At 33.3% G+C, this 72,089-nt stretch overlaps 3 protein-coding genes and 1 pseudogene across 4 annotated transcripts in view; 1 reads left to right on the top strand and 3 right to left on the bottom strand.

Moving 5' to 3' along the window:
• Positions 1-8,889: 8,889 nt before the first annotated feature.
• Positions 8,890-10,893, bottom strand: LOC133688538 (pectinesterase PPME1-like). Its single transcript, XM_062108048.1, has 4 exons — positions 10,405-10,893; positions 9,964-10,170; positions 9,482-9,726; positions 8,890-9,046 (listed from the first exon to the last, which is right to left on the bottom strand). The coding sequence occupies exons 1-4, from the start codon at positions 10,891-10,893 to the stop codon at positions 8,890-8,892; spliced, it is 1,098 nt and encodes a 365-aa protein (XP_061964032.1).
• Positions 10,894-19,556: 8,663 nt separating this feature from the next.
• LOC133689341 (reticulon-like protein B21) lies at positions 19,557-24,164 on the bottom strand. The gene is made up of 9 exons (XM_062109169.1): positions 22,255-24,164; positions 22,085-22,153; positions 21,871-21,973; positions 21,676-21,750; positions 21,424-21,571; positions 21,264-21,333; positions 20,968-21,033; positions 20,015-20,137; positions 19,557-19,905 (listed from the first exon to the last, which is right to left on the bottom strand). The coding sequence occupies exons 1-9, from the start codon at positions 23,582-23,584 to the stop codon at positions 19,733-19,735; spliced, it is 2,157 nt and encodes a 718-aa protein (XP_061965153.1). The 5' UTR covers positions 23,585-24,164; the 3' UTR covers positions 19,557-19,732.
• An 8,354-nt stretch (positions 24,165-32,518) lies between these two features.
• On the bottom strand, positions 32,519-45,612 carry LOC133689761 (formin-like protein 18; annotated as a pseudogene).
• A 22,028-nt stretch (positions 45,613-67,640) lies between these two features.
• The window catches only part of LOC133689819 (omega-6 fatty acid desaturase, chloroplastic-like), a 5,628-nt gene continuing 1,179 nt past the window's right edge, over positions 67,641-72,089 (top strand). Inside the window, exons 1-8 of one of the 2 annotated variants that reach the window (XM_062109876.1) lie at positions 67,641-68,086; positions 68,174-68,230; positions 69,233-69,475; positions 70,108-70,251; positions 70,358-70,509; positions 71,012-71,134; positions 71,248-71,425; positions 71,983-72,089. The exon at positions 71,983-72,089 is cut by the window's right edge and continues 12 nt beyond it. In XM_062109876.1, coding sequence (XP_061965860.1) covers positions 68,045-68,086; positions 68,174-68,230; positions 69,233-69,475; positions 70,108-70,251; positions 70,358-70,509; positions 71,012-71,134; positions 71,248-71,425; positions 71,983-72,089 — 1,046 coding nt within the window. In that variant the 5' untranslated portion in view covers positions 67,641-68,044. The remainder of the gene's footprint in view (positions 68,087-68,173; positions 68,231-69,232; positions 69,476-70,107; positions 70,252-70,357; positions 70,510-71,011; positions 71,135-71,247; positions 71,426-71,982) is intronic. The other variant, XM_062109877.1, reaches the window with a different exon arrangement.

Genomic DNA, 72,089 nt, shown 5'->3' on the forward strand with positions numbered 1-72,089 from the left:
GTATAAGCATGATGAAAATGAACATGGTAAAGTAAAGAGAATAGCAGTCTCCATCACGACATTTTCTGCTCATAAAAATAAAAATAAGATCTGGATTAATCTGGTGAGCTTGAATGGAAAGACACTCCACAATCCTTCAAATCATAGTTTTTACTAGTCAACATGAATTAGTTCTTTTGGCGCTGATTCAGGTGCGCACTACTAATTTGTCTACAATAGGCAACTGTGTGTATAGCAATAAAGAACTTGTGATAGATACAAAACAAGTCAAAACAGAGCAATGGTTTAATGCAATCCACTTTAATGATTGTCGTATGGCAGATTATAAGAGAAAAACAATATGCAGCTGTCAATTGAGATAATAAATGAAGACTACCCGAGTTACTAGATCAGAAGCGCTATAAATAGAAAAAATATAAAGCTGAATTTCTAACAAATCAAATATCAAAAAATAAAGTCAGGAAAAAAAACCAATTGCACAAAAGAATCTAAAAAAAAGTTTAATTAAAAGAATGAGGGTAAAATAAATAAAAATAATTAGAAGGCAAATAAAATTTTTTAATTAGATAGTTAAATTGAATTGAAAAATACATTTAACAAAAGCAAAAACAAATCAATAGAATAAAGGTTAAATAGAAAAACATCTTTCAAGGATCCGTTTTGGTCTGGTATCAGTACTTTCTTGCCTTTCAAGCAAATAATGGCAAATTGTCTTGAGATTATCTGATCTCCCGAGGCTATGGCTACTCCCTTCTAAGTTGGGAATTTCATAACTAAGTACCGAGTACTAATGATGTGTTGATTTGATGTAGAAGGGGTCTTCCTAGAAAGGCATTATAAGTTAACGCCATACAAATCACCATGAAGCAAAAATCACCATGAAGCTTTGTTGGAATGAAACACACTTTGAAGAGGTACACATCACAATAGGTAGTTCCAAGGCACCTTTCACTAAGACACCCGGACCCTCAATACCACCCTCAATACCAATAAGAAGAGTTTTTACCGGCGTTAGCTTCGAAAAGGGGTTTCCCATTTGAACCATAACTTATGCGGAGAGAATGTTAACTATGGAGCCATTTTGGTGGCGCTGTAATCTATGGGTATGCTTGTGTTCAACACACGTCTTGATAGAGGGGAATCTCTGATCTGATAAAGAGTGTAGATGTCCTCCTAGATGAATTTTTCTTACAGATGTTTGCCACTCCTACACCTATCAGACTCAGGAGAACTTGATGTGTGTGGTCAAAGATGGCATGATGAAGGAACTGCCTCTTTCTCATGTTGCCCAAATGGGCGCCTAGAATAGCCACTTCATGCTCAAGCGTCACGAGGTAAGGGTGATCATTTTCGGTTCGGTTCGGTTTTTACCAATGAAAAAAAACCAAACCGGTTTTTTTGAAAAAAACCAAACCGGTTTTTTTTGAAAAAAACCAAAACCGAACCGAAACCAAGTCAAACGGACCAGTTTCGGTCCGGTTCTTGATTTTAAAAAACCGAGAAAACCTATACGCTCATATTTCTTCTCAAACTCGCCAGTAGCCTACGAGAAAACGGAGAAAACGAAGAAAACATTTTGGAAAAACATTGTTCACTATGAGTAAAAAACAATGTTCACTGGAACAGTGGAATTAATAATTTTGCTTTTATCATAAAAAATCATAGAACCAGTTATTAGGGGCAACAAGTCTTTGGAAGCACCGCAACAAGCTCTTCCTTTTAAGATGTACTTTTTCTTGTGGCCATTTTTTTTTCTTATCCTCTATATTTTTCTCTCATCTCATTGAAAATCACATTGGTGATGCAAAGTTTCAAAGTTGTCCTTTTTTTAATTGAGAAATCCTTATTTTTTTTATTTTTAATTTTTGTTCATGGCCTTTTTGTAAGATTTCAATTTGTTTTCAATTTCATGATTCAGTCTTAATTTGTTATGTTGTTTTTTCTAATTTTGTTCTCATTTGTTTTATTAATTTCTTTGTTCGTTTTTAAATTGATTTCTCTTTTCAATTTCACCCTTCAAACAAAAATGTATTTTTTTTCATTTCAATTTTGATCCTTATTCTTTAGATTATTTTTTTTCTTTTTGTTAAATTAATTTTTCATTCTGATTTAACCCTTCAATCAAAAATTAGATTTTTTTTAATTTAAATTTTGTTTTCGTTCTTTTAATTGCTTTTTTTTGTTTTGGATCTTTTTGTATAACTAAAAATCTTTTTTTCAATTTTAGCCTTTAACATTTGATTGGTTGGGAATTGAGTTTTGTGTTTTTTATAGATAAGGTGATTCCCATGTAATGACCCAAATCATAAGTTTGAAAAGTTAAAACAGATTGACATTACTTCCACCAAAACAATTGTGAGATAAAACGATAATGGGATGAAGATATAGGAATTAAAAGAAAGTAGAAAATAAACAAAGAAGAGGCTAGATCAAATAAACAAAGAAAAAAAATTAGAAATGATATAAAACACAAAAAGATTCACGAGAGAAGAACTAGAGATAAAAAAAACATCATATAGAGAAACTAGAGATAAAAAAACACTTCCACCAAAACATTCATGAAGAAAACCAAGAAAAGAAAAGTAGAGAGAAAAATTCATAGAGAACCAAAAAGAGAGGAAAAGATCAAAGAGAGTAAGAAAGAAAAGGATAGAAGAAAAACAACATTTCTGATTGAAAAAGTTAGGCGTCAACACATTACGTTTTCCCTTTAGTTTTTTTTTTCTTTTCTTTTCTTCACCTACTCCAGATTCTCGCATCCTTCCCCTAATCATACTCCATCTTCATCATGTTACAGTTTTCTCTCCCCACTAAACAACATAAGACCACAATCATAATGACTAAAACAACATCCCTCTCTTCTCCACCACAACCTTTTGCCATCACGCCTCCATATCTATAAATGCCAACTTGTAATTGTCTATATAGTCTTTCTTCCATATTGTAACCCTTCTTTTCTCTAGTCTCCACATTGTTACTCACCATCATAAAACCCAACATTACCACCATATCTATAGTGCTCATTCTTAGTCGTAGCAGCAATCAAGGGAGCATGTGCAAAATGTGCACAATAGCTTAAAGTTGATCATCCAAGACTATGACTCAATGTGCAATATATTCCCTACAACCTTTAGAGGATCTGCACGTGCTTGCTATGACAACCTGGAATCAAACTCTATTGTAGGTTTCATTAACCTATGTGCCAAGCTAGTGACATGTTTTAGCACTAACATACCCGAAAAAAAAACCTCCACACAACTTTTCAGTGTTGCCAAAGAAAAGGGTAAGTCTACACGGGCATATTTGAGGAGATTCAATGCAAGAAATGTTCAAGGTGGAAGAATTAATTGAGCCAGTAACCTTAGAAGTCTTAATAAGAGGAGCAAGGAAACATGTCATCTGGAAAAAACATTATGTATTACCAAATAGAAGCTTCTTCAAAGTAAAGAAATTCATGAAAAATCATATAAAGGTTGAAGAGACCAGTTTACTTTGGAATAGACCTTCTTGTTTTCACAAGGACAATCAATGTTAATGATCTTTTAAGTGAAGTAATCAGGGTATTCAAAGCAAATACCTATCATTCAGATCATCTCAGGATGTATAATCCTTGATAAGAATGTAAGTTTCTTATATATGAATGACTTATACAAGATGAATTTTCATTTTCTTCAAGTGATTCCTAAAGGCTGTAGCCCTAGCAAATTCCTGGGGGATGGTATGTGTTCTCCTCATGGAAAATCTATAAGGGATGAATATGGTCTCCCTAGTGTAATATGCATCAATATTCAATTCATGAATTTAGTCTTCCTAGTGCTACATGTACCACTCTTCATGGAATGAACTTGATCTCCACAATGCTATGTGCACTAATCTCTATGGGATGAACTTGGTCTTCAAGAGATGAAATTAGTATCCCCAGTGTTATGTACCCCACTCTCCATGTGATGGACTGTGTCTTCTCAGTGCTATATGTACCACTCTCCAAGGAATGGACGTAGTCTTCTTAGTGCTATATGCACCACTCTTCATAAAAGGACTTTGTTTCCCCATTGTTATATGCACCACTCTTCAAGGGATGTACGTTGTATCCCTAAGCTACATGCATTGATTTCCAATGGATGGATGTGATCTTTTTAGTGTTATATGCGCCAATCTTCAAGGGATAGACATAGTCTCCTCCAGTGCTATACGTACCACACTCCAAGGGATGGATTTAGTCTCCCTAGAACATATAGCAATATCATCAAATCACCACTCTTCAACGGGGCTCTCATGCCCCGTAAAAAATAATTAAAAAAAATCATGATTACGAATCTTTAGTGGAGGGCTTTTAAGCCCCATGGCAATGCTTGGAAAGCTACAAGCTCCCACTCTCCAAAGAATCTATAATCACTTAGAATTTTTAAGCATAGGTTTGCCCTCTTAAGGTTTCACACAACCACTTAGAAATATTTCTAAGAACGGGCTCTTTCTCTATGCTTTTCTCTTACCATTTAGGGAAATTTTGAAGTATGATTTCCTTCATGCCCACTATATACTTAGAAATTCTTTCTCTAACCATGATGCAGGTCCCTCCTTCCAAATGGGCTCTCCAATATATTACCGAAGGTTTCCACTCGTTTTATCACACGATGAAGATTCAATGAATTCATCATGGTAACTCAGTATTTTTACAAGTCTTTGCATATCAATATCATAATGACTTGGGGGACTACTGATAAACCCAATTTAACGAGCTTAAAAAACCTTAAAAATCCTCCTCCCTTCGACACGCCAAAATGAATGACCATCATTTCTTAGGCATGCCCAAGGGAATAACCATGTCTAGAAAAGGGGCTTGGTAGTGTGTCAAGCCCAGCCACTCGGGGGCTTAAATCTCTCATGACTCATAATCTTTTAACTGAATAAAATGAGTGGAATACAGCTCACAATACAATTTAAAATATCATAAAAAGGAAGTTACCCTCGAGTCCATTTTCTCCACAAAGCACAAAACTCATGGGTTATAAATACGTCATTAGACCATCAAAACAATGGTTCACAATCTTTATTCTCTACTGCATATATATTCTCAAAGTATATTTCCCTAGAATATTATTGTATTTTCTCTCTCTAAAAAGATAATTATTTAAAAATCGAAGAGTCCCACCTCCACTAAAAGAGACATTTTAGAGGTACTAGCTGCAAACCACCTGTTGTAACCCATTTTTGGATCCCCCCATAAATATATAAATATATAGCCGGAAGAAATTAGAAATATAATAAGAGGTGGGAGCGCTCAGAAATAATAAAAAAAATTGATTAAGGAGGTTCAGAAATGCAAGGAGTGAAATTTTACAGTATATATTTTGAATGAGGAGAGCCCTGTTGGAAGAGAAAATTTAATTTGAAGAGAAAAGGCCAAAATTAGATGTTTATGGACTCAGTTGGATTTTATTGAAGGTTTATTTGAATTTATAGAGGTTTTGATTGCAAGGAAAATTGATTTTTAAGTCAATTTAGGCTTTAATTGGAAGAAATTAAAGTTCTAGGGTCAAATTATAATTTGTGAGAGTTGATTTGGTTAAATCAGAGGCTTAATTGCATAAATATTGAAGTTTAATGGCCAATTAGGGACTTAATTGAGAAAATCCGAAACCAGGGACCAATTTGGAAAAGGCTTGTAAATAGGGGGGCTGTTTTAGATTGATTCAGGAGCCTAATTGAAGAATTTGAAAATTTATTGATTAATTGAGGGCTCAATTGCATAGATCAGAGGCCAAGGACCGAAGTGAAAAACATGGCCAACTACAGGGACGGGGACCAAAATTGGCAGGGATGCAATTGAATTTATTCTTAAAATCGAGATTAGATTTGAGGACCTAATAGAACAAAGGACAAATTGAGAGCTGTTTTGAAAATTGACGCGTTTTGGCGCCTTGATGGATTTAAATGAAACGGCGTGTTTTGCCTAAAACGACGCCGTTTCATATATAATAATAAAAAAAAAGAAGAGAAGATCGGAACGGTGTCGTTTTGAACGACATTGTTCCTCTTTCTTCCTTCCCTGGACGTGCAGTATGGGAAGAAAGAAAAATGGTTGGTTTTTCTTCTTCAAGTGTGCTGCCTCTCTCTTGACCGCATGCCTTGCCAGAAATATGAGGGAGCCGCACCTCGCCAGCCACGCCTACTAGCCGACCACCCGCCGCGCGCCATGCAGAAAACAGGGGAGTCACGTCTCGACAGTTGCACCCAAATGGCCGACCAACCGCCGTAGCCCCTGCTCCCCATGTGCAACCATAAAAAGCCCCGCCCGTTCGCTCTATAAATAGAACCCAAGAACACTGGAAAAAAAAGGAGGGGGGAAACGGGAGAGAAGGAGAAGAAACGAAAAAAAACAGGGGAAAAGAAAAAACGAGGAGAGGGAAGAGAGGCAGAGGATAGTAAGAATAGAGAGAGAGAGAGAGGCCGAAACATAGCGAGAGGAAGGAAGAGTTGAAAACTTGAAAAAACAAACCAGGAGGACCATGGGAAAACACTGGAAAAAAAAAGTAGCACCGCCGTCGCTGCGTGGAGCCGTCGTCCGTGAGCCAAGACACCGCCACCGGCCTCCGCCATAGCACCGCCAGAAACGCAACAAGCCACCGCCTCCCCTATGCCAGGTAACTCTTCTTCCCCCTCATTCTTGTGTTTATTTTTTCCTTCCCTGCATGCAGAACGAATAGCGTTCTGCATGCAGGGGTGGGGGAAAATAATTCCCCCCGCCCATTTTGATTCCTGGGCCAAGCGGATCCTGGCCCAGCCCTGCCTTCTGGGCTGAGCCTGGCCCAGAAGGGGATATTAGTTTTTTTGTTGGGCCGAGATCGGCCCAATCCATTTTGGGCCGAAATCGGCCCAACACTTTTGGGCTGCGTCCGGCCCAGTTGGTTGGGCCAGCCAGACCCATCCCAATTTAATATTATATATTATATATATTATATTTTGTATTATTTATATATATATATATATATGAAAAAAATTAAGAAAATTATTCAAAAATTATTTCAAAAATATGTGATTTTGTTGTAATTTTATTACTGTATTTTGATCAATATCGGTTTGTATTTTTATATTGTAAAGATACAAATCCGGTATTAAAATACCCGGTTTTCGCCAAGAAAAAAAAATGTTTTGTTTTCATGCATACGGCCTAGTCTCTCCAATATATATATATAAATATTATAACATCATATTTTCACACAACAAAAGAAAATTTCAAAAACAATATATGTACTATCATGCATTTTGGCTTTAATAACCGGTTTATTCAAGCCATGAGAACTAGGCCAATATTTCAAAAATTCTAAAAAAATCTTTTTGTCTTCTTTTAGTATATGGGATTACGAATTTATACGTAAAATGTATTCCTGATATTAAAAATATGTTTTTTTTACATAGACGTTAGAACGGTTAGGTTTTACCCGATAAGACAAGGACCTCCTTATTGAGGAGGACTTTTTTTGAACCATAAACGGACCAACAACTAGAAATACAATAACACCTTAGCTTTTTTATCAGACAATCAAACAATACAGCTTACCTTAGGTAAGGCGTATTTGGGGTGCTAATACCTTCCCTTTACATAACCAGTCCCCGTGCCTAATCTCTGAGACCAGTTAGGGTTCCTAGTGACCAAAATACTAGGTGGCGACTCCCATTCCATTTTTCATTGCTAAGAGACAAAGAATTCCTTGTCTCTCTATATTTACCAAATATATATCCATACATTTGAGGGTGGACGATCGCCGCGACGTCGCACACCTGCGACACCACCTTTGCTTACAAAGCACCTAACACAAGTTATCAAACACCTTGGCTATGGAGAATAAATGAGATTGTTATGACAAATTGATTAACTTATTATCTAACTCGGGAGTTCTATTTCAAAGCTACTTGGATTTTTAGGACATCATCATTTATATTTGCTATTTGTTGTTGATTTGGACAAGTATAGCTAAAAGGAGCTGTTGGACTGCTGTTGTTTATGTTGGGAGAGGCTTGATTATTGTTTTATTATCTTCTATTACATCTGGTTATTGCTCTAAAAAAAAGGATGCATAATGCTTTTTTTCCTGGTTTTTCTACTTTGAAAATTTGTTGTTGCAACGTTTTTCTCTCTTAAGTAAATTGAGCTCTCATACCAATTATTGAAAACTAAACACATAAGTGTTTGGAACATCCCAATCTTTATTGATTAATTCACACTCTTATCAACACACTCATAATTCTAAATATTTTGGCCTTTATATTATTGAAAGATTAGTCCTCTTAAGATTTATTTATTGGTATTTGAATTGATCACAAAATATATCTTTCTTGCTGCGGTGGTTTTTGGTCTTTGGAATGCTTTTTTTCCCAATTTTTGACTTATTGCTGAATAGCTTACTAAATACATCCCCGGTTGTTTTCATTCGTTCCCACCATTTCTCTTTTGATTTTGTGCAATAGTTTCATTACCATGATACTGTGCAAAATATTCCTTCTGCTTGTAGTTTTTTTCTTTTTTTTTCTTCTCTTGCCTTGGTCCTCTATCCAAGGTAGCTTGTTTTATGCCTTTGTTTGCTTTGCTTTGTGACCGCAACCGGACATGCAAAATACTGGGTCAAGGGCTTTTGTTTCATTTATGTTTTTAAAGAACAAGGCATGTTGTCTTAAAGACTAAATTGACTACAACAACAACGTTGAGAAAATTGTAAGGAAAAAAAGAGATATTTGCCGATGAATATATGGCGATCTAGATACATGTCAACGAGAGAATCCAATTTCCTTCATTTGGTTTCTCTGCATATTGATTTATTTTTTCACAAGATAGATGTAATTACCACTCTATATGCCTAAGGATAATGATTTTTTTATTTATATCCAAAATTAATTTGGAGGATGCAGCAGCCATTTGGAACCTTCAATGAAATCAAGAGAAATGAAGGGTGCCACTTGACCAGGGGTTAGCTGCTTGCTCGCTTTAGCACGGGCTGCGGGGTTAGCTCCTTCCCCTTTGCACTTGTATTCTCCAAATAAAGCAGTCCTGAAAGCAATGGCTCGTACATATTAATAAAACATTCAATCCCTAAAATTTAATTATTCCACTCTCAAAAAATGTAAACTTAGTTTCATCTAAATAATTAGGGGTCCATATCTTTCGTGCATTAAAAATAATAAAAACCCTTTTGATTTATTTTTTATTTATAATAAACGAGCTTGAAATTAATTAAATTAAATCTCATTAAAAAAGTATTCGGTTAATGTCTCATGATATAAAAGACAATAACAATAAAAATAAAAGGGACTTGTTTTATTTTAAAATAAAAAAAATTATTTCAAAACTTTTTTTGAAACATTTATTTTATATTTTTATTTTTGTCTTTCTAATGAAATATGATTAATTTTTTTTAGATCTTCTTAAAACACTAATAAACACAATCTAAAATAATTATAAATAGAAGATGGATTAAATACATACTGATCTCGTTCAGGGTGGAAATTATTGGACCATCCCTCAGGATTGACAACACTACTCATGGTAGTGTATGAGAACACTACTCGTGGCCTTTGCTGCCATGCTCGTCCCAAATACGCCCTCTTGGTGCCAGTGCCATCTACTTTACAATGCACGAACGAAAATCCAGTATTTTCTGCCTCGTTGTTTCTAGCATGGGCAGTGATGAAATTCCCTTTTTCATCACCAACCACATGTAACTCTGTTCCCTGCATTTAATTAGATATTCACTATATTACACCATATTTATGTACATCAATTGCTATCTCTACCATCCTGCTTAATCATCCGGGTCATTGTTTAGAAGAACCATTTAAAGGATTATTCAAAAGCAAACCTCCCCGGCCGGCGGGTCGTGTTTCAATAACTATTATCCATACATAGTACGGAATACAATTAACTTTTAAATAGAATTTGATTAGGAGAGTTAATTTTTCAAGGGTTACCAAATACAAGGACTTTCCACTTCCAAAAATGTAATCAACGGTGCCTTCAATATAACAATCCTTGAAGAGATGGCGTCCCTTGTCATCGCACAATGTGTCTTGAAATCCAATAAATCTGCAGTTATAGAAAGCAGACTTGTCGCCAGCAATCCTCAGAGCAACTGCTTGTTCTCCTTTCAATTGCCCCTTTGGCCTCGGCGCAGAATTCTGTTCCAACAATTCCATAGAAAAGAAAAGGCAACATATAAGAACCTCAAAAGAGAGAAGAATTAGTGAGATGCGAAAATACATTTTAATTTTCAGACGTGGGAATTTGCCTGATCTATGATGATTAAGATGGCCTTAAGCTCCCTTCTTCATTAACATTCAAACTTCAGGCGGGCTATGTGAAGTAGTGAAAAGAAATGGAAATTGATAATATTTTATGAAACATGAACACACCTTGATAATGATATTAGCAGCTACAAAGTAATCAGCCTCAGCTTCCAAGGTAGCACTGTAAACAGTTCCATATTGTCTTGCCGTGCCATGAAATGACAAGGTTGGCATGTTACTAGGTGATCCCAAGAATGTAACAAAAGGTTTCCCACGTTCAATTTTGAGTTTTTCAATGTACTCTCCAGGTCCAATATGCACAATCACTCGTTCTTTATTCCCTGTTGGAATGCTGTTAATGGCATCCTTCAAGGTTTTGAATTCTCCACTTCCATCTTTCCGAACCTTGATGGTTCTTGGTTTGGCTTCGGCCGCCATGAGGGCAGGGTCTATGGTGCCCTTACGGTTTGCCAGGGGCCTGACATTGTCTTGAAACCATTTGTTTAGGCTCGACGGATCGGCAGGTATCGGACTTTTATCATCGGAACTAACGGTGGTGGACACAAGAAGAATTGCTGTAATGGCACACTGAATAGCTGCAATGCAAGTACCCATCTTTTTTTTTCTTTTTCTTTTGTTTTTTTCTGCTGAAATATTTTCGTGGAATAAGATTGGAATTTATAGGCTGATCACTAGTAAGAGAGGCTTAAAATAGTTGGGATTAAGAGATCTCTTCGCATAATTCCCTCTATTTTAAATTGCTGGTTACCTCACAACCACTTGATATATATGTAGCATTACGATAGAATAGCATCTTCTCCTTCTTCTTTCCTTTTTCTTTCTTTCCTTCTTTCTTTTTCAAACATAGCCAAAGATAGCTATTTCTCCATTGGCCAAACTAGGATGGAGCTACATTTTTTTATACTTCTGTTCATCATCTAGCGCCAAATTTATTTTATTTTGCTAGACTAATATTCTTTTCTGTACGATATTTTCTTGTTGCAAAATCATTATATAATACTAAATTTTAACATCATATTCTTTTCTTGTTTTATTTTTTTATATGTCTTGTTATATGGTTAAATAAACTCTACATGAGTTGTATACATTGGATGTAAAATATATATTAAATTGTGAAAAAATTGCATTTTTTCTATTCTAAATTTCTACACATAAAATCATAACACGCTCTTTCAATATCTCAATGCATCTATATCTCCAGGGTCAAGCAGTTTAGCCATTTCCAATGCATAGGCCTGATCACCCAAGGTGTACATGTACAGCCCAAACATCTCATGACTTGCTTCTTTGAGAAACATACGTGCGAAAGGCCTTGACTTAATCATCATGTGCATGAACCTCAACATGAATAGACTGCCTTTTGAAACATCTATTCATTTGCCATGAATGCATGTTCAGCAAAATGCATTGTCTGTCAAAAGAGAGATGCATATTCAACCCAACTGTCCAAAAATAGGATGGAGCTTTTGGATAGTACAAAGTAAGTAGCCAATGACAACACATATGTTACCTTTCAATTCAATAAAAAGTAAAGTAATGATGAAGGTTTAAGCATCTTGTGCCTTTTTTTTTTTTTCGGACATGTGAAAAGGTAAAACCTTTTAGTATCCTGATAGGACCTCAAATTAAGAAGGAATGATGAACTGCGTAGATTACTGTCTTCAAGACCTTTCATCTCCTTGACTTGCATTAGCATGGCTTCGTCATCTAAAGGATCTTCATATCAAATCATCTTCTATATACCCAAATAACAACTTCTTCTACCCAGTTCTCTCCTCTTTTTTCTTATTTCATAAGAGAAAAATCTTATCAAGAGATCAATAGACAAACATTATAAAGAGGACAAGGCATCATGAGTCCGCTAATGACGTGAAGCATTTGTTAGAGAAACTCCACTAAAAACCTCTGCAGCTTTGCTCCTTGGCATAATAATAGAAAGATATAAAGGAGTAGAATTCCCTGTAGAAGAGGGAAAATAGAGAAGAAGAAAGAAACCCTATAGAAGAGGACTGGAGAACTGAAAGAAACTAGGGCTGCCTTAGCATACATAATAATCTCTTACACAAGGCCATAGGGTTCAAAAATCTCATACAAGAAGGATAGATTCCAACAAATATAATTTTCATGCATGAAGGAACCATGGGGATATGTTGTCACGTAATTTTCAATCTTGGAGGAAGCGATTTGTTTTCACATGATTTATTTATTCTAGTTTTTTTCTAACTGCAGTTTGCTGTGTTTTCTCTTGTTTTTTTTTAGCAAAGAAATAATATTTTTATTTTCCATAAAAAATTATATTTTTTAATGTATTTTTTTTAGTTCAAAAAATTTAACAAATCAAAAAGTTTATGTATATATGTAATTAAATAAACTGAGAATGATGTGCCTAATAAATAAATAAATAATTATTAATGACATCTAAAAACAAAACTTAAAAAATCAAGAGGTAAATATAGATCAAGTTATTTAATCTTAAAAGACAGGACAGTTACTTGATCATGTTTGCTAATTAATCAAACAATAATAGAAATAGACAAACTTATTAAATTAATTGGATAAAATAAAAAAAATAAAAAAAAATAGCATATAAAGCTACACATATTAAAAATATCATTTAAAAATAAATATTTGTTATTTTCAAAAACATAGTTTATCTATACAAAAGATAAAAACAAAACCATAGATAAATCAGAAAAAACTTTCCAAAAATTAAATGCATAACCAAAAATCACTATTATTTAAAAGAAACTCTCTAAGCAAAATAAAAGAGAAAATGGGTATTAACGTAAATATAATTAAGATTTTTTTAAAAAAAAAAACATCAATTGAAATCAAAAAATCAGGAGAAAAAAAGGGTCAGATGTTGCTAGGCCTCACAAGCCAGGCCAACCTGCCCAACCCATTTCACTCGGGCCCGCGCGATCAATCTCTTTTTTTTAATCGGCACCATGTCGTCCGTCTCTTTTTTAAAAAGACAAAAAAATAAATGATGTGTCATCTATTTTGCCCAAATTACGGCCATTGTGGTAGCCATAAAATTGAGGCCTAAGTTTTTTTTACCCAAAAACCATGACAAACATATCCATGGCCTCAAAAACCCACCCTAAAAAACTGAAGTCAACCCGAAACTAAAAATCAACTCGAGCTCAAATATGTTTTTTCATGAACTTTTAAGGTACAAAAACACCTAATATAAACTCTCATCATCAAATGGAATAATTTGGCATACATATCCTTCATTTTGGTGATCTAAATTGGTGTTAACAACAAATTTCTCTCTCTATAACTAGAATTCGGCGACCCCTCTCTCTCTCTCTTCTCTCATCCAGGAACCAAAACAAAAAACAAAAATAAACCTCTATACCAAAATGGAATTCAAACAATTAAAAGGGACTAAAATTGTATAATTTGTATGATTGTTTAAGTTGGAGGATCAAAGTGTATTTTTTCAAAACCTATGGCATGCCACCCATGTTTGTCACGTTTTTCATTTTGGTTTTCGCTCTTTTAATTTCACTCTTTTATAAGAATTTAAAATCAATTGCTCATTAAATAAAACTAAATCGTCCAAAAACAAAGTTTGGAAACAAATTTAAAAAAAAATTATACAATGACAAATACATGGTGAAAGTTTCATGCGTTTTAAAGTATAGTATAATAAATCCCTATACAAGAGGGTTGAAGAAATGAAAGAAGACCATGTAGAAAAGGGTTCCAATGAAAAGAAAAAACATACTTAATTCTGAAATTTTAAGGCATAATCAACGTTCTACAAATGACATGTTATTTATATAGACACCAAGAAACCTTAGTGTTCTAAACTAAATAGAAAATAAAAATCCTAAATAAATATAACTACAAAGGACATGCTGTTTATATAGACACCAAGCTGTGCTCTATAGATGCGATAGAAGTAGCCCCCCTGTCATCATCCAAGACCTCCACAGTCTCTACCATATTACACATTTCTGCCCTTCATATCAATCAATAAAAGAAAAGGTTTATTTGGGAATGAACCCCAACACCTAAACAAACAACGCAAGCAAGCAAACTACAGAACAAAGTAGAGAAGAAACTGTTTATTCTTTTTAGACACTAAAAAAATGCAAAATGGGCAAGAAATCATCAAGCTTCGTTAATTACCTCTTTTCTTGAAGCTTAGATTCAGCATTTTTTCAATGAACTACAATGTTTTTCAACATCTCCCAAGCACTAGAATGAAAGAGCAAGCCAATTTGTAATGCTTGCATTTTAGTATCAGATAAAGGAACGAAAACCTAGTCCATGAAAAAAAAAGAGCACCCCATCTAGCCAAATGGAGCTGCACAACTGATATGAGCCATGAACACAGCATGTCTTCTGCAAGTTTTAGAGTAGTGGGTGAAGTAGTAATATTTATCTCAAGGTAAACAAAAAAAAATGGATATTGTCATTCATAGTAGTTACAAAGCCAACACTACAAACCCTTTGGTTGGAGCACCATTATACATAAATTTGGAAGCATATGAATGCAGAAGACTAAGTAAAATAAGCAGCTCTGCTATACCCTCAAAAGGTTTTGGCAAAACTTTCATTATATGAAATAAAATAGAAGTACTTGGCTTCTGAGTGGTCCACACAATGCCAACTAATCAACAAGCCTTAGTTGCTTCAGTTTTGATATAACATGTGTGAAGAAAATGCAAGACTTACCTTAAACTCTGAAGTTTCAAGAAGTCTACTTCATCAAGCACATGCTTTAAGAGAATGGGCTTTATAGTCATGTAACTAGAGCTGCATCAAATGAATTAAGGATTTCTTCTAAAAATTGCTCTCGTAGAAGCGTCAAAAGGGCTCTCTAACTTGTATGAGCGGGTGATATTAAAGAGATAAAGCTTCTTAGAGGAAACAAATGCAGTAGAGAGGATCCTTTGCATCCCTGTCCTAGTACTGTCAATCCTGTACTCAAATTCTAACACTTGCAGACCTTCATGGCTTGATCTCTCAGGCACAGAAATAACCTCAACATTCTCTGCTCTTTCCTGAACAAAGAGAGAACTTATAGTTACCAAAACTTCTTTTTTTTTATCCCACCAGACATCCTGATATAACAGCTATTTAATTGTTTCTCCCCTTATTCCTACAACATAATCCAAAGAGAATTCAAGCTTTTCCCTGAATATATAAGCATGATGAAAATGAACATGGTAAAGTAAAGAGAATAGCAGTCTCCATCACGACATTTTCTGCTCATAAAAATAAAAATAAGATCTGGATTAATCTGGTGAGCTTGAATGGAAAGACACTCCACAATCCTTCAAATCATAGTTTTTACTATTCAACATGAATTAGTTCTTTTGGCGTTGATTCATGTGCGCACTACTAATTTTTCTACAATAGGCAAGTGTGTGTGTAGCAGTAAAGAACTTGTGATAGATACGAAACAAGTCAAAACAGAGCAATGGTTTAATGAAATCCACTTTAATGATTGTCGTCTGGCAGATTACCAGAGAAAAACAATATCCAGCTGTCAATTGAGATAATAAATGAAGACTACCCGAGTTACTAGATCAGAAGTGCTATAAATAAAAAAAATATAAAGCTGAATTCCTAATAAATCAAATATCAAAAGATAAAGTTAGGAAAAAAACAATTGCACAAAAGAATCTGATCTCCCGAGGCTGTGGCTACTCCCTTCTGAGTTGGAAATTTCAAAACTAAGTATCGAGTATTAATGATGGTGTTGATTTTATGTAGAAGGGGTCTTCCTAGAAAGGCATTATAAGTTAACGCCATATAAATCAATATGAAGCAAAAATCACAATGAACCTTTGTTGGAATGAAACACACTTTGAAGAGGTACACATCACAATAGGTCGTTTCAAGGCACCTTTCACTAGGACGCCCAGACCCTCAATACCACCCTCAATACCAACAAGAGGAGTTTTTACCGGCGCTAGCTTCGAAGAGGGGATTCCCATTTGAACCATAACTTATGCGGAGAGAATGTTAACTGTGGAGCCATCGTCTACCAATACCTGATGTAAGCATTTCCTCGTTGAACCTCTTCAGGTATGTTCTGGTAGACCCATCCTTCACTTGGGTGATTCCAAAGAGTTCAATGAAACTTTTTTTGGCTGGAATACTTGTATTGAAGTGTGTCACTAGCTTGGCACAAAGATGATTAAAGATGGTGATTGAACGTGGTTACAGGTTATTATACCATGCCCTTACAGAAACTCTAAAAGTCATAAGGAGGATCTTGCACATGGCATGACTATCTTGAATGACCAATTCTAAACTTCTACATATATTTTATACATGTTCCATGGGGTCTATGAGCCCATCGTAATTTTATAAGGTCATTTTGGTGGCGCTGTAATCTATGGGTATGCGTGTGTTCAACACACGTCTTGATAGAGAGGAATCTCTTATCTGATAAGGAGTGTAGATGTCCTCCTGGATGAATTTTTCTTACAGATGTTTGCCACTCCTACGCCTATCAGACTCAGCAGAACTTGATGTGTGTGGTCAAAGATGGCATGATGGAGGAACTGCCTCTTTCTCATGTTGCCCAAATGGGCGCCTAGAATAGCCCCTTCATGCTCGAGCGTCACAAGGTAGGGGTGATCATTTTCGGTTCGGTTCGGTTTTTACCTATAAAAACAACCAAACCAGTTTTTTTGAAAAAAAACCAAAACCGAACCGAAACCGAGTCAAACCGACCAGTTTCGGTCAGGTTCAGTTCTTGATTTTAAAAAACCGAGAAAGCCTATACGCTCATATTTCTTCTCGAACTCGCCAGTAGCCTTTTCACAAATATTGTTTTCCCTGCATTATGCAAACTGCAAACAACAAAATCCATAAATCCACACCACTTATTTCAATTAAAAAATAAAAATAAAATCAACATCCCAAATCCAAAACTCTGCTATAAATCAAAACCCTAAATTTCTTGCAAAATAAACATGGCTTTTCCTATATTTTTCAAATACCCAAATGCCAAAAATCCAAACCCGATTTTTTAAAATCAAAACCCCAAATCTTCTTATACAGATAAATCTTATCTTCCCTGCATTTTAAAGAATACCCAGAAGCATATGGAAGTAGTGGTCTTCCTTTTCATTCTCGACAAGTTCAGCAATTCCCTTCCATCTACTCCTTTTCAACTTCTCATAATAATTCTTAGCTGCAACAGTCAAATAGTCTTCCTCAGCTACAAAGAACAACATCCTCTCGCACCCAAGCCTAGGAAGATCCTCTACACCCGGATTCATCCTAGGATCAAGAGCGCGAGAGGGGGCTGCTTCTAAGTCTAAAGGGAGGGAGAGGAAGAGAAAGAAGGAGAAGGGGCTGCTGGTGGCTAGGGTTACTGGGGGGCAGGGGGATAAATTTTTCTATTTATAATCTTCTTTTGAACCAGTTCAGTTTGGTCCGGGTTAACCGGTTCTTGCATTACAAAATCGAAAACCGAACTGAACCAGGATTTTTTCTAACTATTCTAATCGGTTTAATCGATTTTTTTTCTCGATTCAGTTTTTTCGATTAATTTTTTTTCGGTTTTATCGGTTTATTCGGTTTTCTAGTTTTTTTGCACACCCCTATCACGAGGGTGTGAATGCTCCTTAGCTTGGCTTAATGGCCTCTAAGGTTGAGCATCCTCTAGGGGATCATTTTACCTGCACTCTTCTGGATAATGTAGTTATTTATGGACACTAGGTTGGGCCTGCTGTCGTGGAGTGTAGAAATGCAGCAACTTGCTGAGGAGGAGCTGCAATCCATGGTGGTGAATTTTCTCTCGCTTGTTGATTCCCCAACACTGTTTGAGTGAGGAGTTGTATTTGTTTCATTAATTGTTGAAGAATCAATTGTTTGGTGGTTGGAATATATATTATGGTAAGGAGATCAGTAACTTGTCATATCTAGGAGTGTCCTAATTATCTACCATTGATAAAGATAAGAAAGGAAAAATAGTTACACAATAGAGTTGTATGACTTTTTGTAAAGTTTTTTCACAGACGACATCATTGATGATGTTGTAAAATTCAAAATACATGAATAAAAGGTTATTTTGTTTTTGGGATAGTGATTAATCAATATGTTAAAATACTTAAACTTCTTAGTCCAAGGAACTCTAAGTTTATTATGAAAGTCTTGAATACATGCAAAAACAGTCTCAATTGGAGGGGGCTTAAAGACCCTCTGATGATAAAGTCGGTATCTTTATGGAAAAAGTATTAAATGACTTAAAGCAGTAAATGACTTCAAAAAGCCTTAAACTCCAAGGACAAAGATGTTTGCTCTTAAGTTCTAAATTGATTAATACTCTGAAGTCTTTATATTTTTTTTATCTTAAGAAGAGGAGAGTTTTTTTGTGAACCCCTTGCCTGGATGATTTAGATGATATTTATACCCGATGAACCTTGTTGTTTTTATAAAAAGGAAAATTCGGAAAGTCCTTTGCTTTCAGTAACATGAATGAGAAGCAAATATCTCTTACATATCATTAATGAGATAGTAAGTATGGTAGGTCCCCTAAAAGACTTTATGTATACCTATAAATATAAGGAAATCATCACCTAATATGAACAATTATTCTAGATTGAGAGATAAAATGGTTTACCATGTCTTTAATACTTATATTATAAAAGATCATTTACGATCAATCATAAAGCCTTAGAATTTGATAATGTCTAAATTTTTTAGGTCTAGCATGTTTGCTAGACTTATGTTATCTTGGGCTTGACAGTCATTAAATCCAACTACTTTAGGTTTAACATGTTTGTCAGACTTACATTACCTTGAACTTGGTAACTGCCGAGTCCAACTACCTAGAGTTTGACTCGTCAAACTCACGTTACCTGTACTTAACTGACTACCTAGTCCAATAGTCTTGGATCTAACATGTTCATCAGACCCATGTTACCTTGAATATGGTTAATTGTCAAGATTAAATGTCCTAGGTCTAGCATATTCACTAGAACTATATTATTTAAGACTTGACAAAGTATCTTGGATTTAATATATTTATCATACCTGCGTTACCTTAATTTGACTGATTACAAAGCCCAACTATCTTGAACCTGGTATATTTACAATTTGCATTATTGTATTTTATTAATAAAATATTAATTTATCAAAACCCAATAATCAAGGGTGCAATATTAAAATCTATACATTAAAAGCAATCACACATGAACGAATAAATGACCTATATTAGTATTTTTTTTTTAATTTATTCACTGGTTTTTGTTCTGTAATTTATAACAAATTAGATATGAAGTAAGAAAGACAATTATTTGCCAACTTACCATCGGAGCTCGTTAGTCATGTCCAAAAAAAAATATTTACAGTAAAATATCCAAGAAAAAAAAAAGAAATACAAGAATGAGAAAAAGAAAATACAAACCATTTCGTATCACACCACATCAATTAATACACTATACCAATCTTCTTAGGATCCCTTTTTCACTTCATTTACGTCTATCGAAGCGGGACCACTCCCTTGTCTCTGTCCTCCACTATCTCCATGCCACGTCTCATCAGCTTCTGCATCCTCCTCCTCCACCCAATCATCTCTCTCCATAGTCTGTTGATAATATCGGACGGCCACAAACATCATAAACACTGCAAATACGGTATATTAACATTACATGGTAACGAAAGCTAGTTTAATTTTCACATCTGGCCAGACATAACGAATATTATTCAAAAAGTAAACAAGGGGTGCCCTTACCAGCCCAAATGCGAGCAACCATTGAAGACAGGTTCCAGACGAGGGAGAAGATACCTAAAGCCACGGCCTTTTTGTGCGAGCATGACTCCCAAGCATCGCGAAATCGTCGAATCCAAAATTTACCTTCACATTGGGTTTTATTATAAAAATTAGTGAGAACCCTCCAGTTGAAGGGCAATCTTGAGCCCATATTATCAGTATTAAGGATCGTCGTCTAGCATTCCTTTTCCTTTTCCTTTTCCTTTCCTTATTTTTTGGGCCACTTTTCAAGCATTTTGATTACATCTTTACCACCCTCACAAAGGAAATCAGCAGAAATGACAACCTATATATATATTAAAAAAAAAAAAAACCCTTAACTAGTGTGGTAAGTGTGCCCTACAACGTTTGAGAATGTGATAAAAATTGTTTTTTTAAAGTAGTTTTTTCATGCAATTTAGACTGCATTCCCGGAACTGGAACTGGAACCGGAACCTAGCTACTGCGAGCAGGAACTGGAACTGGAACTGAATCCTAGCTACTAGACTTTGGCCAACATGCCAAAGAAGAAGAAAGAGATGCTCTGTAGTGGGTCCTACAAGAAATTGTGGTTCTTATATTATTAGGATGGTCCCACCCTTTAATCTCCATTTATATCTTTTGGATGACCAAATTAGCATCCAATACTAGAGATAATAATATCATGATTAGATTTGGAATGTAATACGCTCTTCATTTCTTTTGGACCCATGAGATCCTCCTACGGAGGAGACATCATCTATGTCAATAGAACCGTTAGTCCGTTACATGATGAAAACCAAGATCTGTCAGGTTTGGCAAACTATGATTTTGTCAGTCTACGTTTGTGTTACTGGTGCAAGTGCTGTCGTTTGTGTGTTCTAACGGTATAAAATCATAACTCAATGAAAGAAATATGACAGAGAAACGAAAGAGATTATAATTCGAGGATTTACCATATGCAGTTAACTGTGTGGAGTAGGAAGAGCAGACTTTTGGTACAATGAAAACGCCGAAAAAGCCTGCACAACCATAGTTTCAGTGGGGGGAAAAGGGTGGAAGAACATGCAGGGAATTTAAGAGGGTTCCCCTTCGGTTTTGAAGCCAAGGAAACATTTCAAGAATTACTGCAGGCTGTGGAAATTAATGTAAATTTCGTTTACCAAGTGCTAAGGGGAACCCTTTTGCTTAAGATGAGTTGCTGCTTCTCGTTTATAATTTCTGAAATTAGACAAATGAAAAGGAAACCTACCCAATTTTGCCATCTTCCAGATGGTTATGGAGCTGCCACACCTGGCAAGAACAAAGAGTAGCACTGCCATCTGCCATTGTCACAGACTCGTAATTCATCAGCTTTTTGAGCCTCTCTCAAATGGACATAAAAGTAATCAAACTCAAACAAGGGAACTTGCCTTCATTGTAGTGGAAGGATCACCAGAAAAAAGGGCTCTAATTTTCAACAGGCACTCGTTTAAGTAAGGCAGAACCAATTTTAATAACCAAATTGCCTCACCTTCACCCACCACATAGCTTCTATCATCATCTATATCTATAACTCCCCTGAATTTCAACAAGAAAAAGGTATAATTAAAAACCAATGGCACTAACTAATCAGGTGTTTTTTTTTTTATCTTGTTTTGTTGACTATTGTATTAGGGGTTTACCTGCAAATAAGTGATCTATACAGAAAAATGGTGGCAAGATAAACAAGACCCAGGTAGGAAATCACAGAAATGAAACTGCAAAAGAAATGATCAAGCAGAGTTTAGTATAGATATGTGCCTTAAAACAGAGTAAATGCAGTAAGCAGGCAAGTCAACTTAGAATTCAGTGTTCTTGTTTTATTTGCAGTATCTAACCTGACATTGAGATCTTTAGAGTAGGAGGATGAGATTATGATAAATGTGCCCAATCCAAAGGCTAATGCAGATCTCGATAGGTCTCTCCACATTACTAAATCCACTGAAAACCCCTCAAAGAACACCCAAATTCAGAGAATTTCGTGTCAAACTAGTTGATCAAAAATAGTACAGGGTAAAAGGAATTTAGCTTTCCAAGAAATGATTAACTCACCCAGGTTTTGAAGCTTGCTATGCCTACGAGTTTCTTTGAAACTCTGGTATTCATTAGCAACTGGAATTGCTAGCAGAAAGTATGGCAAAAACATTGAGACAAAAATAAATGAAGCAATCCCAACAAAGACAACAATTCAATGAATAAATAGATTAGTAAAGCATACTTACTAGGAGAAGCAGCAGCCTTTGCAAGATTTTGATAAAGTTTTGCTCTTCTTAACACAGGAGGAGGTTGTTCGTTCACATCTGAAGAAGTTGGAGCTGTTCTGTTGTTAAATCGCTCAACTTTTTTCACTTCACTCACTACCTTCTTAGGTTTCTCTTCAGGTGTGCTAAACTCCACTTTCTTAGGTTTCTGCCCAGGTGTGCTGACCTCCAATTTCTTAGGTTTATGTTGAGGCGTGCCGACTTCCACTCTCTTAAGCTTCTGTTCTGCTATACAAATCTCCATCTTCTTAGGTTTTTGTTCTGCTACATTTGTTTCAACCTTCTTGGGCCTCTCTTCTGGTATCTTAATCTCCTTAATATCTAAGGTTTTCTTTTCAATCTCGATCTCAATTTCTTCCTCTTCTTCGTCTCCCTCAAATTCATCATCACCAGGAGGAGGATTATATACCAAAAGATCAGGAGCTGGTTTCTTTATTAACTCATTGGTTTCGCTACTAGAAATTACCTTTTCTTGGCACATACCAAACTCTTCACAAGTTTCCTCAGATCCAGTCTCCTCGATTTCAGGTGGGCTCTTCTCAATTCGATTAACCGATTCATTCAGTACCTTGTCAGTTTCTGACTTTGCCTTCCTTAACTGAACTGAATTACTTTCATCCCCGCCATCAGGTACAGGATCTTTACCGATACCAGATTGCTTTGAAACCTTAACAGAATCCGATTTTACTTTCCTTAATTCTACATCATATTCAAAAACCTCTCTTAAGTCAGATCTTTGTTTCCTTGTCTGACTTGGGCTATTCTCATTTTCATCAACAGAAACACCAACCTCTCTATTTGCTTCAGAACTTCCTTTCTTGACCTGAATTGGAATTTCATCAAGCTCTTTACTTACTTTCTCGACCTGAATAAAGCTTTTATCAATACCATCAACAGACAACCTAAGCTCTTTATTACTTCCTTCAGATCTCCCCTTTCTTGCCTGAACTGGACTTCTCCTGATTCCATCGACCGAAACACTCAACTCTTTACACTGCACTTCACTAGTTTTTCCCTTTGCAATCTGAATTGGACCTTCAAAGCTCTCAGATTTCCAAGTCTTTCTCTTGCCACTCACAGCCACACCAGTACTTGTACCAGTTTGTCCTCCTCCTCTCTTTACAATCTTTTTTGCAGTATCTTCATTACTACTTCTACTCTCTTCAACATTCTCTTCTCCATTAAATACCTTAATTCCACCTTTAACTTCATCAAGTTTCATTCTGCTCTCCCACACAGAACCCGCTACAACACTAGTTTTAACCCCAGCTCTTCTCCTACTCACATCCATTTTGGACCCTTTTTATCCTATCTATTCTTCTCAATTGTAATCATGTGCTCCTCGGTCATGAGTGATAATCTTGGGCATGAGTCTTTAAGCTCAATATATAGCACTTGTTGGTGATGTTAGATACATTTTGGATCCCTTTTAACTTTTGCAAAGAGAAAGACAGGACAGAGAGAGAATTGAAGGTTGTGTAGTCAGAGATGCGGGGGTTGTGTAGTAAGTGTATGATCGCTGGATCTCTCTATATATTGATGGGAAAAAAAGAAGAGAAAAAAGAGAAGAATCTGGTGGGGTAAAATGATCTGGGTGTTAAGGATGAAGACCCCTCTCTCTCTCTCTCTCTCTCTCTCTCTCGCTGCTGCTTTTCTTTTCTTTCTTTTGAGGGGTATTTATTCCTTCACTCTTGTGCCTCGCCTCAGGATCTATGTGGATAGCACTGCAACCGAGGATCAAAACCCTCAAATTCATTAGTCTCACATGCAAACACAGACGCTGCCCTTAAAGGAGTGTCAAAGCTGTGCTCTTTGCTGCATTTTGGCTAATTTGTCTGGGAGCCAGGCAAAAGAAAGATACGTGTGGTGCTGAAAACTGCAATTCATTAGGTGAAATTCTTCTAACCCATTAATGTAGTATGTGAAATTGGTCTTTGTATAAGATATATTAAAATAATATATTTTAAATTTTTAAAATTTATTTTTACATTAAAACGTAAAAAAACAATTTAAAAATAAAAACTAAAAAAATTATTTTTTAAAAAAATATTTTTAAAACATGAAAACAAATAAGCTCTTAAATTAATTCCATGTGCTACCGGGCCAAAAAATCTTCTAAAAAAATTCAGGTATTACTATTATGTTTTCCATAATAAAGAAAAAATTGTGACTTGACCTTAGACACAACAGGGTTCAATAAATTCATTTCATTCAATTATATAATAATAATAAAAAAACCATGGTAAATAAACCTAACTAAAAAAAATCCTATCATGATGACATAAACAAAAAACAACACTTGTAAATATTGTAATATGATTTTTATAGTCCAAAGTTAAAAAGAAGGTTTATTTGTTTCCTGAAAATTATTTTTGTGTGTCTATTTATTTTTAGAAAAATTGATTAATAAAAAATATTTTTCAGTAAAAAAAATTTGATTTGGTTTCTACAAAAGTGTTTTTCTTTTATTTTGGACGGAAAACAATTTTCAAAAGTTGTGAGAAATTCAGAAATATCTTACTATTTGTTTATTATATCAAATTTGGTCCTTAATCTTTTGATTGCCATATATTTTGTTTTGAATCTTTTTTTTTAATTTCATCCCTTAGAATTTGATTTTTATATCAACTTTAGTCCGAATTATTTTGATTGTTATTTGCTTTTGTTTTATTATTTTCTTAATTGAAATTTTTTATCTATCAAATTTGATCTTTATTCTTTTGATTGCTATTTATTTTATTTGAAATAATTTATGAAATTATATTTTTTTAATTTAATCATCTTTTAACTTTTTTATCTGTCAAATTTGGTTTTTATTATTTTGATTGTTATTTATTTTATTTGAAATAATTTATGAAATTATATTTTTTTATTTCATCATCCTTCAACTTTTTTATTTGTAAAATTTGGTCCTCATTCTTTTAATAAACTTGAAAAAAAATCGTAACATTAATAGGTTATTTTTCAGCTCATTTTCTATGACATAATCAAATATTGGAAAAGTGTTTTCCAACTAATTTTTCATGACATGACCAAACATCAGAAAATAACTTTTTTTTCAAGAATCCACTTTTTAAAATAAAACTACTTTCCAACAAACAAACGAGGCCTAAATGAAATTCAATAAAATAACATATAGAAATACATCTTTAATTAATCTAATAATATTATTCCTAGCCAACCCAATGTTTAAGGAAAAATTAAAAAAAAAAACAAAAAAATGCATCCCATGTCAACCCATGTTAGTCTGGCAAACCCTCGATCCAAGTTATGAAATCAGCATAACCCAATAGAAGAAAAAACACAAAAAAAAAAAAATTAAGCCCAAGTCATAAACAACTCAATATAGAAGGGTGGAGTTGGAAAAAAATTAGTTAAAAAAAAGACAAAATAAAAAGATCAAAGTAAACCCAGGTAAACTTGCCAAACCTATTACCCAGGCTATGAGATCGGGAAATCCTTATGGAAAACAAAAAAAAAAATCATGAAATTTAATTCCTAATCAACCCAATATTGAATGATGAAATTGAAAAACAAAATTGATGCTAAAAATAATAATCAAAATAATAAGCACCAAATTTAACATCAAAATAAATTGGCAACCCTCTTTTCTAATTTGAAGAGTGTAAAGCATGAAAATCGTTGAGAAGGGAGAGAAAAATAAAACGAAAAGGAATGGATCGTCAAAGCTACACCATTGACACACACCACCCCATAATGTAGCCACTGTTAAGACAATTCTAATTGCACCAGTGAAGACCCTCTTTAGAGGCCAGAGAAGACTCACGAGCCACCAAAGCGTGGTGTCATTCCCCCACATGCTAGCATGTGTAACACACATGTTATCTATTGTTACCCTTTGGTTCTTGACATGGCTAGCAAAAGGGTTGGAAATTTGATTTCTTTTAAATTTGATCCCTAAAGTCTAGATTGTTTTGAATCAACAAAATTGAATTTAATTTTTTCAAATCAAGCATCAACTGAGTGTTGGATTTGTTTCTCGACATTGCAAGGACCCAATACTAAGTCACCAAAAAAAATCATCAAGTCTAAGCCTAAATCAATATAATGTATGAAGATAAAATTAAAAAAGAAATTTAAACTACTAAAAAATCAAAAAAAAAAAAAAACACAATCCACTGTGTGCATTGTGAGTAAGGTCATAGTGAGAAAAACTATGCCCTTTTGTTTTATAATAATTGCTTAAAACATTAAAGGGTGTGGCCTTTTTAGTGTGCATACAACATTATTCACCTTCTTACATTTTACTTTGGACCTATTGTTTAAGATTTTTTTTTTCAATTTGGTTCTCAAATTTTTTTTTTATACAATTGTATCCTTTTTAGGCCAAGTTCGCAATTGAATTAAATTTATTAATTAAGGATAAAATTAAAAGTCAAGAGACCAAATTAGAAAAGACACCATAAATGGTTGATGGTTTCAAAATTCACACAAAATTTTAATTTAGTCCTCATATTTTAAAAATTATACATATTTGGTTCCTCAATATTCTTTCAATTAAATGTTGGTACAAAAGTTCAATTTTGTTATTTTGTAGTCTTTAGTTCGAGAGAAAGGATAGAGAGATCGCTAGATTCCAATGTTAAAAAAAAAAAATATTGTTGATGATGATTTTAGCTACCAAAACGGTTAATCATTTAGTCAAATAGTCTCATTTAATGAGGGGAGCTTATATTAGAAGCTTTTTTGCCTTGAAAGTGTCTAAAAAATATATATTGGTATAATGGTCTCATTTTTTTGTTGTGGATTGATTTTGGATTTTGGAATGGTTTTTTAGGTTTTATAAAGCTATATGTAGGTTTATTAGGATTTTTAAAGTGTTTTCTAAGTGTTTTGGGTCAAAAAACGCCTTGATTTTTAGGCCACTATAATGGCCGGAATTTAGGTAAAATTAGACGATGTCTCGCTTGCCACAACTTTGATTTTTTAAAATAAAAAACAATTACAGTGAATAATATGTCGTCTACCTCATATTGCAATAAAAAAAAAGAAGCCCAAGAGTGTAAGCCCTAACAAAATGGGTCAAGCCTAGCAGCGTCTAACTTTTTTTTTTCTAATTTATTTTAAATTAATGATTTTTTATATGTTTTATTTTCAAAATTATTTTTTTATTTATATTTAAATTAATATCCATTCTCTTTTTTGTTTTGTTTATATAGTTATATTTTAAATGACGATTATTTTTTTTAGTTATTTTGTATTTATTTAATTTTCAAGGAGATTTTTTTTATTATCTATATATTTTTTTAATCTTTTGTATAGATGAACTTTATTTTTAAAAATAAAAAATATTTATTTTCAGATAATATTTCTAATATGTACAATCTTGTATAGTATTTTTTTTATTTTATTCAATCAATTTAATGTATGTATTTATTTCTATTATTGTTTTATTGAATAAAAATATTATTTTAGTAAATACAACTAGGTAAATATTTCACATTGCAAGATTAAATATCTTGATTTACACATGTTTCTTAATTTTTCTAGTTTTATTTTTAGTTATCATTTATGATTTATTTATTTATTTATTAACATATATATTCTCATATGATTACATATATGTATTTTATTTTCACTGAGATTTTTTTAATTATAAAAACACGTCAAAAAAAAATTTTGTTTATAATTTTTTTTATAAATAAAAACAATATCTAACAGGCCATGGGTCAAATAATTAATATAATAATAATAATAATAATGTGTCTCTTTCTTCAATACCATATACTACGGTGCTATATGGCATATCATTGTTTTTTTTTTTAAAAAAAAAAAAAGCTTAAAAGTCATCGAGCATTTGTCAAAGATTATGTCCTTCAAACACTTTATCGATGATAGAGGTTGATTGATGTTTCTAATTGGAGCAAATGGAATAATTGGATGGTTCAAACAGCTGATGAGGATCCATGGCTAATTGCATATGAATACTTTATGAACATGAGCTTATTTTAGTGATACTTGGTCTTGCCAAAAAAAGAAAGAAAAGGAGAAAAGTCAAATTTCGATTTAGTTTTTTCAATCAACTGCCCAAAATCTAATGGAACTTTCAATAAATCGAAAAAAAGTGATATTTTGATTGGTTTTACTTTTATCAAGGCGAGTTAATTTTATCTGTGTTTAGTAAATTAATTTTTAATTTAAGAGCAACTTGGTAAATTTATAATATTGCCTTTTTTTCATTATTATCTTATATATAAAAAAAGTGAGACTGAATTGAAGTAGCTATACATTGCAAATACATTTTACACCTAGAAGAAAAATCCGAATAACGATAATAATCTGAGTCTGTATTAATAATATATATATTTTTTATTAATGTAGATGTCCAGGTCAGCTTGTGCGCACCTAAACTAATCCCACAGGTTCTAAAGTTAACGACCATATAAACTTCCAGTGACCATAAGATTTGTGAAACTTGAATTAATAACTTTTAAAAAATAAATTTAAAATCTGACCAGTGAGCTACATCCCTCAAGATTTTGTATTAACAATATTATTTCAAGAGCTTTTAGCTTTCGTTAATATTGAGATTGATTCCAATAAATTGAATTAAACTCAAATGAAACCAACCTTATTTTTATATTTAAATTCATTTTTATTATGAATTTAGTTCTAAACAAATTATTAGCGAACAGATTTTTCAAACTCCACAACAATATTTTTTGGTTTATCCATGATAAATTTGGTAATAATTAATAGATTTTTTTTACCCATTAATTTTTTCTTGCACAACATCAATGCTTCTGTGAATCATTTCGACACATATAGGGATGGGTAGAAAAGGGCAAACTTATACAAGATCTACCTACACCGATGAAGAACTCGCAAGTCGTAAGCTTGGCGAGAAAAGCAATTATTTGCATCTCATGAATACGACAAAGGCTGCCGCATTGGGAGTAGAGAATGTTTGGATTGAGATTGAGTGCAAGAATCCAAATGTGAAAACAGGAGCTGATGAATCCGACGAGTCCGCCGCCCCCATTTCCTTTTATTTTGATCTGAGCAGGCGAGTCCAGATCATCCGTCTGTCAAGCTTGTCCCTCACCGACACAAATTTCATGCTATGCATATTTGACTTTAATGTTATTTTTATCATGGGGGTAAAAAAGAAGGGGGAAAAAAAGATTCTTCGGAGTACAATATGTTAATATCATCTATCAAATCAGATATAAAACCACTTGTGAATTTTATTTTATTTTACCTGAGATGACATGACTAGTCCACATAAGAATAAGAAAAGTCGTCGTCGTCATTATATTATTATTATTATTTGAGAAATCTACATCGGGATTTTTTTTGGGACTTGCTTGGAATATTATTTTTTTTATAATATATAAAAAGCAAGAAAAAAACTTAAAAATTTTAAAAAATAATATAGTTTCAAAAAAAAAATTTAGAGAAATAATATAATTTAATATTGTCATATTTTAAAAACATGATATTCATTAAATATTATGCTTCTGAAACACGATAATTACATGTCTCCCTTTTTAAGTGTGATAATAGTTAAATGTCGCGCTTCTTAATGAACTGTGACAACTTAAGATATTGCGTTTTACAAGCATGACGTTAATAAAAATTTAAACAAATCAAACACATAACAGCATGAATATATGGACAGTAGTGGTCCCACAAATATGCTTTGAGATGGTCGAATAGCCTAAATCGTGTAATGTGTTAGTTCGACTACAGATAACACATTTTAGTTGATATCAATACGAGATATGTTTTAAACGCTATTACTCGTAAGGGTAAAAATAATAATTATGACTGATTAAGCTGACATAGTGCTTATGTATCACAGTGGGATGCACAAAGGAATAAGATATTTACAGAGATGCATCATGTGAATATTGATTAGAAGTATATAATTTGGTACATGAGTATAACACGATCCGGATCCCGAGTAGGTTCCTCTACCTAGATATATGTAACATGAGCAATATGTCTAGCAGATTCAGAGCGTGTTTGGCAGTGTGGTTGCGGGTGCTTTTCAAATAACTTTTCGTGCCAAAATGCATGTCAATGATGTTTTTTCATTTTTTAAAAATCATTTTTGACATCAGCACATTAAAACGATTCAAAACGTACAAACCATATTAAATTTTAGAAAAAAAAATTCAAATTTTTTAGGAAAGCAGCCGCAGCCGCGTTCCCAAACACTGCCTCAATATCATGTAATTAATAAAGTCTTTTTATAATTAATATATGTTACAACATTAATTTTTATGTATTTATCTTTTAATTTAACATTAATATTTTATTAATATTAGGTTGATTTCTTGCTACGGAAGGGTCAAAATATCGCATTTTATCTTCGTAGTACTGACAAAGAAAACGAAGTTCACACCGTAGAGTCCAGGTGATTAAATGTTTGCTGCACTGGACTTGAAACTTTTGGAGAGATGCTAACTCTTGGTGATGCCATGATAGAGGATGAGGCCACTCAAGCGCGAGCTAGAGCTGGATTCAGTTATGCTACAGATAAACCTGAATTATCCAGTAGACAACGTAGACGTAGACAGATAGATGCGTTATATTTATATATTTTAGGATTACTTGAATATAATATTATTGAATTATTTTATATTTATTTTGCATATATATATATATATATATATATATGTTTCTTTTTTGTTGTATTCATAGGGCTACTTATGATTATAGAGTATGAGAATATATTGAGTTTAATTAGAATTTGTTAATTGTGATTATTATGGTTTTTTTAAACGAGACAAAATTTTAGCTGTAGTTCTTATATAGAAAAAACTGTTCAAATTTTGATAAAATTATAAATATTTTAACTCTCTAAAATAATAAAGTAAATACAATTTCAGATTAATAAAAATTATGATTTTATAATTTTTTTCAGAATTAAAACACGAATAATCACTCAAAACCTTATAGTAGTCAAAACAGTCTGATTCTTTTGGTTACAGTCATATCGTTTTATCAAATATCCAGTTGTTTCTCAAAATAATCTCTTTGAAAATATCACGGTTCAGAAAAGTAACGTTTTATTCATGTTGCGATTGTGAACCGCAACATTAATTATCGCGATTTTAAAACAAAAAATATATATATTAAATATAATGTTTCTAAAATGAGATATTATGAAAATGTCAGCCAAATGATTTTATAAAATAAAATAAAATCATGTGATATTTCAGTATTTAATTATAATTTAGGTGATAATTGTCAGATTAAGCCCATTTTATTGGGATTTGTTATAATAGGGGTGAAAAATGCTATAGCTAGCTTGGTATAATATGGGATCATTCATGGGCGGTCTCATGTCTCAACCTTATATACCGTTCAAGGCACGTGATCTTCGTTTCTACTGCATTTCCGAGACCGATACCCGCAAAATTATGTCAACCACGATCCGGTATTGTTCTCTCCCATAAAATGTGTCTCTGTCTTAATAGATTTTACATTAAAGGTGGCGAATGATCGGATAGAAACTTGCATTCCTTCAGTTCTCTGTATCTCACAAAATCACACCTAGAAAATTAAAGCAAGGAAAATGAGTTCAGAATAAAATACGTTCATTCTCAGTTACTCTGGAATTTTGGAAACATGCATGTGACCAAACGTTCGAGCATAGCATCTCATATAAGCTCAACTCCAAAGATAAATAAATACTAAAAGACAGGACAATCTAAGCTTCGAAGAGCTACATTTAATTATTCTCAACAAGTTCTTTACTAACTCCAAGATTCTCCAGAAATTGGAGACCAAACTGGCGACAAATCCATCTAATAAAACATTTGCTTGGATACATGTGGCTGGAAGGCCGTAGAGTAGGGGTAACTATCGAATCTGTAACAGGAACTGGATTTCATTAAAGAACATAACAACAGGGATTGCAAGGGATTTACAACTTACAGAAAGGATAACAATTTTTTTTTATTTTTTTGTCGTTAAAAATGAATTTATAGATAGATAAGTTGATCATATTCTCAATATAGAATATTGCATTCTTCACACCTACATTTTTGAAAAGATTCCCAGTACCCCACCATTCTTGTATTTTGAGATCAAAGTTTTGGACGCCTCATGAGTGGTTTACCACCTCTCCAAGAAGCCAATGACCTGAAACCTTCAGGCTTCAATGACTTCTCTCTTTATCGTGGAAAACACATATCAATACAATTATGATTCTTTTGTAAGATCATTACGTAAGTCACCAGCAAAGGGATCATTGTGCAAGCAAGCATGACAATTTAATGAAATCATAAAGATTTTGTTTAGGAATGACAGGTTAACAATGGAGAAGAAAACTAGTGGACTCAAATGTTGTAACCACCATTGGTTTACAGGTATCATAGTTTATTTACTCGTAAGTTCTTCAACATCATTAGCCATCCCATTGATATTGTTATATACTTGAACCATATATATTCAAGTGTGCGGCCACCAGTATTTTCGAATGCAAAGGATGTCAGGTTCCTGGAAAAAGACTGTTCGAAGCTTAGCATCTTACTGACAGAAATATATACAATCGAACAGAATATCTGTACATATACAGGTGGATATTGACAAAAACAAATTCAGGAAATAAGTTATAACCTCAACCGACTGTAAAGACCAAAGTTGTAAGGGGAGAAAGTCTCCAAGCTCCTTACTTGAATATCTACAACAAATTTGGCCAATGGATACTTTACAAGTTGCCTTCCAGAAGAAAAGGGTTCTGCAGACTCCTCTGAATCTGTACCGAAGATAATAATAGTTGTTTGCATTAGTTGTTTCAGCAAGAGTGAAAAAGGCAAGGTGCATTGTAGGGAGAATGGGGTAGAAGCTCACCTTTAAAAAGACAACTCGATCTCGGAGTTTGTAGCACAGTGTCACTTTACATGACATTGACATCAACAAGATCCCTATCTGTCAGCTCACTTAACTGTATCAGATGCCTCTACGATGCCAGAGTTCTCCCTAGAGAATAAAAAATTAGTTCATCTTTGAACAGTATCTCATTTGACAATGCCACTCTCGATTCGAGTTTGTAAGAAGCTTTTGGACTTCTTATGAGCACCCAGTTTTGAGTTGTCATTTTCTCTTGATTTCTTCATTTCTATTTCTAGCTGCTTGCAGTTCTCCTCATTGGCCTTGTGGAACAGTCGCACAAAATTGAACACAGTTGATACAACTGCAGAAGTATTTTAAAGAGTTATAAGATGGACTCTGAAAACGACTGCACTGTCAGCTCCTCAAATTAGGCACTAATGACCATTTATGTAGATAATTGGAAGAAAACTGATGAACTTCAAGATGAAGCTTCGTCACAACAACAAAGATTTTGTACATCTTCAGCACATGAAACAGTGCATAAAACCTCTAGATCCAAAGGTGGTAACAATCAGGATCAATACAAACTACAAAGGTAACGAGACTGGGTTTCCTAGGAAGTATCATTCAGATAAATCAATGTGACATAATACAATTATGATTATATAACATAAAGCGTCAGTATTTGAGCTTCCTATCACCTTGCACCCATGATGGATGGATTGGTTAGAAACACAGACAAGGAGGTCTTTGCTGGATTCCCGGACTGGTAAATTTAGCACCAGATATGACATCCATTTAGGTTGTGCTTCGTTCAAGGTTAAAATTAGAGGTCAAGTATTAAGGGTGTAGAAAAAGTGGTTGACGGGTGCAGTGTTAAGGATGTTTGGTAGGTGTATAAAAAATGTGTAATGTAATGGTGGGGTCCAATAAACTTTAAATTCAGTATAATTAAAATTAAAAAATACTACTAAATAGCGTACATTGATGGGACCCAATAGTTAGGTGTAAGAAAAAGAGAGGGAAACTGATTTATGAGTTCGAAGAAACACAATGCACAAATCCCAGAGTTTCTCCTATCTCTACTAGGTTAAAACTTCATAGTGTTAACCCCCTTAAAATTCCCCACTCCTAAAATTTTCCAAACAGGGTTGAAGGAGTTCACAGTTAACACCCTTTGGCCCCAAATCAAACATGACCTTAATGCAGTTGATAAAGACCTCCATTCAAGTACCAAAACCCAATTAGACAGGACAGACTTTTGCAATCTAGAAACCAGCAAGTGTGTGTGCGGTACGAGATGCATCATTAAATAGAATTAACTAACAACAATCTAATGCGCTAAAAATGATTCATATTATAAAGAACAAGCACTGCCATATATTGAAGATATATTAGGCAAAGATTTCACTGTTGTTTAATCAACAATAAAAAGGTCTCTAGCACAACAAACTGCTATAGATAACAAATACCTTGTTCAAAGGGACAGCGTGCTGGATCTTCTCCAAAATAAAGAATCAATGCATCCACATTTCTACCCTGAAATAACATCAAACTCCAGATAAAAAAAATGTAGAGTAATAAACACTAAATTAGCACAAGTCTCCAAGCAAAGTTTTAAAACCTACCACTCCAGAGTACAAAGAAGCCAAGGATCTCACTTCAGCTTCAGCAAAGCGAAGGAACTCCTTCAAAACCTGAACAATGGAAGATAAGCCACATGAGAAAATTTTATAAATATGCTCGAACAAACATGTAGAGGCATGCCTGTGCTAACAAACACATGTAGAAAGGAGTCTTAGAAAAACCAAGCTTAGAAATTCTGACATTTAATCACTCAAAACCAAGCTACATTCTCTCTTTAGAGAATCCGAATACATCTGTCCTTTATGCATCAAGGTTTCATTAATTTCCCATTACTAGTACTTGAATCAGTTCTAATTTAGAGTTCATTCTAACATCACAGTAGAACATATTTATTCTACAACTAGCTACTGAAATTGGAGTCCAATCCAAAATCACCATCTTATCTTATCAACAAGGATAAATCTTTGCCTGGAGATTCATTACCTGATCTAGTAACGATAAATCATGTCTGGCAGTCATATAATAACCCATCTCAATGTGCTCATCTTGAATATAATCTCATGCATGTCCAATATAACTAAAAAATATATCCCTCCTCACCAACAACTAGCCAAAAGAGGAGGATCTTTCCCTCCAAAGGTCAGAAAATTGTGATTGGTATTGCGGATTCAAAGCAGCATGTAAACAATGTGTGGGCTTGCTAAATATATGTATTTACCAAACTCTTTATTACTGTTCCTCTTCTTCATACATAACATTTCTATATTTCCCAGTGTCCTATTATTATATCTAAGGCAAAGATTTACTTGCATCGAGACTCATATGTTAATCTAAGCCCTTACCTGAATCGATAATGTATTAGAGCTTGCTTTAAGAAAAACATGTGATCATATAAACAATATTTAAGCTTGAATACTGAGTACACATTAATCTACTTAGGAAGCAAAGAATTGCATTTGATAAATAATTAACAATGGACAAAATTGTTTTCTCACATATGCATGACGAAAAACATCAGCTGATCTGCAGTACCTTACAGAAATTGTCTGATATAGGACCATCACTTTCTGAGGCAGACAGTTCCTGTACAACTTTTTCCAGTCCTTTGCTTATGGCTTGCATTTCCTCTGCCAAAAATTTCAATTGTATCTAGATGGAAAACCCAAATTTTAGTCACAAGATAGTGGCTTTTCCGAATGCCTTGAAATGATTAACAAAACCAACAGTTGTACCTTTGTTGCAGGTTCCAAACTAGCAAGATCTTTTGAAAAATCTAGAAGTTCTGGTAGCTTGTCAGCAAGTACCTACAACATTTCAAGCAGAATGTATATGATTTGCATAAAATTCTCTGTGAAATAAACAATAGAAAGTTCAATCCTCAGTAAGGCAGTAAGCATAACATCTATAAAATAATAGAAGCCATGTCTACTGCAAGTTCAAACAAAATAATAACAAAAGAACAGATCTCTTGGTTCTGGAAAAACAGGAATCAAAACTGGACCAGAAAAACAAAGATAACAGAAACAAGTTAATGGGTCAGTTAAGTTCCATGGGTATAGTTGGCATAGTTCAAAACCATGTATTGACTTCATAACATATATAAGAGCATACATGTGTATACTGTATACAATCATATAAAACAAATATACAAATATTTCATGTTTTAGATCTGACTTGTTATGTTAAACTGTCTTTTATACATGTTTACCAGGCAGTGTCATTAAAGTAGGCAAGGCCAATCCATCTGTTAATTCTAGGTCAAAAGCCAGTGTAAAATACATCTTTCTTTTCCTAAATAAAGTTTAAACTTCAATTGTGGTTTCCACTCGTTACAGACAAATTAGAGAATGCACTTAAAGAACAGGTGGGGCATATGGGTAACTTATTTTCAGGTTATCCAGCTAGGAATGAAATTGAGTTGAAAAGCCTTTCCAGGAAAATAGAATAAAATGGCTACCAAGTGTAATACCTATCTTGCTCCCATTCTCTTGAATGAATTTCCCCTAATTTATTGATTGAAGAAATACACTTACTAGTACAAAAACATATGCTATGAAGAGGCATGCACACAAGAATGAGATGTGAAAATGACAGCAGGTCTCCAAAGAATTCTCAAATCATTAAATTAAAAGTTAGTTTCATAGGAAAAACATTAAAGTATCAATTTGTACCTTGCAAAGATAATGCATGAGAGTCATCTTGTTGTTCCTTGCCCGCGTATCAGTTAGTTTAAGAAGGCTATCCAATCTAAAACCAATAGCTGAACCTAAAAGAAAGGGGAAATAATTTTCTATTCAACTATAGGAATAAAAAGCAGTTACCAGCTGCAAGGGAAAACAGTGTTGCAAAATGAATATCAGGTCACAGGACAAGAAACTGCAAAGGTTTACAACAAGATGTGCACAATACCATGAAAACAAAACCCTCTTAACTGATATCAAATGTGAGTACACATAAAGCCAGCATCAAGATGCAAAACAACTGGATAAATCGGGTTTGGTAACCCAAGATTTATAAAAAGGTAAAAAAATAAAAAGAACTCTCAAGTGATCACAGGGTATGAGGTTGAGGAAATCAATACACAAAAATGTAGAATAAGTGGTGGGGATACCAAACCTACACAACTAATTACACGAGTATATGGACGAAGATGACAGAGGATGGCTTGGCCTGTCACTCTTTGATTGGGAGACTGAGCTCATCCTGACATATTTCATTGTATTTTTTTTTTTTTTGAGTTATAATTTAGGCTTTATTTATATTGGACAGTCTTATTTAGTGGGCTGAGCCCAATAGCTGGTTTTTTTTATGGCCTATCATTTATATGTAATTTTTAAGACATTACATTCAGTTTTTTTTATGATTTGATAAAATGGCAATTTACAAGCTTTCTCCATTTCAAAACCTATTAGTGACCTAATAACAAAATCTTGTAGAGTTTGTGCAAAAACCCACCATTCATCAACTACGGATCTCATTGTTTTATGCTAGAAAGAAAAATCTATTATATTTTTCTTGAGAACCTACTGTTATGTTTTGAGGCTGCTTTGGATGTTATTGAAATTAAGCTTTCTCATTTTCTCTATCCCTTGTTTTTTTTTTATCTCTCATCATCTCTCTCTCTCTTTACTGTGCTTTTCCTATCTGTCATCAGCAGAAAGACTATTTCACATGTTCCAAAAACACCAACTGCATAATTCACCATCTAAAATTAGCAAATGAAATGTACTTTAAAAATTTCCACATGCAGAGGGAAGCCCTCACAGGACCCTTGATAAGTCTACTATTTCCCATTAACATATGTGCCCACATGCAATCATTGGACCAGAAAATCTTTATAGCTCCAAGTATATGAGAACTACTCCATAGCAAGATGGTAGACCAATAAAAGTTTCTGCTTACCCCTTGCAGTTCCCTGATTCAAAGCATTTCCTAGGGAAAGAATAGTCTGCATGATTCTCTTCAATTTGGCAGAATTCTTTATCTGATAAAGAACCGTTAACAAGAGTGGTTCCAACATTTAGAACATGTGAAATAGTACCCAAAAAATAACATAAATAAAGAGAGAGAGTACTATAGTATAACTTGCCTCTTCTGCTGCAGAGTTCACAACATTGAGGCTTCTTCTTAGGTCAGAAACCTAATATTGCAAACAGAAAAGGATAGGCTCAAATCAAACATGAAACCAAGCATAATAAGGTAGCGAGCACTTGAATGCATTTTTAAACCTGGGAATGGAACTGCATCTTGAATGAGAAAACTCTGAGTTTAGATTCTACTCTTGGCACCTTCATCAACTCCAAGAAGAACTGCCAAAAAGATCCATAAACTTACTAAAAAATAAATACATGCCAAAAACAATTATTTCAATTAAACACAAATTCTCTCATTCTCATGGAAAACAGTGGGTACCCAGGCATATTTAACTAAATAATGGAGCCATGCTAATTGAGAACATGGAGATAGATTTGAATCATAGGAATTGTATCAACAATGCAACCTCAAACTCCTATGAATGCTGGTTTTGACATAATGAAGAAAAAATATACATTTAAAACATACCCAGGTTACCCTCTCACAAATCTGAACACTGTCAACAAAAGACATGACATCAATACACAACAAAAAAACATTGAGTCCATCCAAAGTTCAACTGAAAGAAGTAGCAATTTTGAAGTATCATAAATATCCATGTGTAATGTAGATCTGAGAAATTCTTGTTCAACCTTTCAACGAGAGATAATAACTGACAATTGTAAAGACAAAAACAACTTTACTACTGACCTGTTCACATTTTCCTAACTTTTCCTTTTCTCCAGTGTATCCCTGGACATAGAAATGAGAAGGCAATTATAGCCCAAAACACATGAAAGTTTCATCTTGAAGCTCCTGACTGTTTGTAATCAATTAGAGCCCAAGGGACAGTCAGACAAAATTATTGAGTTGAATACTATGATTATAAAATACAGAGCGGAAAAAAGTGCTCTCCCAGTAATGAACCCGCCAAAATGGAGTCATAGAAAGAAGAAGTGAAGACAATCCTACTTGTGAACATTTTTTAATGGATGGCTGGCCCAAGATTTGAATATGCACCCTTGTGGTTGCAAGTGCAAACCATTTTACCTAGCAATAGCCCTAGATGATAAATGATAGAGCATAATACTAAACTTAAAAAAAAAAAAACACTCACCTTAAGAAGTTCCATCTCCTCTTTTGTTGGACAGAACTTTATGAGGTTATCAACCTGATCAACGTCTAATGCTGAATCCTCGAGGACAAGTACTAAACTCTGTCAATGTATCATGCAATGGAACGAGGACAGTGAAATATTATGTTGTATGGTTGTGACTGAAAGCGATAACTAGCAGAAAATAAAGAAAACCATTGCAGACACAGAAACATTTTATAGAAAGAGCAAGAACAAGAAGAAGGAGAGAACAGGCAATGACACGAATGGAAATTTCAATAATGCTTATTGCGTGATTTACAATTCCTAGATCTCAATAATGCAATCTGACTGTCATTGCAAGGGATAGAATTTCTTTTTCAAAATTGTAAAAGAGATTCCAAATAAATGCGCTGGCATAACTATTGAGAAGATATGAAGCAGGATGACAGTAATGAAAGCTATAGAAATGCTAGTATTGGCATCAGGAGTATCATGATTTCTTAGGAGAACATGCATTTGAGTTCTCTATATATTTTATTTAAGGTTCTTTTATGGCTGCATGAGTAAATAATTGTAGCTACAGTAGTTACAATGTGTTTGGTGTTGTGGTCTTGGTCCACAAAAGCCAATCTGGGTAGTTTCCCAAAGCATCAATGGCAGTGCTTTTCCAAAACACCTAAAATGCATTCATGGTCTTGGAGCATGCCAAACACAAGTTCAGAGAATGGCATAATTCATAAACATTATCCTAGATATAACATATCATTTGTGTTGCTGAGCATATATGGGTAGAGAAAGAGATAATAAAGTTGACTTCCGGATTCATTTATGTTAAAAGTGCTATACTAGTAGCCTTACTCTTACATTCAGCTTACCATTAACTCATGTGGTGGCACTTTCACCTTTGAAAGCATGATTTCACAATTGTATGCTCGTCTATGGTCAACCTGCAAGAAAAGAATAAAAAGGAGAACACACAAATACTTAGATACACACGTATGATATACCCCCTCAGTTCCATTTCCAGGATATAACAACTGAAATGCTGAAACTTTTCATAAAATAATATGTTATCGGTTAGCAAAAGAATATATTACTTATCTTGTATTATGACCCATAACAGGAGGTTGCTTATGTAACCTTTAAACCAAGATGCTTCAAACACTAGAATGACTAATAGACTCTTACAACAAAATTGCCAAGAAGTCTGGATGATAAAAGCAAAAGGTAAACGTAGATAATTTCAGGTAACAAAAAGAAATTGTAGCAGTCATGCATTACACCAGTTATGGGTGAAATATTAATTTTGATGTTAGGACTGTCAAAAATTAATAAATAACAACAGCAGTCTGTGGATTGAAAGAAAAGGATTGATCTACACTTTTTTCAACTGAGAGAAAAAAGGTGGTGATCATGCATTGCATCACTTAAGATAACATATTAAATTACCAGTTGCACTTTTTCAACTTTAGGTCCCCGTGAGCCCCGCACACTTGATTTCCCGCCATGATCTGTATTTGAAACTGCTGCAGAAAAAAGATTCTCGAGTTCTGACATGTCGATCTCTGGGGCCCTATGTGATGAGATCACAAAAGGAAAGGTGTAATACTTTAAAGAATATGAGAGCATGGTATAACATAAATTGTTTGGAAAGCAGCACATACTTGGAGGCTTCACCAGACTTTTGTGCCTCAGCCCATAAGCTTCCTTGTACAGCTCTTGTTAACTTCAACCAATGCAATGGCTTCAACTTTTTTGTTTGACTGGTCCGTGAACTTATAGTACGAGATAAACGTCCCTTGGGCATGGAGGGGGAACCTAAGGGTGGTGCAGGAGATGGAGGCCCGGGCAATTTATTATCTCCATTAATGCTTGTATTTAAAGTTCCCTTACCATAAGGAACAGAAGGAGGTGCAGAAGGAACACAGGAGGAATTGGTTGACATAGTAGGAGGCAGTGGCGGCGCTAGTGGCATCCGAGATGAAACTATTGGCCCGGTAGTTGGTCCTAAATGAAGAGGAGGGGGAGGAGGGGGAGGTGGACAAGGTCTAGCTCCAATAGCATGTTTCTCCTTCAAATGTGGAGGTGGAGGAGGAGGTGGAGGAAAAGCTCCAGCTCCAATGGTGCTATTCTCCTTCAAAGGCGGAAAAGGTGGTGGAGGTGGAAGAGTTCCAGCTCCAATGGTTTTATTCTCCTTCAAAGGTGGCATTGGAGGAGGGCCAGCTCCAACAGTGATTTTTTCCTTCAAAGGTGGAGGTGGAGGTGGAGGAAAAGCTCCACCTCCAATGGTGCTATTCTCCTTCAAAGGCGGCAGAGGTGGTGGAGGTGGACAATTTCCAGTGGTTTTATTCTCTTTCAAAGGTGGCGTTGGAGGTGGTGGAGGAGGTCCAGCTCCAACAGTGCTATTCTCCTTCACAGGAGATGGTGAAGGTTCAACTCCAACAGTGTTATTCTCCTTCAAAGGTGGCATTAGAGGAGGTGGAGGAGGTCCAGCTCTAACAATGCTATTCTCCGTCACAGGAGGAATTGGAGGTGGAGGAGATCTAACTCCAACAGTGCTATTCTCCTTCAAAGGTGGTGTTGGAGGAGGTACAGCTCTAATGGTGCAAATCTCCTTCAAAGGTAGCATTGCAGGAGAGAGAGGGGTTGGACATTCAGTTTTGACAGTGGAATTATCCTGCTTAAAAAGTAGAGGTGATGTTGTTGGTAGAGCAGTTGGTTGGAGGCTGACTGGTAATGACTTACCTCTGCCTTCTAAATGGGTTTCAGTCTCTTTGACTGATGAAGGATCTGATGGTTCTGAAGCTGAAAGATGAAGAGTTTTTGGTGGATGAGGATGAACTTTTATGATACTAGAAGTCACAGCAAGTCGCAATGGTAGAGGCTGTGCAGGTGTTGATGGTGAGATAGAACCACCTTTGGGTTCCATGAGTTCAATTCCAGCTGAAACTGTCAAAGCTTGTTCTGAGGAAGCTGTAGATACTGTGGCATTAGTGACTGTAGATTGGCCGGCAAGTTCCTTTCTAGGACTCGTTTCCTGCTTTTGAGTGCTTATCTCTACTCCGTGCTGCAAATCTGCACTTGAGTTTTCCTGAGCAATATTCGATGCACTAATTTGTTGGAGCACATTAAGCGCAAAATCCGACTTGGGGTCTGACCATTCAACAGAGCTAAATATCTCTTTAACATTAGCAAATGCTTCCACAGGAAGGCCTTCCTTCTCCTCAAAGCCAGATAAATTTTCTGCAACTATTGATGCAGTAGCATCCATTTCAGAGAAAAGAATCTTCACGCAAAGAATAGAGTCCATGTTAAAAGATGGAGAAGAAAAGAATACAACGAGAAATGCCAAATGAAATATGGTTGAGAATTAAACCTCTGCCCTGAAGTTCTTTGGAAATCGATCTTTTGCATCCCACAACATGTCAATTTCATCACGGTTAAGCATCAAGATGTTAGACCTGATAAATGCTGTGTTGAACACGGCTCGAAACATCATCTCTTCAAGTTCCATGTCATCATTTAAGCTGATACACTCAAGCACAACATCACCTTGTATATGGCAATTAATGTCAATTTTAACGAGTTCACATTCTATCTGCAATAAATTAGAAGGGGTTTCAGAAAATCATAAATATATTTAAAGGCAGGACCAAAATAAATAGCAGATAGAACAAATGAAGAAAAGTGAATCTTCCAACACAAAGAATAAGAAAAGCATTCAAGTAAAACCAAAAACTCAGGCAACTTTAACATCCCAAGAACCAAAACTATGTCGCAGATTAAAGCTCATTGCAGATGAAGCCTCTGGAAAATGAGCTCGATAACTAGTACATCATGAATTCAATATCATTCGTTCTCCCCAACTGATCAGTCTTCAGTTTCACAGTATAGGGACTAACAAAGAAAACATATTGTTTAGGTTAGCATGAATCGTATTTTGTCATTATTATTACGGTCACACAGTATTAGATTCCTACACCTAAAATAATCAGACTGGTAATCATGGTGTCTGCAATCATCTTGGGACTGTAGATAAATACATTCCACTAGTTGGGTAGGTGTCACTGAACATAGATCCCAGGAATCAGTGCATCCATGACATTAATTTTTCTATGGATAAGCCTCTAAAAAACAGCTCCAGAAAGATTCAAGAAATATTTGTTCACCAGTAAACTATTGGACAATAAGAATGCCTGGCTTTAAATATCTACTAAAGAAAGGTCTTATCTTAGTGGATTAATGTTTCCTGAGAATCGTGTCCAACAGTAATACTAGTGTCTTGTGATATTTTGGATTCCTCCGTCCATTCTGACAGTTTTGATATGGGTTAACTACCTTGTTGCAGTAGAGCTGAACACTTCTTGTTCAATTGAGCAATTATGAGGCCATTTTGGTTCAAGCTTGTTTCTTCGAGATTCTTAGTTGATGGAAAAAACTATTCTTGCTCTATAAAATTCCATAATCCAAAGACATCATCACCATCTAAGAGTGCAAAGTAAGCATTTATTGCAATATAAATGTTGTCACATGATGTTTCAACAGTCCGACTTACACAGAGAATAAAACTTTGTAAAGATCAGCAAGAACAATGAAGATTGTACAAAAAAACGCAAGCACATAAAACATAGAATTATGAAGTTACCTGCTTATAAGCCCGGAGAATATTTCCTTTCTTTGGAGTTGAGTAAAGAAGTTTGGAAGTTTGATCAGAAACAAGAAAAGGGTCCTGCCCATATACCCGAAATAGGGGACAGCAACCCCCCTCTCCATCAAATTAGGAAGAGACCTTAGGATGACACAATCCAAGGTAAGAGCTCTATCCAATGGAGGCCATTCTGTGGCCGCATTCCTCCTTGTGACATACTGTAGATACCTCAGTTGAGAAGGTACATGATTAAATGGTGAGAGCAGCTGCAACAGCTCACGAGGGGCCTGCCTGTGAATCATGTCCAAGGTCTTCTGCTCTCCACTGTACTGTTTCCTGTAAATTAACAGTCCAGCCAGCATGAAAGCGAGAACCGGCCAACCACCACGTTCACAGTGCATTAACAGAATATTCTGCTGTCCAAGGGAGAGCCAACTTTCACCTGATCTTAGAAAATGGTGGATCATCTCCATCGTGAGCAATGGGGAACCCTCGTATTGCCAAGGGTACTCCATTAAGGTCATATCATTCTTGGACAAAGCATCTGCAATCTGGGTTTGTTTCTCTCTCTCGCGGAAATTAAACACCAAGAATGAAGCATCAGGGAAATGTTCTTTAAGTTGACTGACAATTCCGCCTATGTAACCTTTATAATCTTCTTCTTGCCAAGCATCAGTATTAAAGCAGCAATCAAACACTGCGTTTACACAGAATGTGCAAATGTCAGTCATCAAATCAAAGCTTACCCCAGTTGCTATTTTAAGTCATAACTTCAACATGCCACCAAAAGTTTTATCTTTCCTAAAGGAACCTTATCATAACCCTCTTGACTCGAGGCATCAAGCCCCAAAAATTCACAATGTCAAAATCCCTACAATATACAAAAGAATTCAATACTTTCTGAATTAGCATTGTAATTAAGCTAATCAGTTTTCTAATATGCGCCCTAAAAATGAGTACAACTTAAGAAAGTAAAAATTCACAATCAACCAATTAGCAACCTAACAGAAAAGAACAAAATTTGAATCAAATCCACTTCAAAACATAACTCAATGATTCAAACGCAATCAACCAATTTTCTCTCTGAATAGAAAATGAACTTAAAAACAAAACAAAAATGCAATCTTTCTTAAAAACAAAGTAACAACATAAAATTAAAAAACTAACCATAAACACGCTCGGAGACCTCAAGAAGGCCATCAGGAGGTTTCCTATAAAACAATTTGCGAAACAGTGACATCTTTCAGTTACTCTCTGTCTCTCCTTCAAATCTCAAGCTTTCTTACAACAAGCACCAAAAAAAAAAAACCTTGAACGCAACAAAGAGGAGTTTGGTTTGGTAGTAAGTAGTAACAAAGAAATATAATTTTCCTTAATTGAAGTTGGCTTTAAGGGAAATCAAAGTGGGAGTTTTTCGGTTGTGGATTTTTGATTTGGTAGATGGGGTTGTTAGTTTTGTTCGTTACCATATAAAAGCTAAATTGCATCAGGCAGCTGCTGCCCTGCCCCTACCTAAATTTCATTTTCACTAATTATTACCGAACTGCTCGATGGGGATGGCATGGCGGGTTGTTTTGTCTTACGTGGATGCCATTTACAACCGACATCTAAGAAATTGTTGAACTCATCATGCATGTAATCTTATACGAGGCTCTAGCTTTGTTAGTGATTTTGTTTATTTACTGGTTTCCTAGCCCGCACTAGTTTTACAAGCTTCCATTTTTCATTTATGAGTTAAAATCTAACCAGCTTGCAGAAATGTTGGACGGCATAATTAGCACTAGATTAGCAGCACCATTTTCACAAAGTTGGATGGTAATTAATTCGATGAATTGATGGAACAATGTTTATGCGGGTTGGATCAAAAAAGTTTGAACAATAAAAAAACTAAAGATTATTTAGTATTGTTATTAAATTTAATTATTTATGCTAATTTTGAATTCTCCTTGCCCAGCTCTTTACTTAATCCTAATTTAAAATCTCTATACTTAATCCTAATTTAAAATTAACTCATAAGAGTTATTTTTGACTTGATGGGCTTATAAATAACTTAAATGATGATATTGTTTTTAATATTAAGATAAAAACATATTATATCGACTCGAAGTTCAGGGCTTAACATATCAAACTCGCGTCTTCGATTATGAACTTCACTAAATTTAACAACTTTACTTTTTACAACTATATTTTACTTAATGATATAATAATAAAAGTAGACGCTAGTAAAATTGAACACCAACTAAATATTAAGACATTCATTTGAGACTGCAATAACTTTATAGAAAGTAAAGCTAAACAAATTATAAAGACCAATTAAAATAAATCAAATATTAAAGGATAAAATTGACAAAAAGAAAAAGAAAAAGAATTCAATCAAAAAGGAAAAAAAAAACAGAAGATGGAAGAATGGAAACTATTTAGTATTGTTATTAAAATGGACCAAGAAGGTCAATCCCAAAACCTCTCAACTTGATATGTAGCCCGAGTTTAAAATTAACCCACATGAAAGTTTACTCCAAATGATCAAGTTGACTGACAGGTTTAAAAATAACCTTGATGGCAGGTAAAAACATGATTTAGCTTTAAAAGAAATTCAAGATGGTATCTTCTTCTCTTTTTTTTTCTAATATTAAAACAACAATATATTGAATCAATTCGGACTTTACAACTTAACTCACAGAACTTGCAAACCTGAATTATAGACTCCAGTAAATTTAAAATGATAAAATTAAAAACAATAGTTTAGTGATCCAAATAAAATAAAAAAAAAACCATGAAATACCAATAAAAAAGAGGAAAGTGTTCGCATAATAGTGCTCTACGAGAATCCATAATGCTTTTATTATGTTTTTTAGTTGTTTATTATTATTATCATTATCATTATCACCACCACCACAACTAATATTTGATAGGATAAAGTTTTCTTTTGTTTTTTTGTTCTTTTTAATGATTGTAATTGAATTGTTCATAAAATTGTGTTTGGTTAATGTGTTAGGACATTAAAAAAAATGGGACAAATCGTGTTTGATTTAAAAAACAATGATATACACTTAAAATATGTCCATTTTTTAACACTTTTAAAATAAATTTAAATATTTTTAAAACAATAAATAGAAGAAAATATATCATCTTAATCCTCACCGTTTTTGTTTTCTATTATCTAGAATTAATAACTAATCACCAACTGAAAGATGGTAGACGGAATTGTCTTTCAAGAAGTGAGCTAAAAGCCTAATTAACTAATATTCTAAAATGTGTGGGAAAAGTACTGTAGCTTTTTTATATATTTTTTGTTTTTTTTTTGTTTTACATGTTTTTTTCTTCTTTTTTCCCTGAGATTGTCATCTTCTTTTTTTTTGTTCTTTTTTTTTTTATTTTTCCCCATATTGTTTTTCGTTTCTTTTCTCTTTTTTTGGGTTTTACATGTTTTTTTTTCTTTTTTTCCCAAGATTGTCTTCTTCTATTTTTTTTTTTTTTATTCTTTTTTTGTTTTCATGTTTTTTTTCAAAGTTATCTTTGTCGATTTGTTTTAATATTGAACTGGTTGAGAATATAGTTCTGTAGTTTTTTCTTTAAAACATTATGGATTGCTACAATGTTTTCCTACATGATTTTTTTTTCTTTTTTTAATGAATTTTTTTCTCTTTTTTTTCAAAATGGTCTTTGTTGATTTTTTTTTTCATATTGAGCTGGTTGAGAATTTTGCTTCGTAGTTTTTTTTCTTTAAAACATTGTGAATTGCTATAGTGTTTCTCCACATGGTTTTTTTATGAATTTTTTTATTTTTTTTAGAATTGTCTTTGCTAATTTATTTTTTTCATATTGAGCTGGTTAAGAATTTAGTTTTCTAGTTTTTTCCTTGAAAACATTGTGGATCAAAAGTTTTTCTCCATATGATTTTTTTTTATTTTTTTTCATAAACCCATGAAAACACACAAGCATACCACAAGCGTGCGGCATCGCGCGGGCATGGCATCTAGTATCTATTGAAACATGTGTTTTTGTGTATGGAAGTAAAATGACAAATATTTGATGTATTTTGCATATAAAAAAGAGAGTTTACGGACTACTTTCACTAATATGCATTGAGAAATTTAAGAAAAAAAATTTTGGCTAAGAAGTAATAACCCTCATAAAAATATTTTTTTAGTAATTTGAAATGTTTTTTTTTCCTTAAAATTATTTTTTTAATGTTTTCATATTGTTTTGGTGTAGCGATGTTAAAAATAATTTTAAAAAATTAAAAAAAATATTATTTCAATATATTTCCGAGCAAAATGCATTTTAAAAAAGAATCGTTACCATGCTATCAAATACTCCATAATTAGTTGAACAAAAAAAAAGGGATGTATGGAATGACCGAGAAAGCTTGCCGAGAAGCCAGGTTGCTAAATCACCATTTATGCAATATTCATAGACCAAAGATTGATCTCCTTCATTGCAATAGCCAAAAGTGATGACCAGATTTGGATACCTTCCATTTGCTTTTCTACACATCTCATGAAGAAAATGACTAACTTTAATCGCTTTATTGAATCTCTTGATTGCCGCTCTCATTCCACTAGGCATCATTCCAATATTATAAGTTTTCCCTAAACAAAAATTGTAAATTAAATTCATTAGGTGTTATTTTATTTTTGGGTTTTTAATTCTCTCCTAAGTATTAATTAAATGCATAAAAAATAAAGTATGGATCATACCTGGTGTTGCTATCTAATTTTTGATAAATTTTTGAAAAAAAACCAAAAAATAGCAAAAAAACAACAAAAACCCAAAAAATATGTTTTGATGTCTTTGCGTCACTTGCAGCATCTTTTTTCCATGCATTCAGTTGTAAACACGCTTTTTAAGTTGACATTGGAGTTACTCTTTTTCAAAAAAATTCAAAATATAAAAGATTAAAAAATTCAAAATTTACCAGGGATTAAATTTGAAAAAAAAAGAAGTTGAGGATTCAATTTATTTTTTTAGATTACTTCACCACCAAGCAATTAAAAATAACAAATTATTTTTTCACTTACACACGGACAAATTTTAGGAAAATAAAAAAAAAGGATACTCACACACTCTCCCCATAAAATAAAATAAAAAACCTAAAACCTAAATCTAAATAACTAGCCACTGCCGCCTCACTCGATAACCTAAAACAGTAGCCATCTTTCCCAAATTTTCTTGTGGCTTGGAGACCCAAACTAGCCCCCTCCCTTCTCTGATGTCCCCTCCATTCTTCTCCGTTAAGAATCACCATCGTGAAACCACGAGCACACACTTTGACCAAACCATCTCCCCTTTCATCTTCACACGTCTCTCCTTCGTTTTCATTTGCAACCAAGACCCGTCTTTCTTCCACCAACAACAGTAAATCCACCTCATCTCCAATAGATAGCCCCACCTTGTCTTCAACCCAAGCCAACCGATCCTCCACCTAGTCTGGCAACAACCATGTTAGAGAATAATATAAATCATATCCTGGAATCTTACCTAAAAATTTAAGTTTTTTGGTTGAATTGGTTTTTTGATATGGTATCAGAGCCTTGATGACCCAGTGGTCACAAGTTCAAATCTCACCATCCCTATTTATTTGATAAAAATTAAGCACAATGTAATGTGAACTTGTGTAAGTTTCAAGCCCGGTTTTCACTTGAAGGGATGTGTTAGAGAATAATATAAATCATATCCTGAGATCTCACCTAACAGCTTAAGTTATTGGGTTGAGATGGTTCTTTGACAAACCACCCCTCACAACCTCCTTCTCCCCCTATTTAGACCACCAAAAGACCTAAACCTGAAACCAACCAACATCGCATCCCTTATCTATATAGTGACCCACCATTAGTAGCACCGCCAGCACAAAGAGAAAGAAGAAGAAATCAAAAGGTCAAAGGAAAAAGATGTAAATAGAATTAATAAATTTGATGGCTATATTAATGGCTTTGGCTGGCCATTGAAAAAAAAAAGGAGTATTGAGAAGAGTTTAGAGAGAATTAACTTAGAAAAATCTTAGGAAAAACCATAAAATTAAAGAAGAAATCTTAAGATTTTTAGATTTCTCCATCTTTAAACAAAAACAAATAGAAGAAATTAAGTGAGGGAGAGGAGAAGAAGGAGAGGATGGGACGACAAAGAAAGTAGGAGAAGAAGAATTTTGCTTGGTGAGCATAAGATGCTCAAATTCTTGCTAGGTAAGATATGTCAAGTGTTCTTAAATAAATTCTTACAAAGTTTGATTTATTTTTTATAGAATTGTTAGGTTCTAGAAGTAGGGTTCTTAGGTGCAATTTAAAGGAACTTAGCATTAAAATTTTAAATTTTGTTTTTTGCTAAAATTTAATATGATTTGTATGTTTTGGATCGTTTTGATGTGCTGGTGTCAAAAATGATTTTTAAAAATAAAAAAAATCATTGGCATGCATTTCGGCACAAAAAGTTATTTGAAAAGAAACTGCTACCACACTTTCAAGCACCCTCTTAGTTATTAATCATTGCAGAGGATGAAGAAATAACGAGAGAAAGGAAGAATTTTTGTTAAAATGAAGTGGAAATCATGGTGAATTCCTAGGGTACATGGACAACCATAGAGAGAAAAAAATTGGGATTGTTGTGATATGTTTGAATATTGTGAAATTGTGTAGAATTAATATTTGTAGTTGTGATAAAAATTGATTTGAAGTGAAATGAGAATTTATGAATTTGAGTTTGATGATTTGAGAATTTAATAAAAATTAAAAATAAGAGAGATATAAGGAAATTTTCATAATAAGTTAGTCATTAAATGAGGTGTGGTATATGGAATTAAATTAAAGATTTATGTGCCTTACATTAGGTGCAAATGAATCATTGATGGATAATTAAATGAAGAAATTTTATTGAATTAGAGGAGCACTCGAGAGTAAGACACCAACAAGGAGGAGTTGGAGCATTGCGAGCGACGGGTAGGTGCCTTGTCACCTTACTTGAATATTTATAAATTTTAATTTATTTTTGTGTTAATTGTGGTTAATTTATGATGATGCATAGTAATTGTTGAAAATATAAAGTGAAATGGAAATGAGATTATATTATGATTTTAAATGGATTTATTGCCTATTAGGAGGGGTTAGCTAGATTATTGGTAATAGAATGAATTACCATATTTATTGGCTAACGGGAGGGCTTAGCTGAATTATTGATAATTGTATGGATTACCAGTTTTATTTATTACCAAGAAGGGTTAGCTGGATTATTGATTTATTGGCTACAGGTTAGCTTGATTATTGGTAATTGTATGGATTACCAGATTTATTGGCTCACGGGAGAGAATAGTTATTGGTAATAAAATGGATTGTCAAATTTATGGGTAGCTGTGTGGGTTACTGGATTTACTTGTCTATTATGAGAGAAAGCTAAATTGTATGACAACTAAGTTGACGTAATTAAGGGGAAATCAGATTGGTTAAGTAAATTATTGGAAAATGGTATAAAATAAATGGATGTTTGGACTTGATGATGTTAGTTAATTTTCATATTATGGGAAATTTAATATTTGATTTATCACAGCAGAGCATTAGGTTTTTGTTTATTATATGTATAGATAGTTGATGAAATATTGTAAAATATAACACGTTAAACCTTTTAGAATTTTATGTAATTAGTGTGTGTTTAACAATATTTAATTAATTTACTTGTAAAGTAGAGTTGTGAATATATATATATATATATATATATATATATATAGTAGGGTAGAATGTTTTAAAAATATATAAATATACTTATGTCATGTTTGTTTAGTTCTAATTTGGTGATATTAATTTTGATATGGCATGTTTCATAAAAAAATTATTATTATGCTTTTGTAATTATTATGTTGATATTTATTTGATGTTGAGAATTATTATTAATGTTATGTGGAATGTGAAATCCAATAGGGAGGTTGAATTGCAGTCGAGAGTAAAAAATTTGTTATGAAATTTGTTAATATCTTGGTATGTTTAAAAATAAAAGAAATTTTGTCAAAATTTTGATAAAAAATTATATAAAAAATGGCTCAGTAAAACAATCAAATTAATATTGAAAATATTGGTGTTGGATGTTGATGTTGATACAGATACACTTTTTTTTTTTTAGTTTAACGTTGGTGTCCGGGTTAGCTTTCGCGCACCTCAACTAATCCCACGGGCCTTGAAGTTAACGACCATATAAGCCTCCAATGGCCATCATATAAGCAACCACAAGGCTCGAACGAGATCATAGAGAGAGTAAACCCCTTAATCCCAAGCTCTTACCATTGGGCCACCACTTAAATGGTTTACAGATACACTTTTTTACAACTAGGTTTGATTTTTTTTTTTATATACATACACCTATTTTAGCTCTTAAGATTTCTCTTGTTAAATCCTCTGTAATTATTATTGTACGACCTTTAAAGAAAATGTTGCTGAATCAAAACCTTAAGTTTTTTACTTCCAATGTTGCAGAATTATCTTGGTTAATCATGCTAAAGTAAAGTGCAACCAATACAAATACAACCTCTAGCCAATCGAGAGGGGAAGATAACCAATTGCAACCCTCTAATGATTCTAATTGATCATATTTTTTGCACCACTTGTATAACTCAAAGATTGTTTTTTGTAATTTGTGTTCTCAATGGAGACAAATTACCCTACATGAAACCAATTCTAGAACAATATGCACCATGGAGAAAATGTAATTCCATGGATTTTCAATGCCTTGTCACGAGATTCGTATGATAGTATGGCTTATACCAACACTGCAAGAGAGTTATGGCTAGACGAACATCGCACACATACATGAACTTAAGAAAGAAATATATCTACTTCATCAAGATAATGAAACGGTTGTTGTCTATTATTCCAAGTTTAAGGCTCTTTGGGGTTAATTCTAGATGTTTAACACTATTCCATGATATCATTGTAATGCTAAAAAAGAATTTGCAGCAGGTAGAGAGAGAGAAGGAGCATCAGTTTCTCTTTCATCTGAATAATTGTTTCAAGATGGTATGTTCCTAAATCCTAAAGGGTGAGCCCTTACCATCCCTGAGTAAAGTTTATGGCATGATTATTCATGAAGAAAGATAGTAATCGATAGCTGGGTCATAACTTCCTATCATAGAAGTCGGTGCACTTGCTGCAAATTCAAAAATCAAATAGCGATATAACAGATTTTAGAAGCGGTGTGAACACTATAATTATTCAAGCCATGATTCTATTTAGCTTAGAGGAATAATAGGACCGAGTGATGGCTCTAACATTTCACCCATCTTTGGTCACTAAGCCTTGCTAATTATGGTAGTAAGCCCGACAACATGTGGATTATTGACAATGGTGCCTCTAGCCATATGGTCGATCCAATGAACTTTTTGATAAAAAGCTTGTCATTTCAGATCATGCTTAGATTGGAATACTTGATGGTGATAAATTACATGTCACTCATATAGAATATATTGTCATAACTCCTAATTTAAGACTTCAAGATGTTTTTTATGTCTTTGGGTTCTCTTATAACTTGTGTTATATTGGGAAGATGACCAAAGATTTAAATTGTGTTGTCCTTTTCTTTGCTGATTTCTATGTCTTTCATGTCCTCAAAACAAGGAGGCTGGTTGGATTGGGTAGGTTGCAAAATAGGGTTTACTAGTAATCTTTTAATAATGGTTCTTGTGTTGCTCATTTGATTCCAAGCATTAAGGATGTAATTTATGGCATCAATGTTACTATTACTATTACTATTTTTATTACTAGAAAAAAATTTATAAATTTAATTTGAAAAATAAAATTAAAAGGCACAAAAACTTTGACTAAAGGACCAAGAAAAAAAAAAGGCCAAACTGAAATTATTATTATTATTATCGAAAAACAAATCATGAACTTGATATGAAAAATAAAATTGAAAGTCATAAAAAAATTAATAAAAGAGAAAGGGGAAAAAATTAAATGTATAAAATAGAAGGATTGAAATAAAAAAAATTATATATATATTATAATTAAAAATTAAATTCAAAACAAATAAAACTTTAATAAAAAAAAATAAAATAAAATAAGTAGTTTGTATCCATATGCTAAATGTACCGATAATTATTACATGGAGATGTCCCTTTCATGGGTAGAGGGCCAAAATAAGAAGACAATTCAAATACAAATTTCTTAGTGTTTATACTATCGATGTTAATTTTATTTTAGCACCAAAAAAGAATTTTTTACTTGAAAATACATCAAAATAATTTTTTTATTTTTTTAAAATTATTTTTGATATCAACATACCAAATTGATTTGAAAACATAAAAAAATATAAATTTGAAGAAAAGAAAAATATAAAAAAATTCAAAAGCATTTTTGAAATGCAAAAACAAACGGCATTTTATGAAATTCAATTAAAAAAACATGTTAAAACTGCTTCACAAAAACTACGTTTCAAACTCAAATTTTTAGTGGGACATGTAGTATAAAATACAGTTTGATATGTTACTAAATATAATACTGTGTTTTTTGCACCACAGACATAAAAATTAAAAGTAAACAAACGTGCCTTCAATAATATATGGGATATTTTCGATTTTGTTTTAGGCAAACTAGTCACGACCACAACCGCCCAACTTGTACTGATAAAAATCTGCACTCGACGGCCTAGTCAATTTTCTCTTGCCTTTCTTTTCTTCTTTTGTCAAGTGGAAAACCCTCTAAGGTGAATTTTTCTCACACAATTCATGCAATGACTTAATTTGCAACACAAATTCCTTTGTAGTGGAAACCTAAAAAAGGTATGTCAATTGCGGCGAATCGAGTATCCAGATATTAGAAAAAAAAACAGTCCTTTTTATGACATGTGATGCACGGACATTCTTCAAATAAATGTTTCAATCCACTTTGGTGGAAGTTGTATTAGGTACTAGGATTATATATATATATATATGCAATATATGTTTATGATAATACATTAAAAAAAAATCAATCATTTGACCTAATCCAAACGACTGGCATATCAAGTAAGCTAGCTTATTTTATTCCCTACCTTCACTAGTTTGGCATGCAAAACAATGTTATACGGGAATATACAATTTTCAAACATTCATAAAAATATTCTCATACTATCTCCTTATAATTAGTTAATAGGAATGATAAACAATGAAAGAAAAGATTATCAAACTCATAAGAGATTTTGTTCTACAGGCTATAATCCATCCAAAACAACTCAGACCATTGTTAGTCATGGAAAGCCTAAAGTTTTTCTATGACTTCATCAGTGATGTCGTTTGTGAAAAACTAAACAAAAACTTGTTCATTTTTTACCCGACTTAACTTATTTTATTCTTTTGTATTTAATCTTAAATTTCTTTCATGACTAACAACATGGAAACTTCTGACTCACTATCCTCGTGAGCTCTAGTAAATCTCCACTAGCTTGCTTAGCAGATGAGAGTACTCATAAAGGTTGTTTTGATAAGCCAGCAATAACTCGAGGCTCTCTTCATACCTTCACATAACATATAATCATTTCAACAATATGTTTCTCCTATACATAAACAACTTTATTTTCTAGAAAAAAAAAAGGGGACAAAATAAAGTGCAAGAAAGTAGACATCACACCTCATTTGTGCTAAAGAGTATATCCCATCACCATTTAAAACATTTTCAGACTAGGTCATCCAAACATGATCTTTATATGACAAAAGCAAGGCCACAACAAGTCATGGCCATATCCATCTTCAACGACACCACTCCTCTTCAAAGTCCCACTTTAAAGATCCAAAACGTAAAAGGTTATGACAATGTGAGGAGAAAATTCTTACATATTATATAAAAGATTCTTTATTATGCTAGAATATGTTGAATACTTACCTATTTAAAGACCTATTCTTTATAAAAATAAACCTAATAACTATGATGGTCTCTCTAACCCCAAAAAACATGTGTGAAAGATGAAAATCAACCTTGAGTTGATGATGCAGGATAGCAATCCAATGTGTAATTTTTTTTCCAACCACGTTTCATGGATTTTTGCAAGCTTAATACCATAGTTGGAGCCTAGTTCCATACTCATTTTCTCTAATTTATATAGCAAGCTAATTGCTCATTTTAGTATAAGCATTCATCCTAAAAAGAATTCAACTAAACTTTTCACCATTACTCGAAGAGAGGGAGAGAATATTACATCATATCTGAAGAGATTCAATGAAGAAATAGTAAAAGTATATGGCTTGTTGGAACTACCAATAATAGAAGCTTTAATTAATGAACTACATAATTACTCGCGAGAATGATTTTATGCACTCTCATACAAAAATCTCTTTGTTGTTAATATATATATATATATATATATATATATGTTAAGGAAGTAATGTAGCGAGACAAGAGCATTCATATTTTTAAATGCGTATGGAAGAGCTCTGAAACACAAGCATCCCTCTTCATGACTCCTAAGCATTTAAAGGTAATTTAAGAGGTCCTAAATAAAATGAACTAGTGTATCCAGAAAGAATGACAACTTCATTAAACACAACTAGAATAGAAGTATTGACAATAATCAATAAAAAGGATTTCATGCAGTACTTATCACCTAAGAAAATAGACGTGGTAACTATAACCAGAAGAAGTATTGTTTATTCCACAAGCACCGTTGCATGATATAAAAGAATAATATACTCTAAAGAAGAAGATAGAAAGACTTATAGCTAAGGGATGTCTTTAACAATGTATGAAGAAAGGAGTAGAACATGAGAAACAAGAAAATGAATATGACAGTTAACATAAATCACTGCCAGAGATCAACATGATCCTGAGAGGAATCTTAGTAGGTGTAGGAAAGCTTATGAGAAATAAGTACTTTTTGTTAAGAATTCATAATCCTTGGGTGTGCCTATCATGTTTATTTTATAAGATGAAGAATAAGTGACTTTTCTCTATAAAGATGCCATTGTCATCTCTGTAATCCTATCTAACACAAGATATATATATAGTATTAATAGATGATGGAAATGTTATAATATCCTCTCAAAGGATGTCATGATACAGATGGATATATATCCATCTAAACTAACTACAATAAAAAAAAACCTTTCTGATTAGGATTGAACAGAGGGGTGTGTCAGTGGAAGGTGCACTAAACCTCCCCATCACTATTGGTACGTACTTTAAATTTTATATACTCTAGCGAACTTTCATGGTCATTAAGATGGATGTCACACCCTGGCGCTGGCACAATGTCACTGCGACTCTTCCCGGAGCGGGGAAATGATGTCGGGTCTTTGTTTTGTGAAAAAAAAAGTCATTACCTTGTATTATGATTATTAGAAACCCTAACTAGTCTTTAGAGATTCCAAGGCAAGAGACTGGTTGCGTAAATGGAAGGTTTTAACACCCCTAGTACGCCCTACCTAAGGTAAGCTGCTTGATGTTTAGTTTGCCTTATAATTGTTATAATGTTGGTGTTCTCTAATCAATTTTCCTAGGATGAGTTTGCTACAATGAATGAACTTGGGTTCAAAGTATAAAAGAAAGAACCCTTGGCCAATATGGATCATACCTTTAGATATGTCTATAGAGTGCCAAGAAGAATCGATGCAAATCTCTTAAAATCTGTGTTTGATTTGAACTAAATTTACAACCTATGAATTAAGAGACAGCTAATATAGAAATCTCAAGAGATTCCATGTGCTTAAAAGTTTATTTTTCCTTTAGTATTTCAAGTGTTCGTGACTCATAAATCGCAAGGAAGAGAAACAAAAAAACTAAGTTAGAAATCTAAAGAAATTCAAAGTGCTTTAAAAGCTCATTTTTTGCCTTAGTATTTCATACTTTCACGACTCATAAATCGTGAAATCAAAATATGAAATGTCTCCAATTATAATTAAGCTTTTTCCAAGGATGGACAATTAAATTGTTCTATATAATATTTTGGGTATAAACCCACCATTATGTTAAAAATGAACAAGTTGAATTACTCTTAACAATATTTCGGACATTTACCTTTCATAGGTTTCTTTGCCCTTATATTATTAAGGGATAATGACTTATTATTTCTAGAAAAAAATTTTAGATGTTAACCACCTGGGGTTTCTTTATCCAAATATTAACAGTGAATAATGGATGAATTCCCTAAAAATAAGATTTTTATATTTTAGAAATATTAGCCAACACCTTTTGGAATTTACAAACATGTTGTAAAATCCAAAATGCAAGAAAATAATTTTTGCATTTAAGAAATCCATGCTAAAACACATTTTCTTTTAAACTTTGAATATTTGTTTTTTTTAAGATGAATGTTTAAAATATTTTAGGGTATTGGCCGTATGTATGAAAACATTTTTTTTGTGTTTTTTGATATATATATTTGCAACATTTCGTTGAAAACCGAGTATTTTAATACCAGATTTATATTTTTTACAATATCAAAATACAGACTTTAAAATAAATACGCAAAAAAAACACAAATCTCTCTTTCTCAACTTGGCCCATGTGGTTGGGCTGGACCCAGTAGGCCTAGTCGGGTCACTTGTCCAAACTAGTGACCCGGCTGGACAAACAAAAGGCATGCGTGAGTTTCCCTCACGTGTGCATGCTCAGTTACTGTTCAAGTGAATTATAATTCACTTGAACAATAGAACGTGAATGAAACTACATGCACAGAGATGAGGAGAACAAACTTGAAGGCAGAAACGAAGGCGATGTCGAAGGCGTACTGGCTGGTTTGTCAGCATTTTCGTCTGTTTTAGCTCTTCCCCTCTATTCTCTATTAGCGTTCGTCTCCTGAGTTTATCTCTGTGTCTTTGTCCCTCTCTCTCTCTCTACTAGTTTTTTAGCTCCCATGTTCTCTCTTGTTCTTTGTGTTTATTTTTCTCTTCTTTTTCCTTTTCTCTCTATTTTCCTTTACTCCTCTGTCGCTCCCCTTTTATGTTTCTTTTTTTTTCTTCTCTTTATCTCCCTTTAACTCTTTTTTTTTTCTCCCTTTTTTAGGTCAGTATAGAGGCTTATTTATAACCTATAAACAGCTCTATTTAGGAAACAACTCATTATATTAATCTAGGATATAATCTTGGGTGATTTATAATCAAATAAAGCAAATTACGAAACCAAAATATTTTGATTCCTATTTTGTGATCTCAATAATTATTCTTCATGTATAGAATCCCAGCCATTAAATGATGGTGCGGCTCCTCTCTATGTCCTTCCACAGCTGACACCATGAGGCACAAAATTGTTTCGTTTGGACTGAAACATAAAAACTGTGATTTGCAACCCAAAAATCGGGCGAGAGAATAATGAAAACTAGCAGGAATAGTTATGCAAAGAAAAGAAAAGAATAGCAGACAGGGAGGGGTATTGTTCTCAACACAATTGAACAGTACCATGCTAATTAATTCCTATGAGGCTGTTTCATGCTGTCAAGTTTCGAACGGTCGTGTTTTTTTTTATTAAATGGGATATATGAAGGTAAGAAAACGATGCCGTTGGTTTTTATGAAGAGAAGAAAAATATAATCCAGCACGGCAGCACAGTAACAAAAATTATTATGATGTTTTCTGATTCAGTCCCTGTTTTTTTAATTCCTTCAACAAAACCGATTAACTTTTAAAATTGGTCTTTAACCCGATAAATCCTAAAAACATTAAATCAGGTCCCAATACACATTTCTTCTTCATGATTAAATTCTGGCATGAACTAGACCTCAACCATTCCCTATTGTACTGCAAACTCGGGTCAAAATCCTTCTCGCAGCAAGATTCTCTACTTTTACACTAGATATTTAAACAGGAATATCTTGAGCTTCTGTTATCGAAATCAGGCGATTCAAAACCCCAATTCATCTACACGTACAAGGCTAAAACTTTCATGAAGGGTTCAAAGTCATATAAAATCGTTTTGAAAAATAGAATCCGGTCGCAATCTGGTTGGTCAAAAAGGATCTCCTGATTTGATTCAGAAACTGATAATGTCGAGCATCCCAATATGACTGAGAGACTGGCATAAGAATAGTGGGCCCTAGGAACCAATAAAAGTGCATATCAATTCTTTAACATGTCATAAATGACAGAATATAGGTGGGATGGTCGGATAATGCACGAAACCAAGTCAAAATCAAAGTCGAAGTTGAAACAGAGTGGATTTACAAACAAAATTCTGACAGTAAACAGAATCAGTTTTTAATACAAATTCTGAGGGATTTATCTAACCTTAAAGACCAGATAAAGAAGGAATGAGTTTAGCATCATGAAAACTCCTAATTAATCTAAGAATCCTGAAGATTTTGGCAGCAAAGTAGGAGGATAAGAAGAGTAGAAGACAGCTGAAACAGGGTTCGAAAAACATTTCTTTATTCTTTACTTTTGTCAATCTTTCAACAATCATAAACTAAACTCCTACATTTAGTTCAAGAGGGATATACACTGTCTCCAGCAAGTGGGGCCCAAAAATGAGTAACAACAATGGATATGACATATAACATTATATTAGGAAAACCCATTCTTAATAAGATTAATTCAATGATAAGTACTAAGTATCTAACTATAAAGTTCCCTACAAATAAGGGAGTTACAATTATGAGAAAGAATTAATTGGTCTCTAAAAAGTGCATTACCTTATGCTTGAAAGGGAAAATCATTTTATAGGTAGACTAGACGGTACATGTCAAATAGAAGAATGAGATAAGAATAAAAACTATAAAAGACCTGAAAAAGATCAATCTTTATTCATGTTCTGATATAAATACAATCACCAAAATTAGGTCCATTTTTGACATTGGACAAGAAAAAGCCCTAACAAAGCTTTTCAATATATAAAAAAAAACATAACTTCATATTTGATCCAACAAATATGTAAGGTATTAATCTAGAGGTGTCTTATTATTTTTTGAATGTGTGTCTATCTTTCTCCCTAGTATAATAAAAGAAAAGGAAATTTAATGGAGAAAGACAGAAAGCTATTTAAAAAAATAGATAAATTATTGAAGGTTGGTTTTATTTTGTGAAGTGATGTATCTAGAATAGTTGATGAACATAGTGATGGTCAAAAAGTCAAATGGAAAGTGGTGAATGTGCATAAAATTCATTAACCTTAACAAGGCATGTTTTAAGGATAACTTCACACAGCTAAAAATTGATAGGTTAATAAACTCTACACCTAGATTTGAGTACATGAGTTCCCTTGATGCTAACTCAGGGTATCACCATATACATATGCATATAATGAGGAAGATAAGATAATATTTATAATAGATAAATAGATTTTTTACTATCGAGCTATGTCTTTTAACATGAAGAATGCTGGACCTACTTATCAATGTATGGAAGTATATGTTAATGACATGTTGGTTAAGAACATTACCTTTAAGCAACTCCTTTAGGAGTTGCAAAAGGTATTTTTTATCCTATATAAACACCAAATAAAGTTAAACCCTGTTAAATTTGCTCTTGCAATAAAAAAAAGGAAAAAATATTAAGTTTTCTAGTCAACAATAGATGAATTTAGCCTAATAATCTTGAAGATTCAAGTCATATTTATAAAGATTTACAGGAATAGTAGTAGAATTTAAAGACTTTATTTTATATGTTGGAGATCATTGTCTACCCTTTTTCAAGACTTTAAAGAACATCTCTAATTTTGAATGGACTTTAAAATACCAAAAAGTTGTTGAAAAGCTAAAGTCTTATTTGTCTTCTCTAAAAGTCCTCTAACAACCATGAGAATGAGAGGATTTTTTTTTCTTTACTTAGGAGTTACAAACCTAGCAATGAATGTAGTACTAGTATAATAAGAGGAAAAAGTTTAAAATTCAGCCTACTATACTAGCAGAGTCCTTTATCATGTTGAGAATATGTATTAAGATTGAAAATGTGGCTATAACATTAGTCAATATAGTAAGAAAATCAAAGTCATATTCTATGTATATTAAGTAATTGTGCTTACTAACCAACCTGTAAGGTAGATTCTCCACGAGCCTAACTTATCATAATGAATGGTAAAATATACAATAAAATTAGGAAAGTTTAGAGTTAGATATCAGCCTAGCTAACCATTAATGAGCAAATTACAATATATTTCATTATTGAGTGTTCATTCATAGAATATTCCATGCCAGAGCAATACATGATATTAAATTTCTATTTCACTTTCAATCCATAGGTGTTATACATTGATGGATTTCTAAATACCAATAGGAGTAAAACACGAATTGTGTTAACTAGCCTTGTGGGTGATTTTCTTATTATGACCTTTATTTTGAGTTCTACTTCTATAATAAAGTGGTAGAATATGAGACCTTTTTAACTTGTTTTAACTTGAAAGAGAGTCTTCATGCATACCTTTTTTATATGTTCAGTGACTCTTAATTTATTGTGGGGTAATTCCAAGAATAATTTAAACCTAAATAACCCCTCATGATCAAGTACCAATATAAAGTGCTTGTGCACATCCACTTAAAGTATGAAAAGGAAAAGGCAATCTCCATCTTCAAATTACATGGAAAGAAAATAGCAAATTGACCTCCTCTCAAAGCTAGCCAGTAACAATCTAAAAGATTTTCCCTATGACATATAGATTAAGGTGTTGGATATACACAGCATAGAGAAAAATATATATGGTGGTCACCATATAGATAACATTAGAGGAGGATTGGAGGAATTAACTCAAACAATATCTTCTCATATGAAAGCTACCACCAGATAAAGTAAATGATGTTAGGCAAATATGATGTGCATTTGAATATTATACAAAAGGTCAACCAATGCACCTCTATTAAAATATTTGTTTCTAAATGAAAACAAATATATTTTGAGAGGAATACATAAGGGGATCAATGGCATCCACGTAGGAGTTAAAGCTTTGGATGTCTAAACTATATGAGTATAATTCTATTGGTCTATCATATTAAAAGATATCAAAAATTTAGTAAAGATATACGACAAGTATTAGATATTTTCATTAGGTCTTCACCATCCTTTAATTCAAGCAACCACCATTGTATCTTTATAGCCTTTCTCTTAATATGGAATAAACATACTAAGAACATTCTCTAAAGCATTAGAAAAAACACAATTCATCCTAGTAGTTGTTGAACATTTCACCAAATGGATGAAAATAGAAGCCCTAAAAGAGATAATCATCAGCAAGGTTATTTTATTATTGTAAAAGAATATTATTTACAGGTTTAGGTTTTCCTCGAGTGTTGATCTTAGAAAATAACACGCAGTTTGACATAAAAAATTAAAGAATAATGCCAAGAACTCCATATTAATTTAAGTTCTTTTTAGTTTTACACCGATACAAATAAGCATGTAAAACTCACCAATAAACTATTATTGAATGGACTGGAAAAAAAGATTAAAGGAGCAAAAACGAATGAGTTAAGCTACTTGATGAAATTTTATAAGCATACATGATCACCTAAAATGAAGGTCACTTATTAATCTCACTAACTTATTATTAAGAAAATTCTTGTAAGTATGAGTGTTTCCAAACATAACTTAAAATTCCTCAAGCATGTTCCCAAGATCATGTAGTCCAGATATCTTTGTCTGAGCAGTTTCAAGCTTAGAATACACCTCTATGATAGTTCATTGGTAAAAGACCAACTATTGTTTAGAGTTTCTGATCTTTTCATAAAGATCAGTGAGGTTAACAAGATAAAAATCTCATTCTCTAACATGGTGTAATAACTATAGTTCATCAATCTTACCCTTCAATCATCTATAGGTAGATCACATATCCTCCAAGTCTCATTGATACCTATATGTTGTGTTTAGTATTATGAATATGTTCTACTTTTTTGTTTCCTATAAATTGTACTTGAAAGCCTGCAAATAAAAGCATATCAAAATGACATCTGATAAAGAAAAGAAGAAAGAAAATACTAGGTATGCTAACCTAGAAAGTTATTTTTTTATGGTGTTGAAGTGCTCAATCAAGTTAGAAGCATAGTCGACATTCAAATTTTCTGGAAGTTATGATATTTCTTTCATGATACCCATCAACTCTATGTTGTTTTCTTCTTTAAAAAGTAGGGATTCTTCTAATAATATATTCAGAGCCCCAGCTTGCTCTTTTAACCATGCAAAGTTAGGAGGAGATGTATAACCTATTATATACATGTTTTTAGGTGAATACAAACTACTCACAAGCTCAAATTAAGAAAAAAAACATATCGAGAAAAAGGCAATGAAGAAGCAAGCTATAAAGGAGAATCAATAAGTATGAGGTTAATTAAGAAATGAATTATGGTTATAAGAGAGGATGAACCTGCCTCTCTGGGAGAGCCTAGATCCTTGCGTCTCTAAGAGAGCGTGGATCCTATTTTATACTGCACGTGGCCATCCTTCCAAGTGCATGACTAAAACTTCTTAGTGATTCCATCTCTTTTGAGGATGATAATAGTGTTTTAGTTTTTTTTCAAACTATTTCTCCTTGTGCTCTTGCTAGATAAAACTAGAACCATCTATAAACATAGCAAATAAAATATCATATTATAAAAATGATGTGAAAGAATACATGACATAAAACATTTCTACCCTAACATATTTCTCCAAAGGATGCCTCTTAGCCAATAGCTTGACATTGTATAAGTTTTGATTGTTTTATAATTGGTTACATAAAAATCTTTTTATGTTGGTTAAAAAATGTAATGGGTTGCAAACAAAATATCCTTATAAGGCTTGTTCACCTAACAATATAATCTCTTCAATATATCTTATCATAATTTATTCTCCTTTTCATCTAAGTATGAACTCCAATGCGCCTTAAAATATTTTTGATAATAGACTATGAAGATGTCATCTAAATGTAAGTCACCTAAATGTCATTCTCTTTTCCATCTAAGTATTTCTAAATGTAACTCCAATATATCTTATCATAAAATCAAAATGTAATTCCAAACAGTCCCTTCCAAGACATTACATGGATGGACCAATGTGGGCGCATGGCTTACATACAAGCACAATTCTAACGAAGTCCATCATGGTCTTACCACAAGGACATTTCTATAAAATTCTAGCTCCCATCTCACAAGAAAACATGTACATAATCCTAACTCTACGTACGATACCCATAGATTTTTATTAAGTCAAATTTCAACATGGAAATGTTTAAGAACAAAATTGATTAAGAGCAACTGATAATACATAAAAAAAGGTTTTCTAACCATATGGGCCAAGCCCAAACAATTGGCACATCATGTGGACTAGCTTATTTTATCTCATATCTTCATTGGTTTGACATGCAAAACAATATTACGTGAAAATATACAATTCTCAGTCATTCATAAAAATATTATCATGTTATCCCTTTTTAATTAGTTACTAATACAACTAATCAAACAATTGTTTTATACAGCTAATAATAAATAATGTTTCCTTTAGATTCACAAGTTAAGCATCTTAGTAGGCTTAGACTCTCACCTTCCTTGCATATAGGGGTGGAGCCAAAAAATGAAATTAAAGGGGAATAGAGAAAATTATTCTAGGGGGTAAAATTTCTTCTTCTTTTTTTCACTTTTTGTGTTAAAACTATAAATATTGTTAAGAGGAAGGGTGGAAAAACAATTCCTTGCAAGAGTTGAGGGCCCTAATAGCCCCATTGTCTTCACCACTGCTTATAGACATTAGATTATTAACCTTTACCGGATGAGTTACTCCAGCGTTGCCACCTTATTATGGCAATCCATGCTTCATCTTCATATTTCCAATATACACCGTCCTAAATAAGTCATAATATAAAAAGTGTCTAAATATTACTATTTTTTGGCTAGACATGTCAAATCACCCAACTCCCTAACATACATAAACACTTATTTTGGCTTATAGTTTCTGCATTATTTGATCATTTTTTTTTTATTGTCTATAATTCTTGTTAAACTCATTTGCTAAATTTATTTATGCATCGGAGAGTTTCTTAAAACAAAGGACTTTGTTTAACAAGTTATAATCCATCTAGAATAACCGAGTCCATTGTCAGCTATAAAAAACTTACAAAATCCTATAAAGTTCTTATGTCACTTCATCAATTTGCATCTTAATTCTCTAATTTTTTTTTTCAAGTCTTATACTTGATATATATATATATATATATATATAGACACACACATACACTTTAACAATTATATGCCAAACTCATTCATGTACCGTGTATCAATAAAAAAAAAGTAAAGCATAGGAATATAAATTAGGATCGATCCATATGTTATTTTGATTATTAATTAAGTTGTAAATATCGTATATACATTGACTGGTTCGCACAAATTGCAATATGTGTATGGTTACTGTTATCAGAGATGAAACAATATGTTAATAAAAACAAATAAAAAAGAAGATAAAATAAAGATAAAATAATTTTGATAATATGACATATGATTATTTTAATATCATATTAGGTTTAATTGATGTTGGATATCAGGTTTAATTGATGCTAGAAAATAGATCATAAAAAGATTTTTACATGTACAAGATTTTAATAGTGTGTTTATTTTTATGTTTCAAAAATATTTAAAAAAAACTTAATTTTTTTATATTTATTTTACTTCAAATTATTTTTTGTGTTTTTTAGATCATATTAATGTACTAATGTGAAAAATAATTTTTTTAAAAAAATATTATTTAAATACATTTTAAAATAAAAAATATTTTAAAAAACAATCACATTACTAAACATACTTTAAATGTGTTTAAAGGTATAATATAGTTAATTGTTATAGCTTTTTTTTGAATATACAATCTATTTATTAAGGCTGTGTTTGTTTCCTGAAAACTGGTTTCCGGGAAACCATTTTCCAACTTTCTTGTGTTTGTTTGCCATTAGGAAAGTTGGTCAACGAAAAACACTTTCCAGTCAAAGGAAAATTTGGTTTGGTTTTCAGGAAAATGTTTTCCTTTTATTTTGGACGGAAAACATTTTCCGGAAGTTGTAAAAAATTTAGAAATGTCATATTATTTGCTAATTATATCAAATTTTCCTTAAACTTTTGATTGCTATATATATTTTGTTTTGAATATTTATTTTTTAATTTCATCCCTTAAAATTTAATTTTTATATTAATTTTAGTTCTTATTTTTATAATTATTATTTGCTTTTCCCTTATCATTTTTTAATTGAATTTTTTTATCTATCAAATCTGGTCCTCATTCTTTTGATTGTTACTTATTTTATTTGAAATAATTTATGAAATGTTAATTATTATTATTTTAATTTCTTCATCTTTCAATTTTTTTTATTTTTTAGATTTGATATTTATATTTTGATTATTATTTATTTTATTTGAGATAATTTATGAAATTATATTTTTTTTAATTTCATTCTCATTCAAATTTTTAATTTGTAAGATTTGTTTCTCATTATTTTAATAAACTTGAAAAAAATAAAACATTAATAAGTTATTTTCCAGTTCATTTTCCATGACATAACCAAACACTGGAAAGTGTTTTTCAACTTATTTTCCATTACATTACCAAATATCGGAAAATAATTTACATTTTTAAAATTTACTTTCCTGAAATTCACTTTATAAAAAAAAACTTTTTTTCAACAAACAAATATACCTAAAAATCAATTATTATAAAAAAATAAGTTTTTTATGCGTTTCATTAATTTTTTTACATGAATCGAAAAATAAACTACCATGATGATATTCATCCATACTAGACTCCCTAACACTCCCTTTGCGTTGTATGAACCACAACCACGCGGGTGTCATGGATAGTACAAAAAAGGAAGGAAAAAATGCAACAAGCAGGTATGAAGGAACCAAAGGCTAGCAGGGCTACTGGAATTCTATCCACAACATTTGGCGAGGGGCGACCACAGACACAGTGACGGCCTTCTCTTTATTAGCTGTTAGCACTATAAATCAAGGCCACGAACCGACTTCTGAAACCCTATTTCTTGGTCGGTTTCTTTTGTCTTAAAACCAGATAGAAGAGGAGGGGACAGGAAAGGAAAGCCCATCCTTTCTTTCTTCTTTCACAGTTCCATTCAGGCTCAAACCAACAAAGGGAAAGGCCAGTTAGTGCCTGTTAAGAGGGAAAGGGGGTTTCTTTTGTGCTGGAATTCCTGCATTTCTGCTAAAACATGGCTTGCAGAATTGCAGACCCTTCTGTTTTCCTCTTCACGGTATGCTTTTCTGGTGTTAAAAATGGCTCTTTGTTTTTGTTGTTTTGGTTATTTTTTGTGATTGGTGTTTCTTGGTTTGATTGTCAGGGTCCTCATCAAAGAACAAGGAGCCAAAAGATTGCAACCCATTCCGCTCCATGTATGGTAATCTCTCTTTTTCTGTCTCTCTATTCCAATTTGGTTGTTTTGTTGATAATTTAGCTGTCTTTGTGCTAAATGGGATTTAGGTTTTATTTATCTGGTGCATCTCTTTAGTTTACAATTTGAGTTCTCAACTTTATTTTTAGTTTCCATATATAAAATTAATGTTAATTACTGGAAATACTAAAATTTTTCTTATACTTGACAATTTAGCTAGTCGGTGGCCTCCCTTCGGCATCAAAGAACCTTTGTGTTCATTCATACAAAAACCTCATCTTATAACTCCCCTCCTGCTGGTTTAGTCATTTCATCACTGACCTCTAGTTGAGCTCCCATGTTCCTTGATTTGAGCTCACTTGAATCAGTATCTCTTTCGCACTCAGCTGATGAAAAGAGTGGAAAGGAAATCGGTTCAGCACAGAAAACTTGAAAGAAAGCTTGAAAAATAATGAATATAAGAGGGTAACACGCTAATCACTTTGTTATTTAGACTTGAAGTTTTGAGACTTTCACACATAATGTGCTTTTCCAATTTCATTCAACTTTGGAGTTGGTGTTGTGAATTGTGCAAATGCTCCATACATACACATTTCTTCAATTTGGTTGCTTTACTGAAGTCATCATTATGTGATTCCCGCATATTTGCCTTCTGTAAACAGCTCAAACTTGTTCTGCAATTATATTTAAATTTCATAATTTTATGAGAAGTTAATTTATCCATTTTTTTCAACATGGCAAACCTGATTTTCGGTTGGATAGCTTGTTTCAGATAGGTTTATATTTGGCTCGTTTGTTCTGATTTTAGAATGTCTATCCAGGTAGTATTTATGAACAATTCTTTTGAGCATCTCTGTTGGCTTCTGCTGTGCATACAGCACCATAGACAATGCTTAACTTTTTTGAAACAGTACTGGCCTTATATTCCTGTAGACTAGACTATCAATGAATGCAATATTTTTCCTGTTTTTGATATCACCAACTTATAATCCTTGCGTCTTTTGATAGACAGGCAACTGGCATTTAACATGGGACAGGCTTCTTGTGAAGGGAGAGAATCATAAGAAATGGTTGATTCCCATGAGAAGAACTAGAACTGTACAAGCTGTGGCTGCTCCAGTGGCACCATCTTCCGCAGACAGTGCAGAGTATAGAAAACAGCTGGCAGAAAGCTATGGCTTCAGGAAAATTGGAGAACCACTCCCTGACAACATTACATTAAAGGATGTCATGGATACACTCCCTAAAAAGGTAAACTTCTCTAAGAATCAGCTACATCATGCATACAACTTGCCTGTGTTATTTTCCATGAAGATGGTCCACTATTTTAGATTTTTTCCACTTTGAGCAACTAGGGGAGTTTCGGAGCTAATATGAATAGTTGCAGACCTGCAATAAGTTCAGCTCTTTGTGTCAATTATCTGCTTGAATAATTGCCCTTCACACGTCATCTGGTTTGAAGGGATTATGCCATGGAATGTTGAATGATGCTTCACTTTTTTATGGCAACCTTTCTAATGCCAATTTCAAATGAACTAATAAGATTACTGAGTACCTTAATGAAGCCAGAAACCATAGAAGTTTTTCTGATGGGGATAATCTGGATTGCCCTGTCCACACTGCTTCTTACAAGTTCAAGGTTTAAGAGCAGCCAGTGCATTCAAAAAGTTAAAGGATTAGGGGACTGTATCTACATTTTCCTTATCTTGATTCTGTTTCTGTGAGGTGCACTATCATAACTGGGCGATGACCTTTTTTCTTTTCAATTAGGAAATGGCCTCGAATGCCTTTAAGCAAAGAGCTATTGTCGATTCTTTAATGGACATGAGCTTTGACCCCCAAAAAATGACAACTCTAGTACTAATTTCCTTATTTTCTCTTAGGTGTTTGAGATTGATGATATGAAAGCATGGAAGTCAGTTTTAGTATCAGTCACTTCATATGCATTTGGGCTCTTTATGATTTCAAAGGCCCCATGGTATCTACTTCCCTTTGCTTGGGCATGGACAGGGACTGCAGTTACTGGGGTTAGTTCTGTTCACATCTTGTCTTTACTTATCCATAATCTTGTTTCTTTTGCTTCAATGTTACAAGTTTCATCAGTTTCTTATTTTTGTTTCTCTCTCAATGAAGTTTTTTGTTATAGGCCATGATTGTGCTCACAAATCATTTTCAAGGAACAAATTAGTGGAAGACATTGTGGGAACTCTGGCATTTCTGCCGTTAATTTACCCATATGAGCCCTGGAGGTTTAAGCACGACAGGCATCATGCGAAAACAAACATGTATTAATGATATTCTTTAGTGTTTCATTATTTCTGTGGAAGTAAACTCCATTTGTTTTGTCCCAATTATTCCAGTAGTTAGACCATCCTCTCTCATGCTGGGGAGGAATGCTTTATTTTGAAGCTTGTCTACTGAAAAATTGAGTAGCATAAATGAACAGAAAATGCACCATACTTGCTTATTTTTACTGTCTCTTCTTACATTCTTTGCAGAATTAAGCAGTGGAAAATGTTGCATCCAGTGCTTGTGGGAACATAATTACGCAATGATATGTGTAGCAACTTCATTATTTATATGTTAGATTTCTATTTAAAGAATGCCTATCCCTTCCCCCCTGTTAGAACTGTGTTATTGCATGCATGTATTTGCACAGTAGCTTATGATTATTTCATCGCTTGGTAATCTGCCGGTTCTTGCTTTTATTAAAATTGATCAATTACCATTGGTTTTTCATCTTAGCTTCTAAATTGTCACTTCCTCTGCTTCATCTTATATTTACAGGTTAGAGGAAGATACAGCTTGGCATCCTGTTTGGAAAGCAGAGTTTGATTCCTCGCCTATTTTACGCAAGGCAATTATATTCGGATATGGCCCATTTCGGCCTTGGATGTCTATAGGTCACTGGTATGGTACCAATTATAGAAGAATTATTTGGGAATCAGAGCTTGTAACTTTGTGAGCTTTATGCACTTTAATTTGATATACAATTGTCCTAACATCATAAAGCATCCAAACAGGTTGATATGGCACTTCGATTTAAAAAAGTTCAGATCAAATGAAACCCAAAGGGTGAAGATAAGTTTAGCATGCGTTTTTGGGTTTATGGCAGTTGGTTGGCCTTTGATTATCTATAAAGCAGGGATCATGGGATGGATCAAGTTCTGGTTAATGCCATGGTTAGGCTATCACTTCTGGGTATGCTACTTGCTGGTCTTCGTTGGTTGTATGATGTCGCACTATGCTTTGGATTGCCACCATCCACACCAGTTCTTTTATGCCATGAAATCATTAGCTGGAATGCATATTATGAATCAAACGGTGAAATGTTCAATGCCTAAGCATATTACTTCAAATAGGTCTTTCTTAGAAGTTAATAAGAATTGTTTTCCTCATAAAACACATGCTTTGTTCATAGAATTGTGATGTAAAGATTCAATCAAACTGTGCGATAACTATTCACTCCCAGTGCATTTCCTTTGTCAACTGCAGTTTATGCTCCTGTGTCTGGAACTTAAACAATAAGTTTATTAATACCTTTAATTTGTTGGCCCATTTCACAATTGAGAAAAAATATTAGTGCATCGTACATAACTGCAGGGTTTTATATGTTTTCCTATGGGTCAATCAATGCTTTGACCTGGTGATATGCTGTTGTATTTTTTTTATTACTTCCAGAAAACGATCAACTTGATTACTGAATGGCATTTTATCTATCCCAGTGTCTTATTGGTCTGTTTTCTTGACTCTTGTAGATGAGTACTTTCACAATGGTGCATCATACAGCTCCTCACATCCCTTTCAAATCTTCAGATGAGTGGAATGCGGCTCAGGCCCAGCTTAATGGAACAGTTCATTGTGA

Source organism: Populus nigra, chromosome 3 (genome assembly GCF_951802175.1).
Source record: "Populus nigra chromosome 3, ddPopNigr1.1, whole genome shotgun sequence".
In the NCBI taxonomy this organism is placed as follows: Eukaryota; Viridiplantae; Streptophyta; class Magnoliopsida; order Malpighiales; family Salicaceae; genus Populus; species Populus nigra.

Coding starts and splice junctions, on each gene's coding strand:
- LOC133688538 (XM_062108048.1), bottom strand. CDS start 10,893: ATGGGTACTTGCATTGCAGCTATTCAGTGTGCCATTACAGCAATTCTT. Junction 10,171..10,404: donor CTGCTAATATCATTATCAAG/GTGTGTTCATGT, acceptor TTGTTGGAACAG/AATTCTGCGCCGAGGCCAAA. Junction 9,047..9,481: donor TTCCACCCTGAACGAGATCA/GTATGTATTTAA, acceptor CATTGCTTTCAG/GACTGCTTTATTTGGAGAAT.
- LOC133689341 (XM_062109169.1), bottom strand. CDS start 23,584: ATGGATGTGAGTAGGAGAAGAGCTGGGGTTAAAACTAGTGTTGTAGCG. Junction 21,034..21,263: donor CTGGAAGATGGCAAAATTGG/GTAGGTTTCCTT, acceptor ATGGTTGTGCAG/GCTTTTTCGGCGTTTTCATT. Junction 20,138..20,967: donor CACACAGTTAACTGCATATG/GTAAATCCTCGA, acceptor CCCAATGTGAAG/GTAAATTTTGGATTCGACGA.